Below are 72,089 nucleotides of genomic sequence, written 5' to 3'. Positions count from 1 at the left end.
ACAGACTAGGGCAGGATCACATGGCCCCAAGAAGTCTTTTGACTGACTGTTAGTAAATTTGGGCTTCTATCTTAATGAGAATCCATTAAAAGTCCTCTCTGTCTTTCTTTGAAAAAGATGAGTGATGAGGTTATGGATTTTTAACAGGCCACTAGAGGTTGCTTCATAAAAATGAGTTGGGAAGGTACCAGTGGATACAGGAAAACCATGGGAGCGTATATTTATTCATATATGTGTCAAGCAGAATTAGGTGATGAAGATGGGATTGAAATGTGTTTGGGTGTAAGGTGGATTTCATCTTTATAAGAGGTCGCTTACAGAATGAGGACAAAGGGCATGCAAGAGAAGGACTTGGTCTCTCAAGATCCTCACTGGAATTGTCTGTGGGATTTGCAAAGGGAGCACACACTTATTCAGAGCTGTCCATTTCGGCTGTTCTGACCTGCTCACAGACTTCCTCCAGAATGCGGAAGCCAAGCAATGTTGAATTCTGCATTCCTTTGGCAAACCGGGTCCCCTTCCTATGGAAACGGGTGGGAGTTTCACTTCAGAATAAGGTTAGTAACAATTTCATCATTTCCTTTTTGAAGAAAGTGCAACAAATCACTCAGTAATGGAATTTGAAAATACATGCTACAGATTTTGACTCATCCTGATGAGTTTTAAGGGAAGATAACTATTTAGAACTTCAAAGATATGTGAGGACACACTCATTTAATTACTCACAATGACGTCTCTATGGCAATAACTGGCTTACACTCTGGTTCACGCTAATTTCCACAATAACCTTGATGGGTTTTATTATTTTCACTTCTGTTATAGAAAAAGAAGTCTTAGTGGTGTTAAAGTCCCAATAAGGTCCAGCAGGCCCACGGGCAGCATTTGGAAGCAGGTTACCAAGAAGAGAGTTGATACCCTATGAGCATATACAGGGGGAGGTAATCCCCCTCAGGAACAGTCATAGGGGAGGGGAATAGGGGAAAATGGGAGGGAGGGAAGAATGGGAGGATATAAGGAATGGGACAACCATTGAGATGTAACAAGAATAAATTAATAAAAGGAACCCCCCCCAAAAAAGAAAGTGTGGTGAGATCATAGCCTCACATCATTCCATACAGGCATCCTAGTTAATTTACTTTTCAAGTTCCTTTCTGTCTAGAAGCAAAGGAATACTCAAATATTCCCCCCAAAATGAAATTCCCTCAGACACCCTGTGTTCTGAGAGAATAATTATAATGTTTACCCTTTCATGGCAGATTTATTGACCCCACCTTTTTCATCCCTTTTCTTAGACACACACACACAAACACACACACACACACACACACACACACACACACACACACACACACACACACACACATACACACATATATAATGATAGCTCCAGTCCAACCTCACAGATCATGTCAGCTGGACCTGCATTGCCCCTCCTAGCCACAGATGTTCTCAGACCCCGCACAGCAAATGCAACAGCCTGTTCTTCCAAAACCTGGCCAACATTTCAGCCTTTTAAACCCCTATCACCACCCTACTTTCAGCAGAAAGTAGTTAAGACAATTACTTTGCCCATTATTCACTTACAAAAGGCTAAAATGGTGTGCTCCAGGCCTGGGACAAACAGCTTCAGGTACTCCCAGCACTCCTGTGTCCCTACCTGCTGCAGGACATGGCTGACATAGATAGCCTGCCCTCTACCTTGAACTTTCAGGGCAGAACTTTTCCTTCCCCTTCACTATATAATCTGGACATTTTGTTGCTATTGCTTTCTCTCTCTCTCTCTCTCTCTCTCTCTCTCTCTCTCTCTCTCTCTCTCTCTTACTCTTACCCCTTTTCTCAGTCTCTGTCCCCTCCCCCCTCTCTGGGGACTCCTCCTCCATTTACTTCTCTCCCCATTTTCATTTAATAAGCCTCATATAATCTAAAAAAATAACTTATTTCTTATTCCCTTTAGGTCTTTTTTAAGTTAAAATATGATTATATTGTTCCTCTTTCCTCCCCTCCCTTCAACCCCTGCCATGACCCACTCCCTCCCTCTCAGATGCAATATAGATAGGTACATAGACATGTATAGATATATACATGCATATACATAAATATATAAAGACGACATGCTAAGCACATTTGAAGTTGCTCCTATGCATGTGATTTCAGTGCTGAGCATTTAGTATTGGATAATCAACTAAGGGGCTCATGCCTGAAAAAGACGATTTCTCCTGCTCTCAGCATTCCCTAGTTGCCTGTTGTTCTTTGTCCAGATGTGAGACCCTGTGAGATTTACCCCTTCCACATTAGCGTACCCACTGTTGTTATACTTGCTCTGGTCTTTTTTAGGAAACCACATTGTTGAGGGATCGTGGGTGAGGGAAAATTCCTTGTCATTTCTGGGAGACACAATCTCATCAGCTTTACTGGTCCTCTGGCTCTGCAATCTGTCCCCTCTCTTTCTTGATGTTCCCTGAGCTTTGCATGCAGCCTTGTAGATGGATCTATTCGGGACAGTCATCCCATAATCAATATTCTCTACTTTTTTGAGCAGTTGTGGTTCTCTCTAATGGATTCTGTCTGCTGCAAAGAGGAGCTTCTCTGATGAGGGGTGAGAGTTACACTACTTATTGGAAGGAGGCCTTGCTCCCTCACCTATCCACTCTCTCTTCTGACTACACCTTAAAGTGACACCTCACCTGGCTTCCCTCAGAGCAAGTGGAACAGAGCAAATAAAAGCTGAAGACAATTTTATATCCTCCTCTTGGAAGTCACACACGAGCACTTCTTCATTAGCCTGGGAACAGCCAGTCAAGAGTGGAGGCAGGTCACTGACCACGGGGTAAACTGTAGCCCTCGAATGGCTGCAGTGTCTGCTGGCAGATGGATTGAACTGGAACCACTCAGCGGAGCCACCCCCAAGGTTGCTGATCCCCATAAGTTATAGAATAAGTTTGCTCTTTTAAGCACATAGTTCTGCGGTGATTTCTTAGGCAACAATACATAACTAATACAGCCATTTTTCCAAGCCCCCAAGGCATAATACTGCTTCAGCAGTTTACAGTAATCGCGTTGGAAACAATTATAAATATGTTTATCACCTTTACAGTTCATAAACAGTTTTCTTCCTTATGCTCACTTCACAGAAGAATCATTCTCATCCCTCCACAATTTGCTGCCTTCCCTAGCAGTAGTAAAACTCCCAGGGATGAGCTTCTGCTGGCGCTCAGCACAGGATGTTAGAAAGTATGGTCTTTAAATTCAGGGAGATTGGATTATTTTAACTGATGCAAATTTCTGTACACAGATTGCTGCAGGTACAAATCAATGAGATTTTGCAATTGCTTACCGCCTTCTATCAAAAATATCAGTGACAATGAGAGCATTTCAGCCACCTTGGAAAGTTCTTATCTGGAATTCTTTTTTTTTTTTTTTTCATTTTTTTCTCCTTTATTAATTTATTCTTGTTACATCTCAATGGTTATCCCATCCCTTGTATCCTCCCATTCTTCCCTCCCTCCCATTTTCCCCTTACTCCCCTCCCCTATGACTGTTCCTGAGGGGGACCTCCTCCCCCTGTATATGCTCATAGGGTATCAAGTCTCTTCTTGGTAACCTGCTGTCCTTCCTCTGAGTGCCACCAGGTCTCCCCCTCCAGGGGAATTCTTTGCCCAACTCCAGCTATCCTGGAAGCAGCCAGTGTTCTGATATCAATAACCACAAATCAGTGCTGCTGTTCTTGAAGTTTGTTTCAGTGAATATGAACATCCTGCTCATATTACATAGCTCGGCATGAGCTCTGTCTGGCTACTTTCACTAAATACGGTATTGTTTTACAAAATGGATTAATAGTTTTTAATTTTATGCTTATGCAATTTTATCTGGGTGTATTCAAGTGTTCTTCAGGCATATCTGGTGCCCACAGAGGCCAGATGAGGAACTGAAGCTATGGATGGCCGTAAGCCACCATGTGACCGCTGGGAACTGAACCTAGGTCCTCTATAAGCACCACAAGTACTCCTAACCACTGATTCATCTCTCAAGACACCTCAATGCAGCACTTTAAAGATCCACTCATGTTGCTGTGGGTACCAGCCTATCACAGAAGGCATGCATTGTTTATTAGAATTTCATTCGATAAAGTGCTGTCACATTCTTTCACATTTTCTGTTGGTGGCCTACAGGTTAATTCTAGAACAGTTATCTACTTGAGCTATAATAAATATTCCTGGGCAAGCCTTTTCTTGAACATATCTTTCTTTTTTTAGATTTTATTTTATTAATTTATTCTTATTACATCTCAATGGTTATCCCATCCCTTGTATCCTCCAATTCCTCCCTCCCTCCCATTTTCCCCTTACTCCCCTCCCCTATGACTGTGACTGAGGGGGACTTCCTCCCCCTTTATATGCTCATAGGGTATCAAGTCTCTTCTTGGTAGACTGCTATTCTTTCTCTGAGCACCAGCCAAGGACAATATCTTTCTTTTTTATTTATTTTTATTTTTTTTGAGAATTTCATACCATGTATTTTGATCATATTTACATCCCAGCACCAACTTTGCTTCCAACCCAACCCAAAGTTGCTTACTTACCCAACTTTGTATCCCTTAAAAGCAACAAGAAAATGGAGCCCAGTTAATGATGCTCATATGTTTCTCTGTGTGTAGCCTTGGCTGTCCTGGGCTTGCTTTGTAGACTAGGCTGGCCTAAGACTCACAGAGATCCACCTGCCTTTGCCTCAATGAGTGCTGGGATTACAGGTGTGTGCCACTGTGCCTGGCAAACCTTGGTTCTTACAGAGCTATATAGATTGATAATAGTTTTCCTTTAAAGTGATATTATATTTTAAATCAGTATTTTCAGTCTTCCTTAAAACTCGTTTTTTAATTTGGGATTAAGACCAGCGCACTTTACCATTGATCTGTACCCCCACACCTCTCTTATGCCAGTGCTGTTTTCCCCTAGGATGAAAGCTAAGTGCTCTTCCATCATTTTAATTACATTTAAATTACATTTAAAGCAAGTTTCTGACAATTTTTACCAACATGTTTCTTCTAATAATCCTCTTTGATTTGCTTCCATATTCTCTTCATCCTTCCTTGTGTGATTAACCAGTAAATTCACTGGCTCTACTACACTGATAAAAGAAAACAAAGGCAGGGGAATAAAGGACCATGTGTAGAAGTCAGGAATTTTCAGACACCCAGATTGGGTTTTAACAGCAGGCACTGCTGTACACTGGACTTGTGTACAGCAGATGCATCCTCAGTGGTTTGGAGAAGAGGAAAGGCTACTTCGTAAACATCAGAATTTGGATTTTCAGGGGCCATCCAGGCCAAGAGTACACCCCTGCAGTGCTTCTCCACATATTCATTGCTACAGTCCTCACTGTCCCAGGCCTTCCTGGGACCTCATGTTCTCGGGCTGGGGTGAGAGTGTCACAGTGGACCAACTCTCCAAGTCAATATTCATCTGAAGAGACTCCAACTCAGAAACCAGTGACTATCTCACAGACTGTCTTGGAAGTTGCCTCTGTCCTGTGGGCGTCAGGGCTGCAGTTCATAAGCTGCTGAAGATCCCACTCTCTACAATTAGAAGGACCCTGCAGTCTGCGTATGCATATGCACAGTCTTAGTCTGCAGGGGAGGTGGCTGTTGATGAAGGTGAGCCTAACACTCTGAGGTGGAGAATGTTGTATGGCCTGAAGTGGAAGAGGGTGCCGCAGAATGGTGACTTGCTGTTGAATTGAGCTCTGAGCTGTGACCATGGAAGAGGCTGTTGTCAGGGTAGAGTCTGGTGTATAGAAATAGCATCAGCTGCTGCTGCCTGCAACACTGACTGAGTGACAATCTGTATTTGTTTGGTCTAGTGAAGCCCAGGCAGGTGACCACTGTGGCTGGGATAATACTAGCCATTTCTCCTTGAGACGTGGTAATAGAAGAGATAATTAACACAGTAATCAACATGGGAATATTAGGCTGATCTTGGGATGCCTAGTTTGGCTTTTAAGACGGAAGCTTGGAATTAACTACAATGCAAGGGGACAGCGCAGACGGCTTCGCCTGTCCCTTGCTGGCAGCCTGAGTGTCATGAAAGAGTAATGCATACACATAGACTGGCCTCTGAAGTTCATTGAGGTTTGTCTTTTTTCTCTTCTTTGGAGCCCATTACTTTTTTCCTGTTTCCACTACCACTGTTTTCTGGCTAGAAGTTGTCTTTGGATACCATCGATGCCATGCTCATGAATGAATTTGTAGGTGAAGGAGCAGTCAAAAGATGATACTGAGGCAGGTGGCAAGCTGGTGCTACCTTCTGAGCTCAGACCAAGTGGGGAACTCAGTCTGATTGATCAGCAGTGCTCACATGACTGTGTCCCATTAAGTCTGGTATCATGCCCGTCATTGGTACATCAACTGTAATAGGTGGGTTAGCACTACACTGGGTTCCTGTAGAATGGTCCAGATACACAGTAAAGCCCCATATAGGCGCTCCCCCATCCTATTCCATCAAGCCTTGGGTCATGCCTATCCAATATCTGGACCCCTATTGAGCTGAAAAGCGGCTACTATGTGAAGATTAGGGGTCTGTCAGGTCATCAAAGTGGCAAACCACATCCAAGACAGCCAGTAAGGGATCAGAATCCAAGATGTAGGTGGGATTTCAAATTTCCTATCAGCCAACCTTGGTTTTGGTTTACGTCTCAGCCCCTGACTGGAAAGGGCACAGGGATCATCAGAGGATTGTCACTTCCTCTGGGAAACTCTATCTTCACACCTTTCTCAGATGTATTTATGATAGCTGTTCCAAAGCTTCTGTCTTCAAATTTCAGTGTTTATGATATCTTGTAGTCAGTATTCACTGATCTAACTTTCTATAGATAATAGCTTACTCTTACTACTTCCTTTGATGTCTAACAATTTCTAATTGATTCTTTTAATTTTTGAGAATTTCATGCATGAGTAGTGTATTTACACCATTTCTACTTGTTCTCTCCTCTTATGTCCCCCACTGCCTCTCAAATTCATTACCTCTTCTTTAATTATTTTTCATATATATGTATGCATTTAAAAATACATGCGTATATTAGACCATTTACTGTGCTTTTGTGTACATGTGCTGACTGCTTAGGACAAGATAGCCTATTAGGGGTCTCATCCCTAGAGAAAATTGGTTCTCCCTTCTCTCAGTAGCCACCGATTGCCTGTAGCTCTTCATTAAGGAGTGGGACCTTGTGAAATTTCCTCTGTCCATTTAGGCATGTCTACTAGTCCTGTTATTATGCAGGTTTGTTTAGACAACCATACTGTAGAAAGTTCACTGGCACAGCTTCCTGGTCATGTCTAGAAGACAGGATTTCACAGAAGGCATCCTGGTGCTCTGGCTATTTTAGTCGTTACTATAAATATATATTATAGTCTTTCCAGAACTTTCGCTATAGAAGTCGTGTTGTGGATCTGTCAGTTGGGGTTGGGCGCCTCACAGTTGCTTGCTTATTCTCTGCATACAGGCTAGTTGTAGAGCTTTGTAACAGTCTCCACTTGTTGCCTGTGGAGAGCCACAGATAGCAGCGCCCCCTGCTGCTTCCCTAGCACAATGCACCCCTTATGCGCATGAGCAATGCGCCCTTGAGTGAGCCCCTTATGCGCATGCCTGAAGGCATAGCATGAGGTGGCGTGATCCAAACAAGGCATATCGTGAGGTGGTGTGATCAGAACGCACCAACCAAGAGCAACAACGTGGCAGTCTCTGATAGGAACAGGTACACTATAAAGGTTCTGTGGGAGCTTTCCCCAAGGTCACTCTGGTAGTCAAAGTTCCTGAATAAACTGCTGCAAGAAGAGTTCCCGGTTTTGGTGTCTTTCCTGCTGGTCGGGGGCAGCATCGACAGTTGCCCAAAGCAGCTTCTTCAATAAGCTACCCTTATCTGTGGGCATTGTGTGGCAGGCCTTCCCTAGGGATATTCTATATACTCATGCCTATACCCAAGTAATGATTATACCAATATCCAATCAGACCGACTAATGAGATTTTATTGGTGTTTCTAAGAGGGGTATGGGTGAGAGGTAGCTCAAAAGTGATGACTTGAAAGCATCTGCATCTCAGAAACCCCCAGCCCATCACATGTTAGGACTCATGAGAGCTATGATCCTGCAGTCCTGGATCTTTCTATAGATCTTTCAGAGAGTTTCATGGCTCAAATATCTTTTCTTTCTCTCTGCAGTTTCGAGTGCTCAGAGTCTCCTCTCAAGCAATTTTTTAAAAAATTCCTTTTTAGACTGCTTGGGAGGGGCCTCAAGAATCTTACTCATTTCTGCATCCCCAGAAAATGGCCTTTTTTTTTTTCATCACCTCAGGCTCATGAGCTTTCCCCTCCCTCATGGAAGATATGCTCCAATTTCGAGGAAACTGTCATATAATTGTGTATATGAGGATAAGTATTTAGAACAATGTAATTATATTTGTTTAAGAAAATTGCAGAGGTAAGTTCTCCTCTAGGATCTATGACCCCTCTAGCAATGGGTAATTGGCTAGGTGTACAGTACCAGGCATAAATTCCTGGTTACTAAGGGCCTTAAGTACAATTTAACAGCTCTTAGCTTCCCCTAATTGCAGCACTAGAGATACCCTGATGGGCCAGTCACTGTTGTGTCCCTTGGTGTTATAGCTGGGTAGGACTATTGACTGTTTTGTCCTTTGGAAGCTTGCATAGTATCTTCAGATGCTCTGAGAGCTAGTCATCAGAGAGGAGCATTGCAGGTCAGTTCCAGCATGATTCCTCCAAGTTCTGTGTCGGAAGTACCTAGTGTCTGCAGAGATAGGTTTTTACCTTCAAGTTCTAGGAAGCAACCAAATGTAATGGCAAGATCTTATACTGATTTGGGAGTTCCTTCAACTCCAGTGACCAACAAGTTGAAGGAAGGTTTCTGATACTTGCTAGAAGGTTGTTGCTAGTCTGTAGGTCTTGTGGGAAACATTATAACCCCAGATGGCATAACTCAATTTTTAAAAACATATAAACTATATATATACTTTGTATATAAATTACATATAATTTATGTATCTAAAATAAATTAGCCATGAGTGTATTTCAGAGTAAGCTTATAAAATAACATGATTATATCTTTTCCAAACAAACATCATTAGTGTATATCTATACTTTTCTCATCTTTTTATATATTATCCTTATTACCTTCACTACCCATCCCCAGTTAAATCTCCCCCATTTTTCCATTTTCTCCATCATAATACTGGGATCCTATTTGAAAACATTCAAAAAAGATTAGCATAACCTCTGTACAAGGACATTTTTAATGCATTCTGAACATCTGAAAAAATATATGATTGGGAATATGGATCATAATATATACCTTTAAGAGATATTAAATTCTTTTTTGAGGACATTATATGAGTGGCAGATCCTCTCAACTTTCCATGATTTGTTTTATACTTTCCTTTTTTAACAATAATCTTATGTTTTGTTTTGTTTCCCCCTTCTGGTTTTTCAAATTTTTGCTTATGTTTGAAATTATAATAATTTACTTATAATATGTACAATAATTGGATTACAATACTTACAAATGTAATTACAGTAATAATAATTTAATTACAATATTTCTCCTTTTTATTTCCTCCCACCAAACCCTCTGATATACCCATTCTAATGTCATTAAAATTCATGACATATTCTATACTAATTGTTATTGCACACATACACGTATTTACATATGTACACATACATACATATAACATATATTTCTAAATGTTAATTGTTGAGTCCATATCATGTTACTTGTGTGTATGTTTTCAGGGCTGGCCATTCATCACTAAAGAGTAAATTGGTTTGTTCTTCTCTGGGGAAGAGCACCTCTCCCAGCTTTACTCAGTTGTCTATAGCTTTGTATAGAGTTGATGTTTCCAGTGCCTTTTCTATCCACTTGGGCACATTTGTTTTTGTCATTGTTGTGCAGCTCATGTTTGAAAGGCCATGTGGTCAAACTTTATGGATATAGCCTCTGGTGTTATTAGAGGATACAATCTCAGAGCAAATTTCTGGTTCTCTGGGTCTTACAATCTTTCTGTCCCATTTCCCACATTGCTCCCTGAGTCTTAGGTATGGGAGTGTTGTATAGATGTGTCAGTTAGGACCAGGTGCCAAAATGCTGTATTTTGATTGGTTGCAAGTTTTTGTTCTTAGTTTGTTTGTTTGTTTGTTTTTGTAAAAGTCTATGTGTGTTGCAAAGAGAAGTTTCCTTGATCAGGGGGTGAAGACCACATTTATACGTGGCATAAGTACAAATGTTGGTTGATTGCTGTTCAGTCTTATTCTGGTTTAGTAAATTAGTGGTTGTTACTGAAAACATACACAAAAGCAACAATTCTGTGGACTGAGAATGTTATAGTTAAGAATACATATGCATATACACATACATAATTACATGCAATAGCAATTAATGAAAAAGGGATTGAATTTGAAAGAAATCAAGGAGGACATAGGGTAGGGTTTAGAGTGAGGAAAGAGGAAGGAAAATTATGTAATTAATATAATTAATATAATTTTTAAACTAAAATGAAAGGACTTATTTTTCTATTTATTAGAAAATGTTATTCAGTGTGTATTTTTAAATAATGCCTACCCTCTTTCACAGCTCTTTCTAGATCTACTACCTTCCCTACCCATCCTCTTAAAAAAAAATGTCAAGTCCAATTTGTGTTACCTATACACTCTTGGATGTGAGCCTTCAACTGGAGTATTGTTGACTTACTAGAGAATTCACCCTTAAAGAAAAGTGACTCTTCCATACCTACCTTCCAGTCTCAGTGTTGGAATTTTGTCTTCCATTGTCTTGTACAGATCTAGTGCATGAAGTCATGATTGCTGTGCGTTCATATGTATAATTGCCTCGCTGTGTCTGGAAAATACCATTGCCTTGTCTTCTTCTGCTTCTAGCTCTTACGGTCTTTATGTCTCCTCCTTCCCAAAGATCACTGAGTCCCATTTAGGGCGGAGCACTCTATAGTCTCTTAGTCTTGTACCTTGGCCACTTGTGGCTCTCTGTGTTAATCATCATCTACTGTAAGAAGAAGCTCCACAGTGGCTGTGGCGCTATGGGGGTATCAGAGATGATTCCACACACTGATTGTCCAGAGCCTACAGTGGGGCACCCCTAGGTTCAGGAGACAAGTGACTATGGCCTACCACAGCTTCTTGGTGGAGCTCATCAGCTGCCATGCCTGGTACAAGGACCATACACAGATCACCATCTGTCCCAACAGCCAGAAAGTGCACATCTATGCCAAGTGGGACAAGGTGCATAGATTGGGCCCCTGAGAGTAGCCACATTGTGACCTGTAGCACAGACCACAATGCCTATGTGTGGACGCTGAACGGCCACACGTGGAATCCCATGTGGTCATCCTTCGGATCAACCAAGCCGCCCGCTGCATGTGCTTGGCCTCCAGTGAGATTAAGCTCCAGTGTCCTCCCCATCTGTTATTTTGAGCAGGAGAATGACTGGTGGGTGTGCAAATGCATCATAAAGCCCATCCGCTCCACTGTTCTCAGCCTCAACTGTCATCCCAACAACATACTCTTGGCTGCAGGCTCCTGTGATTTCAAATGCTGGATCTTCTCTGCCTAGATCAAGGAGGTAGAGGAACGGCCATCCTCTACACGATGGGGCTCCCAGATGCCTTTGGGGACCTGGTGTTCGAATCAGGCAGAACCTGTGGCTGGGTGCATGGTGTCTGCTTCTCTGTCAGTGGGAGCTGAGTAGCTTGGGACAGCCATTATAGCACTATGTGCCTGATAGACAATAAAATAGCTGTCTCAACCCTAGTCTCTGAAACCTTGCCACTTCTGGACATCACCTTCATCACAGAAAATAGTCTAGTGGCAGTGGGTCACAACTGATTCCTGGTGATGTTTACCTATGACAAGGCTGTGGGAACGTTGAGCTTTGGGGGCTGGCTGTATATGCCCAAGCAGAGCTCCCAGCATGGCCTCATAGCCCAAGAGCATTTCCAGAACCTCAACAAGAAGGCTAGCTCTGAGTGTGGCATAGCCATGGGTGCTGGCCTGGACTCACAGCACAAGAACAGCATCAGCCAAATCTCAGTGCTTAGTGGGGACAAGGCCAAGTGCTGGAAGTTCTGCACTATCGGCATGGATGGTGGCATGAGCATCTGGGATGTGAAGAGCTTGGAGTCAGCCTTGAAGGAGCCGAAGATCAAATGAGCTGTGAGGAGTGCTGCCCGCATCCCGGCTTCTGGGAAAGACCGCAAAGGGTATTGGTGAAGCTAACAGTTGCTTTGACAAATGCTTCTAGGGTAGATAGAGAACAGGTCTGCATAGAGGTGTTCCACAAGGAGGGGAGGATGCAGGTAGGGAACTTTCCTACCTACTTAAGGAAAAATTATCTTTTAAAGCAATGCTTTCATTTTATTGCAAACCAAACAAAACCCCAAAGCACAATGCTGGTCATGAATTGCTTCAAACAAGAGGTAATAAACATGTCAACTGTAAGGAGGGAAAAAAAAGAAGAAGAAAAAACTTCTGTGATGAGGGTTGAAAGATACACTGTCTTATGGATATAATAAGTCATTAGAAGTCAAATTACAAGCTATGGTTGTTTAGCAGAATTGTAGTAGTGGTTCTTCCTTTGGACCTATGACCGGTCTGACGACAGGTTCTTAGCCCAATTATGGTGCCAGGCATGGATTTCATCTTGAGTAAGACTTGAAACAAGTCAGAAAGGGGTTTGCTACTCTCATGATGTCTGCACCCCCATTGCACCAGTGAGCATGTCTTGCCAGACCAGTCATTATGGTAGATTTCAGAGTTTACATCTGGATAAGATTCATGAGTATTTTGCATGTATAAAACTTCCTAACACTACTAAAGCGAAGCAGCACGTGTGAAGCTTCCAGGTGAGTACCTACTTAGTTTCTCCCTGTTCTATAATTCAAGTATGTGGTGTCTTTAGCAATAGGATCTGATCTTCAAGTTATGGGGGGAACAAGTAGAACTGACAATAGTCGGCTACGTTGAGGGGTCTATGAGTCCTCACTGGCCAACAACTCCAGAAGTGGTAGCCCCACTCCTGACACTGGACTTTTAATTTGTTAGCCTGTAGTAGCTAGTATTCTATGTACGTGGGTGAGGACATGTATGTGTAGTTGCCTGAGGAAGCCAGAAGAGAATGTCAGATTCCCTGAAGCTGAGTTACTGACAGCTGTGAGTGAACTGCCCAACATTAGTGCTGGGTACTGAACGCAGGATTTTTGGAAGAGCAGCAAACACTCTTAATTGCTGAATCCCTCCAGTGCTAGTTTTATCATTGCTGAAGCCTGTGCCTTTATCCTAAGGATTGATCTTAGCTCTAGAAATTGATCTTTATTGATAATCTCATCCTTTTTGAAATTGTGTCGCACCTGGACCTGCTCAGTGAGGTCTGTACTCTTGTTAAGCTATAACACTAGTATCTCTGATCTCTCCATAACCTTGGCAATTTCCCTTTAGGTTTTGCCCCATAAAAATCTTCTCTCTTTGGCTGCGGTAGGTTGGTTTACTTTTTAAATCTATTTTTAATTTGGGTTCCGTATACGTCTTTCTCCCTTTTCTACCCCAATCCCTTCCAACACCAGGTAGTAGAGAAAGGTTAGTGGGGAGGAGGATCATAGTTTTTCATAGTCACTTCCTGCTATTTGGGGTTCTTGGGTTCTTGGGGGAAAGGTCAATTTCCTTGTTAGAATATCTGCAACTTCTTCCAATCTAATGGCATCAACAGCAACCAGGAGCAGCAGGAGGAAGCTCGAGCAGCCTTCTCTCAGGGGTCTGGATTTTATTCCCACTAACAAAGACCATGCCCCGACAGGAGGTAGTTCGCAGCTGACAAGGATTGCCTCTCAGGAGGCACTTATCAACTGTGGGCACACTGGAGGAGCCTCCATATCCCACACCTGGGATTAAAACAAAAACATTTTTACATATAAACTAAACCTTCCACAACAGAGCTACACTTCCTCATACCATCCCTATTGTTAGTTGCTTCTACCTCTTTAGTACTTTCTGAAGTAAATTCAGTGCTGGCCTTCTCAGCTAAACAGTAACATTTCAACTGGACACCATCTCTCTCTCTACAACTTAAGAAAGTGCCCCTGAGCTGAAAGACAGAAAAAAATGTAAAGATCGTTTTGCTTTATTCTCATTTTATTTTTTTCAGATTTTCAGTCTTGACTTGCTCAATGTCCAGTGCCTAGAAACATTATTTTCATACACTTTTATAGTTTTACCAACATTTGGGTCAGGAATATTTGTCTGTTTTACTTATTTCATTGTGGCCAAGGTCAATTTTATTTCTTTCTCTTGTCCTGACATTATCTTACTATATGACCTTGGTCAAGTTAATTCATCTGCTGTGTTTTCAGTTTGTTTATTTACAAATGGAGGTCAACATATTTAGACTCTAAAGTCAATAAGAATTGCCTTCTAGGCTATTTGACTCACATCTGAATCTCCACAGCTTAGCACAGCGCCTAGGCATGTAGAAAGTCATAAACATTTGTTCATTATTTAAATGTATTAATTCATCACTTTGCCCATTCATTCCAGAAAAGTTACTAAATGAATATGCCTCACAGAGACACTGCAAAGAATATACCAAGTGGAATCATTTATATAATGTGCTCAGTGCAAAAATTTGCTCAGAGTAAAAATGTAGGACATTATAAATATTTTAAAAATCATTGCTATATATAATTTGAGTATAATTATACTTCCATAACCTAAGTCTTACAGAGACAACATTGAAGGAATAAAATTAATAGCACCAACTTGCCTCATGTTCTATCCTTACTGAATAGTCTGTTAATGTCTCTGCTACCTAAAGGGCTATGTATAAAGTCAGCTCATCCTCATGACTGATTACAGTCACTGGGAGACTGAGTGTTCTTGATGTGATCAGCAGAGATTTGATTGCTTGGACAGTCGCTACTGGCATTTTTATCCAGGTGGGGTGAATAGGATGGATGAGCTTGCTTGGATGTACCTATACTACCCAGAAGGATCAGTGCCATTGCCCCCAGTAAAGAGTCTCTGCACTCAGTTTCTAAACAAGCCATGATTTCTTGTCTCGTATGAACCACAGCTGCAGCAGGGAGGGTAGAAAATTGAAGAACAAGAGAAAGCCAGATCTGTGAGACTCCAGGGTGATAGGCACACCTCTGCCTTCTGGCAATGCAGCATCTACTTGAGTAGCAGTACCCGCTATGCAGTCTAAGCTTCCACGGGGCTACTCATGTTGGTGACCTCTGTCAATACTGCTGTCCCTTGATGGACAAATAACAGAATTGTATGTCATCATTTTACAGAGATGGAAGCAGAGCCAGAATGAAATATCAGGCCCTGAACAAGAACCCAAAGCTAGGAACTTTGAAAATCTGTTTGGGAATCTTCACGGCAGAGCATTTTCACTGCTTCCATGGTCTAGAGGCATCGATTTTCCATCGCTTTTACCCTAGTGGTGGCCACTGAGCTGAAAAACAAGATTCTTTTGCTTTCATGCAGAATATGAACAAGTTGAAAGCAGTGGACCCTCAGAAATTAACAGGTCCTGCTATCTCAAAATACAGAAGCTAAAACAAAAGTTCAAAATGGTCTAGTCACTCACGGGAACCCAACAGCCAGTTGGCAGTAAGGCCTGATCTGGGTTCACATAGCCCAGTGTGCATGACACATGTATCCCCACGCAGGCTGGTTTTGTAAAAGTCTCTCTGGCCTCTGGCTTTATGAAATCAAAGAGACAAGACAATGGAAGTTTTAGAACCGGCTTGAAGCTCACACCCAGACTCTGGGACAGGCTGTGGGTCAAAGTGACAGGTTACTATCAAGGTGTCTTTATGAAGGCAGTGCTTTGGGGCACCCCATCTGCACCATGGTTAGTTCCTCTAACCTTAAGCTGAGCCAAGCTGTATTGATCAGGACCCGTTGGGAAATGAATTACAGAGGTTGATCTATAAAGAAATTCAATCTAGAGATGGAGCAAACTATTGTCAGGATTTCTTATTAGGCCTTTCACACCACAGGCTAACTAAAGCAAACAAACAGGCCCCAAACAAAAGCAGACTTTTTTTGTGTAGAGGATAAAAGTGACAGTATGGCTAGGGAATACAAGTCCAGCAAACACCATGGTAAACGACAGCTTTTTAATAACCAGTAAATGAATCCGTCTCTAACACTACCTCTGAGAAGTGAGGCTAAAAGGCACCGTGTTAACAGAGAGTGGACAAACAAAATTAAACTCCATACTAGGCTTTTATAGTGTCCATAAGAAGAACATGGGATTGTACCAGAAACTGTGTTCTACCAAGAATCCAAACTTTCCTTACTCTAGATAGGAGGAAGGAGGGTTAGGAAAAGAAGAAGTCTTCTAGTTGAGGGAAAACCAGCCAAAAGATGGAACTGCCAATTACAAAATTGCTTAGCAAAAGCAATTTTAATTGCTACCTTTGTTATAAAAGATTAAAGGTAGTTATGTCCGAGTGTAGCTCACTTAAAGCAATCAATAAGTTCCTGAGTAGTTATGTGCAAATCAAGTTTTGTAAATCAAATCCAAATTTAAATGTCCCTAGAGAGCATACCCTTTAGCAAATCTTTTTTATAAGACCTAAACCTATCACCTAATTTATTGGTTTAATTTTTTATAGATGATGATGAATCGAGTCAATGAAATGGTTCCCTCAACCTCTGCAGAGGAGAAAGGGCTTACAAATGAAATGGAAGTGAAGTGTCTTAGTGAACAGAGCTTAAATGACCAATGCCCCCTCTAGTGACAGATTAATAAGTGTCATAGTGAGCCGTGACCACATCTCCATTTGCCGCTGAAACACTAAGCAGCAGGACTAGTGTTTAACATGAATACAATGAGAGGAAGGAGCAAGGTATTTCCTGGAAAGAATTTTAAGCTTGGTCTGCTTTTGGTGAGCCTTGCTCACAGGTTTTCCTTTGAGACATTGCAGAAAAATGAATATTTAGGTAGGCCTTAGAAACTGCTTGAATGTATTGTAGCATTCATTCATAAATTAACTCATTAAATATTTATCAGGCCTTAAATTCATGGGGAACTAGGTTTGAGGAAAAACTATACACAGCATTCACTTTATAGAATTAATCTCCTTGGAGGAGCAGACATTAAATAAATAACAATGCAGAAAATGGATACTTTGCAGTTGTGATAAGTTCTATGAATTTTAACTCTACCAAGCTCCTCTATGAATCAAAATGAATCTTCCCAAAGATTCCCATGTTGAGAACTTACTTCTCAATGCAACAGTTTTGAGAATTTTACATGTAAGCGGTAATTTGATTACTGAAAGGGCCCTGATCATGCCAGTGGGCTAGTTATCCTGAGCACAGGTTCTTGATGAAGGGGTGATGCCAGGCCCCTGCTTGCCAGCTATTTGCATTTATGCTCTCGCACTAGGCGATGCTTTCTTTCCACATCATCATGCACCAAGCTCTCAAGGCAGCTTCTCAATGCTGGAATGTCTAACCTCTAGAATAAAGACCAAACTGATTATAAATTATTGTCTCGAGTATTATTATAGAAATATATAATGGACTAAGATAGGATGCTCTAAAATTTGTTTGGAAAAAATGTATCTAAGGAAGTTGCATTTAAGACCTTAAGAATAGACGCTGTAGAGATAGCTTAGTAGCAATGTCTACTGCCCTTATAAAGGACCCAAGTTCAGTGTCCGACACCCATATCAGGTGGTGCACAACTGCCCATAACTTCAACTACAGAGAGACTATATGCTCTGATCTCAGTGGGCACCTGCACACAGGTGCACATACCAGATATGTACACATGCACACAATTAAAATTTAAAATAAATCTTAAAGAATAAGAGTATAAAAGATAGAGGCTAAGAGAAAGAGGAACACCTAGAACACACATGTGCAGCTTTGCAAGTTCCATTTATGTTTGAAAAGATCACTCACTCTAGTTTTTCTGTGCAAAATTCAGTAGAAGGAGAGACTGGAAACAATGTGTGGCCAGGGTGGAAGATGCTAGTTGCTTAGGCCAATGTGCTAACCAAGGACAGAGACAGAAGTACATTGTGCTGAAAAGCTATGGGGAGTTGAACTAACAGACTGGCTGGCTGGATGTGAGCAAAATGAAGGATGGTATGGTGGCTTATCTTCATTTTCAACTTGGTTGGATCTGGGATCAACTAAACTGTGCATTTCTGCATTGGTTTATGAAGACACCACCACCACTAGGCCATCAGCACGTAGATTGGGATTGCTGACGCATCCAACCAAATGGAATGCGTAGTAATGAGGTTCTTAGGCCCTCTGATGTTGAGCCAGCCAATGTTGGACCACCCAGCCTGCATCACATGAGCCAGATGTAATCAATCTCCTTTCTAATACATACCCTTTCTATCTATTCCATTCCTCCAGATAAGCCTGGCTAGCAGAGATGGCCTCTGCATTTTGCCTTAGGAAAAGAGTGCTGCTATTCACTGCATCTGAGTGCATTTGTGCAAGAGCAAGCTGGGATGGAAAGATTTGGCACAGTTGATTATTGGCATATTGTTTATGCCATGGAAGCAGTGAAGATGTCTAGTAACTGAATTATTCTAACCCAGTGACTGCGTTCATCCTATAGGAATGCCAGAGTGCCACAATCCTCTAACACTGGCTCAGGGTTAAAGGACACAGATTCAATATCCGGGGGTGGACAAAGTTACAGTGTGGCTAGGGTGTCAGGACAGCAGCCTGAACTGTAATGGTGATACCTGGGCAGGTACTGAGTGACAAGACGTGGTGGAGACATGGAATACAGCTACAGTTTAATTGTTAATGTTCCCACTCAGAATTTTACATTTTCATTATGTCATGATATCTTTGAGTTAATGATAACAGTACCAGTGACATTTTTAAAAAGATTTACTTATTATGTATACAGTTCTCTGCCTCCAAGAGGGCATCATATCACATTACAAATGGTTGTGAGCCATTGTGTGGTTGCTGGGAACTGAACTCAGTACCTCTGGAACAGCAGTCAGTGTTCTTAACCTCTGAGCCATCTCTCCAGTCTCACCAGTGACATTTTTGACCTTTGATGCCCACAAGCATTCATGTGGGTGGCAATGCAGTATTAGACTCAAATCTTGGGAGTAAGGATCTATAAAATATTAAGCTCCAAGTCTATTTGAGGCACATAACATACCAGGCATATGTGATACTTGACAGAATTGCCCATATTTGCCACATTAGGGAACTAAAGGATTTTTCTAGAAAGATGATAGCTGGGGTTTAGCTCTATCTTTTTTGTTTCTTTGGGTTGTATATAACCAAATGGTACCCAAAACATTAGCGTAAGCTATTATTTAGGATTAGTGAAAAGGGACTGTAGATACGAACTTGGGAAGTCCAAGTCACTCCTCGAACTGAAGCGTTGGGAGAGAAGTGCCCTGCTTCCTCCAGATGGCCAACATGAATAACCTCATCCAGGAGCTGGCAGTGTGCATGTCGGCTACCAGGTCAGCAGTGGCTATTGATAGTGAACACAATGCAGTGAGGCAGAACATGGTGGCATTTGCTCTCCTTGATTCGACCCATCCTGGAATAATTTCACTCTTTTTTTTTTATTGAAGACCAACTTTTTATTTATTCTTACAGTTATCAATCTATTCCTTTGAAGACATATACAAGAAAATAAACAAACCTGTTCTATGACCAAGTAAATTAGTATCTAGTAAGATTTATAGGCAACTAAATACCAACTTTTATCTCCTATCTTCCTGAACAGGTTATTTTTTATTTAATTAATTTATTCAGATTACATCTCAATTGTTATCCTATCGCTGGTATCCTCCCATCCCTCCCTCCCTCCCACTTTCACCTTTTTCCCCTCCCCTATGTCTGTGACTGAGGAGGACCTCCTCCTCCCCTATATGATCATAGGCTATCACTCTTAGTTTTTACCTGGGCTATAGATTTTATTTTCTGTTCAAGTGAGTGACTTTGTCACTGGAAACTTGAAAATCTGTGGCCAGCTTTATGCATGGAGTTGATTTTCTCCCACCTTGGTCATCAAACTGCATGCCTAGAATTGGCTAAAAGTGCCATTGGCCAGTCCTTTGGAATTCCTCCTGATATCCAATTTCCAGGAATGGAATCTATGGATTCTGTGGTCACACTGAAGTCTGTAGATCCAGGAAGATGTGTTGCATGGCCTTCTCAGAATAACATGGATGGGAGGAAAACAACACAAGAGGATTATGTTACTGAATTCTGGTGACAATGAAACACTAAGAAGATTAACTTACCTAACCAGCTGTCCTCTCTCTGCAGGAGAGAGGGATTCTTTTCAGACAGAATCCAAAGTTACACAAGCTATGTAGAAAAAAAAACATACTCCAAATTAAGCATTGTCTATTGCCAAAAGACATGTTTGAGAACACACAAACTACAGGAAAAATGATTTAAGTAGATTTGAAGTATCTGATAGTCTACACTCTAGAAATACAGCTATTGATTTTCATATGTGCATCAGGAGTTCCAGAACAATCTGAAGTGGTGCATAGACTGGAAAAAAAAATCTAGTTGACTATCTGAATTTTGATAATCCTCCTTAAAGTCCCTTCTTTGGAGGCAAGGTTGGCTCTTAACCTTGATGCCTAAGCTGATTTCATGTATATGGTGAGGGATATGTCAGCCATGCAAGGAGAAGGAGAAGGAAGAAGCAAGCCTACAGCCAGGTAGCACCTTGTAGAACAAATATACATTCTAGAGTCTAAAATTAGAATTCACGTCATGCTCTGGGGATTCCATCAGACTGCTGACCTGCCCCATCATTGTCACTCTTTGAGTATTCTTAATGCTCAGAGGGATAATATCCTCGGTTGAAAAGCTGGTGTCAAGGTCATGTTCTTCAAATGTGTCATGTCTCCCTTTCATTCTATAACTTATCTTTTATCACATCTTACCAGAGCTATATCTGTCTGTGGAGAGTTAGCAGGAAGATCGCATATTGTACAGAGAATGGGGTGTTAAATTTATGCAAGGGGAGAAATATGTTGTGGCAAAAAAATTTATTTATTGCATGGCATCTCCCTTGAGGGTTAGTCTCTTGCTGGAGTTTTAAGGATGGCAGCTCTATATTTGTCTTGAGGCAGAACCATCCTCCTGCCTGCCGCCCACTGACAGTGCCAAGAGCATTTATGTAAAGTCGTGATGCAAACCTGCCACCTTTGGGAGGCACGATCTGGTCTAACAGAGCGTGTTTCCTCATAGTCATTTGCGTTCTGAAAGGGGTGAGTTTTCAGGCAGCGTGAAGAAGGAAAGATGAGGCAAGTGTTGGGTAACGTGGAATCATCATCACACATCACAGTAAAACGGCTAGTAGAGCAGAGACATCCTTTTGAACTCTGGGAACTTTAGGAAGTGGTGCACTATCATTCAGTATCAAGAGCCCGCCAGACCTACAAAAGAAGAAAGCCACATCTAACCTTTGCTAGCTACGGATCTTGGAAAGTTAGTTGCCAGTTGCTGAAGTTTGAATCTGAAACACACCTCCAGGCTTGTGTCTTTAACGTTTGTTCCCAGCGGTGCTATGTGGGGAGATTGCGAAAGCTTACACGCCAAGTAGGTCATTAGGGGAGAGGCTTGATAGGTTTAACCAGCCCCCACTTCTGTTGCACTCTCTCTCTCTCTCTCTGCTTCCTGGTCCAGAGCTATGTAAACAAGTTTTGACATGGACTCCCACTGCTTTGAGCACAGCTGCTCCAGCATGCCTTCTCCCCTGTGATGAATGAAGCCCTTTGAAACCATGAGCCCTGACAAACCACTCCTCCCTTATGGTGTTTCTGTCAGCTACTGCAGCCACAGCCATGCAAATGTTATGGAATGAACACCCCTTCCCGTCTGCATGGTCAAGCTCATTCCCATCTAAAGATGCTAAATTAGGATTCATTTCTTCTTCCACATTTAATAACATTAAATATGAAGTCTTTCATTAATTTAAAGACGATCCTTTCCCAGTAGCATATGGCTACTCCTCCTTCATCAGGGATAGCAAATACTTGGAAACCATAGCCACAGCTCGCTCCTTCCTCTCTTTCACCAGGCATTTCTTATTGACACTACTTCTCCTTGAGGACTTCTCCAGAGTCTTCTCAACATGGTGCTTCAAGTGGTCACTAAAACTCAGAGGAGGTATAAAGCATAGCATTTCTCCATCTGTGAGGCACATCATGTTCATCAATTATTCTGTTGATTATTGCACCTAGAATGTGCAGATGGTTTTAATGTACATTAAATGTTCAAATGGCTCTCTAGGTGCTCAGAGGACACACATTTGTGAAAGATGTGCCAACATATTCTTGATTCAAATGTTGCAATCACAGAGTATCAATCTCTGTTCTGGACATTAATATCCCACACCATATGTTTTTAAAAGGAGAAATGGGCTAGCTAATCGTCAGCTTCTCTGATATATCTAGGGTCATTGTTGCTTAGGAAGGCAGTATGCACCAGAGGTGAATAAGCAAGTTTTATAGTAAGATAACCTCCACCATGACTAAGGTATGTGGCTCTGGCTAAGTTAGTTGAGCTTACTGAGCCCCGGTTTCCCAGTTTGTACAATGAGTATAATAAATTCCCAATACCAGGCCAGTTATTAAGACTACAAGAGATGGTCCAGGGAAAGGACATAGCAGAGCCACAGCCATCAGTTGTGTTTCTATCATTACCATCATCACTATCATCATGATTATTGTCACTGTCATAACAATCAACATCAAAACAATCATCATTAACATCACTCATTTCATCATCATCATCTTCATATTCATAATTACTGTCATCATAATCACTATGATCACCATCATCACTGTATCATCATCACCACCATCATCATTGTCATCATCATCATCTGGAATGCATAAGAAATGGAAGACCCCAAGAAATTAGAAATAAATCTATAGAATAAAAAAAAGGAAACCAAAGCTGGAAAAACACAATGTAATAGAGCAGTTACTAGCCATATCCAAATATTTCAGACAGATTTGACAATGTGACTGATTATATTCCAGGTCTCAAATAGTGGCTGTCCTGTCCTTTGAAGTTTCTCATCCTGATCATTGAATGGTTCCTCCCTCCCACTTAGCCTTCCAGTGTTTTCACCATGCACCTCCAAATAAAAAGCAAAAGCAGGAATTTGGTCATTTGGAGAGGGAATAAAAAATTTCTCGTTGAAAACCACTGTGATCTTAGGGGTCATGTATTACTTCCACATAACTTAACCAGGCTAAGATACCAGTTTTTCAACATTACAGGTCATAATCATTAGCCATCTGCAGAATATGAAACACTACCTTTTCATATACAGAATAACTGTTAGTAACAGCTATGTGGAAAACATAGAGGGCTGCCTCAGTGCATAATGAAAGGCAAGAGTTCTCAATATTTAGGAGGAACTGGGTCAGAGATAGTCATTTAAGACTTGTCATCAAGTTTAATTAATGTGCTGATATTTGCTAATTCAGTGGAAAGATGTACCATGCACAGTGTTTCCAAACTTACTTGCCCATGCAACCCAACTCGTCTCACCCTTCACCACACTGAAAAGAGCACCATGTGGTAAAAATGGCTTTTTATAAAACACATTTCAGGAAATGCTGCACTGACAGCTGCGTGATTGGAACTCGGTTTGGGCTACATAGGATCTGGCGGGTTTTTAATGCACTAAGGGCTTCATGGATTAGTCATGGTCTGAACCCTCAAAGAGGATGGCAAAGATGCACTTGTAGTATGGATGTACTGGTGTGCTTGTTACAATCAAGAATTTCACACTCAGGGTGAGTGCATCTGAATCTGGCTCCCTCCCCTTCTTACTTGCTATTTTGTTTGTTTGTTTGTTTGTTTGTTTGTTTAGACAGGGTCTCTCTGTGTAGCCTTGACTGTCCTGGACTCACTTTGTAGACCAGGCTGGCCTCGAACTCACAGCAATCTGCTTGCCTCTGCCTCCCAAGTGCTGGGATTAAAGGCGTGTGCCACTTACTTGCTATTTTATTGCCAGAAGGTCAATTCACCTACTCTTGAGGACTTGCATTCTAATGTCTTATCCACTCTGGGCAGTTCATATCTACACCTTTGAGTACTGCCTCTCCCCATTCTTTATACCTCAACAAACCACATTAATAAAATGCTGGATTTTCTTCCTCTGTCCAGCAAGTAGTCTTCTTCTTCCCTCATATATTTTATCATTTGATTCATCGACTATATTCTTCAGATTGATCCTCCAGTTCCCTAGTAATCTTCTTCAGCTGTACGCAGGTTGATATATGACTGACGTGGTAGATATTTAAGTTCAGGAACTCAATTCTTATTGTCTAGTCATTCAAGTTCCTTATCTTGTAAAGTAATACTGCTTTCCTTAAAACGTCTTATTGTATCTTTGGGGTTACTGCTCTTATGTTCATTTGATTAACACTTTTTTTTGAATATTTTTTGTGTAGTCCCTTATGACTGTTCTGTTGTCTCAATGTCTTGGAAGTGTTGGGTCTCCCGGTAACCATGATCATTGAAATTCTCTTGTGCTGATCCATTGCTCATGTAATTTGTACATGCTTTTGGTTAACTCATCTTCAGAGAGAGCTAATTTTGTCTTGTGGGAAACGTATGTAGTTGGGGAGTAAATCTGTGCTTCTCAGCACTTTGTTTTGGCTCTCATCAAAGGCTGCAGGAGCGCTCGAACACAAGGACCATGTTTTTCATTAATACACTGAGTAGAGATTTCTGAACTTGCATTGTGGAGTCCAGTCCCCAAACACATTTGTACTGAATGGTTGGTGTTTTTGTTTTCCATAGAGGTCTGTTTGTAGAGATAGTTATTTTTGAATTTCTACTCTTCATAACTGCAGTTTTTCTAATTCTAGTTTTCATTAAGAATTTATGCTTTATTCCGGTTCCAGCTTTCTATAGCCTCAGTTATAACTTCCCACCTATCAGAAGTTGTAGACCTGTCTCTTGTGTATATGTGACATTGAAACCTCAGACTGGGCAAATTTGAGTATATTTTCTATATTCATTGTTGTCTGCTCTCCACTAAGGATGCCGAAGTATAATATGTTACAATGCCCACTTTGAACTCTCCATTGATTCCTTATTGTGCTGAGTAATATTTCTTACTTAGAAACCAAAATAGACGCATATATTTTATCTTTTAAGATTATTATGCTTTACCCATCAATTCTATAAATTCATAATATACTTCAGTATACAGGATTCTGCATTATCTCAGACAGTATGGTAGTCAAGGGAAGAACAATCTACTCATTAGTCTTTTATAAATTGATTCAACTGTTTGTAACTCATTTGATAATATGATGATAAAATAGATACTTTTTTAAGTGAATTCAACAGAGTGTCAAGTATGCAGTAAATGTTCAATAAATATTGCATATTACTATTTTGATATTAAATACATAGACACTTGGAAAGACAATAATACATGTTGGAAGATCTTTAAATGATAACATCAATTCTTTGCTTTCATCTATGATTTCCAGTTTTTTAACCTCAAGTCACAATGCACTCCGGGGAAGAGTCATAGGCATCCTATGTCCAAGCTCTCTGAAGCCGTGGGTGTGGACATGCATCTGAGGTTGTCGAGGTACTTCAGTGGCCAAGAACTAAACGTGCAGGGCCACTGTTCACCAGCACAGAGGAGAGTGGAAGGATTCTACCTTAGGAATGCTGTGAGTAATAATGAGGCACAGAGGGAGTATGATGACAAGAGAAATCATAGTTTGTAAGAAGGATAGTAAAAACATGTCAATGTTTCCAAGGCAGTCTACTGATGGGCATAAAACCTACTCTGACAGTGCTGGGGCTCTGCTTTCTCAATCTCCTTTTCTCTGTGGTCCTAGCTTAGGGGCAGCCAGAAAAGGACTTGGGGGTAGAAATAAAATTGGGCCCTTGTAATTGAAGGTTTAGGGATCATACACAGCAATAAACAGGCATGAAGAGAGCTAGTAAGTCTGTCTTTCCCATGATCCTTTGCACCCAACTCACTTTCTGAGCTACTGATTAAGGCAACAGATATTTCAACGCTACTGTTCACCAGATAGACACTCCAGAGCCCACTTCTGACTTGCCTTGTAGGTTTGCTTTTGAGACCGGACTTGTTTGCAACTTTAGATTTCCTTTTTGGTTCTAAATTATACAAACTGGTGGTTCTTCCATTGCCATTTCTCTTCTCTTTCAGCACTCTATCCTCTGTATGTCCATTCTCAGGTGCCTTCCACTTGCATTCAAGCCATGACTCAGTATTAAACCACCCTTCCTGCATGACACTTGAATTCCAAAGATGCTCTTCTCTGACTGAGTCCTGGGAGACATGTCTGGACACTGTGACCCAGTAAGTACAATCAGGGCTCAACCTGCCTCTGAACTCTAGTGAACCATTTCCCCGTACTCTATTCTTCACTCTCTGGGACATGCAAAGGTCTTTGAAAGTCTGGACTTATTCATGTTGATTTTTTAAAAAGACATTCCTTGAACTGATTTTCTTGGAAGTAATAAGAAGACAGAATGAAACCAAGATCTTGGCAAAAGAAGGACTCTTTCTTAGTGTAAAAGTCCCAAATTTATACAAGTCCTTAAACCTATGTCTAAAGAAATGTCTCTGGTTTTCTATTGTACTATTTATTCACTTCTATTGCCACCCCTCTGCACATTATTGTCTGTGTGTGTCTATGCACATGTACCCAAATTTTAGATGCATGCAGACATATTAGTCACCGTGTACTAATGATTGCACAATGGAAACTCACTGCTTTGGATAGAAAAGACAGGATGGATTTGAAATATCTGGAACTATCTGGCAGAGATGAGAGGGGGACCCCAGGAATCTGTGTATAATGAGAGGAAAATGGAGAGGGAAAAGCTCTCCCAGAGATCCTGCAGACAATGGAATTAGGAAAGAGAAATGGGTAGTGAGGGATAGTGTTTCTTCATTTTGCTGAGGGCTGCGCTTTGTAAGTTGTCTCCATTGCATAATCGCCAGTTAGTCCACATTGCTCACTAATGGCTTGGTGCAAGTGGACTCTTCAGGGGGGATGGAACAGCTGTTGAAGTCTGCAGCCAGGTGGGTAATGAGATAAACTAGAGACAGTACATGTGGGCAGTACACTTGAAGGATGGGTTCACACTTGACATATGGTTCACTTTCCTTAATGCTGTGTACTCGGGAGAAGTAAGAAGCAATCTCTCACTGCGACACACCAAGACTCCTAGTCTAACTTGTGCCAATGAAAGGAAATAAATGGAAGCTGCCCAATGTGCTTGTCTTATAAGAATGCGAGTTCCTTTGCACAAAAGAGACAGAAGCCTAAGAGGCAGGAATTACCAGCCCCGAGTGGGTAGATAAAACTCCTTTTCCTTCCCCTGTTATTTGTATCCTCAACTTCTTGATGTTCTTCTTCGGACTGTTAGAGAGAGGTCAGATACAAAATCTTTGAAAAAAAAAAGTACATCATGAGAGAAAGCATCCATCCCTAGATTTCTGGTTGATGGACACTTGTTTCAGTCTTACCCATCAAGGGGCTGTAGGCAGACTGATTCCCTGAGTATGGCACTGAGAGATGGTAGAACTTTTAGAGATCGTGTTAGTTATAGTTTTGTTGCTGGGACAAAATGTCTGACCAAAGCAACTTTGTTATGGGTATCTTAGTTTGTATGTAAAGATGTTTTTGTTTTAATCCCAGCTGTGGGATATAGGGGCTCCTCCAATTCGTTCACAGCTGATAATTGCCTCCTGAGAGGGCAGGTGATGTTTGTCAGCTCTGAACTACCTCCTGCAAGGGTGTGGTCTTTGTCAGTGGGGATAAAAGCCAGTCCCAAAGAGAGACTAGGATGTCCCAGAAAGAAGAAGCCTACTGATGCTTCCCCTTGCTGCTCCTGGTTGCTGCTGATGCAGTGTGAGGAGAAGGAAGAGATATCCTGAAACAAAGATTGTATTTACTCCAAGGAACCTGCTGACCCTAAACAGCAGGAAGTAGTTAAGGAAAACTATGGCTCCTCTCCCCACTAACCTTCTTTCTTTCCTACCAGATGTTAGGGTGTTGGAAGGGATTGGGCTGGTGCAGAAAGAAAGAGATTTAAAGAACCCAAAATAAAACTAGTGTTTTTCAAGTATGCCAACACAACTTGAGGAAAGAAGTGATTGTTCTGGCGCACAGTTATAGAGCACAAAGCATGGCGGTTGGGAGGGCATCATGCCAGGCGGCAGCTGGTCACATTCTGTCCACAGTCAGGGAGCAGAGAGATGACTTGCTGGTACTCAAATGACTTTCATTCGTTTTATTCAGTATAACACAGTAGCCCAAGGAATAGTGCTGCTGGTGCTTTGGTGGATTTTCCTGCCTTGAAAATGATAGTCCAGAAACTTTCCCACAGACATAGCCAGGGGTTTGTCTGTGAGAGAATTCTAGATACTAAGATGTTGAGAATCTAGGTAAATCATCAAGGAGGTGGAGCCTAGAAAGCAGACAGGAGCTTATAAGCACCACCCTCAGGGAAGAACAATGCTCATCTCATGGGAGTGCATTAGGTCCTAGAGGATTAAACTGCTTTCTGTGAAAATAGATTACCACAATATCATTTGGCTTTCTGTGCTCATCTTGGGCTTCCTCTCTCGCCAAGTAGCCAGGCAGCCCTTCTATGCATACTGCTCATCACCGTCACATGTGCTCCAATAGTGTGGGACCAGCAATGTTGCAATGACAGCGTGAGGCGCTAGCTAAATATAGATATACTTCCTTCTTGTGAACTTTTAGCCTCCAAAACATTGAGTTAAATAAACCTCCATTTTTAAAAAATACATATTGACCTCATACAGTTTGTTATAGCAGTAGAAAACAGACTAAGATGGAGACAAACTAGAGAAAAAGATGTTTAATACAGATTAACTGAGGCTTTCAACTAACGGCAAGTATGCTCCTAAAAAGAAGAGTGAATTTATTTTATGTTTTGAACCAAGTCTGACATCGTGAGACATTGATGAAATGTTCTACTTAATGACATCTAAACTCCTGACCCATGGAAGCAAGCAAAAACGTGTTTGCTATTTCCACCATATTAAAAATAAATCACATTGTCATTAAGCCCCACATGCTTTTCTGCATAAGTGTCTTTTTGCTTTTCCATGTTATTCTTCCTGTTAAGGTATTTGTTGTCATTTCTCTCTTGCCCTTGGAGAGGTAGGCTCTGAAAAGTTTACTGAACATGTTCATTTGGGGCCTGATAAATCAAGAGTTCATAGGTCCCTCCTGATAATGAGTTTGAAGAAATTGAAATAACAAAATACAAACTCTAGGGAGTTGACCTATATTGTGCAACCAGCTGCTGGCTGAGGTCTTTGTCCTCTTTCCTCAGAGGATAATTAGTACCCAAAGTTGTGAAGTGCCCTTCACACAAGGATGCCAGACAAGAACCTTCCTTGGGACATCACAGAGCAACTGATCTCTAAGGAAGCCCAATTAAAAAATGTGTTTGCTTGTAAGCAGTCAGGATTTAGTTATTACGATACCTGTCAGCACTTGTGAGTTTGTCTTCATAATAGAGTTTTTTTTTTTTCATCAGAAGATTGTTCATCACATTGAGGACTTTAGGCTACCATTGACCTTCAGGTACAAATGACTTGAGATAGATGCATGGCTTACAGGATATTCTAGACAACAATTACAGAGCCTTATTTACATGGCAGACAAGAAGTGCGTGGAGGTGGTACTAGTGCATGAAAAATGTAGCGGCTGGAGCCCTCTCTCTCGAGGATGCTTGCTTGAACTAGAATCAAGATATGCTCTTCTTGATTCAGATCCCCAGGCCCACTCTGGTGTTATTCCTTAGAACACAATGTTGAGAAGATTCTCGGTCTTCTTTTGAGCCTGGTGGTTAAGCCTTGTTTAGTGAATTATAAATTCTTTCTATACAACAAGAGCCCAAGTGTAGGAATCCATGTCGTGTGTCTACCATGTTGTACACTGTTTCACCTTCAGTTTTACAGATGAGACTAAGAAGGGAAATTGGTGAGAGAATGAAATCATGCTTAAAGAATGTTCCTTGATTTGTTTGTACTGTTTTCCTAATTTGTATTAGGCATACTCTAACCTCTGTGTGGTGTGTGTCTCTGTGTGTGTGTGTGTGTGTGTGTGTGTGTGTGTGTGTGTGTGTGACAATGAGATGGATTTCTTTGATTTACACCATGGCTTAAGGATTTCCATTTGTAATTTTCCTTACATCCTGAGACTTGAGGAAGCCCGTTTACCCCATCTCCATGTGTGTGGGGGGGGGGGAGAAAGAATGAGATAGGTTTGCTTGATTTACACCATGGTTTAAGGATTTCCATTTGGAACTGTTCCTTACGTCTGAGACCCATGGAAGCCCATTTACCCCATCTCTAGTCTTGACTGAGGAATGCATGGGGTAGAGCTTCTCTTACATTTTAGAAAGGAGAGTTAGAACAAGGCTCTATTTGAGGATATTTGTCTAAATTTCTTATATTTACACTTTGGGGGATTTTTTAAAGGCAGAATATCCCTCTGTAGCCCTAGCCTGGAACTTGGAGACCAGACCGGCCTTGAATTCACAGAGCTCCACCTATCTCTGCCTCCCAAGCTCTGAGGTTAAAGTGTGTGCCACCACACTCAGTAAGACATGTTTTATAATTTCAAGATGAGTCCCAGTAATATGGTTAAACTCTTATCTCTAGATGTACCTATGTCATCCTCTGGATTAGGACAGGCCAACAGACTCAGGAATAGTGGAGATTGAACTATTCAAGTAATGTGCTCTGTTGCTCCCCTATTAAATGAGCCCAGCTAGCTATTGGGTGCAGAGTGTGAGCATCTGGCTTCTAGTATAGAAGTTTGTAAAGTCATCTGAGGGTTAAGACACAGCAAATCCATTGTACAGTATAAAGATATTGGGTGCAGAAGGCATTCGGGGCTACTGAGTGTGTTAGCTTAATGAAAGCACACAGAGGCATTTTGGTCTCATCCCTTTGTGCTCATATGGCTACCCAGGATCTGCAGCTCACTTCCACTGCCGACCTCCTGAAGATGGTATCGTACTGCATAGTGCTTACCTGGGGGTGATTAACATCCAGAAGATCTCTTCATGATCTGACTGACTGGAAGCTGCCTGGGTCATTAGGCCAGGAAAAGATCCAAATTAAGACTATAATTTCTCCCAGGTTTAGCATGTCATCTCAGCTTGAGAAGCAGAGACAGGCACATTGTGCAAGTCTAAGATCACCTTGGTCTGCACAGAAGGTTCTTGACCATCCAGGGCAACATAGTAAAACTGTAACTCAAAACAAGCAAGTCAAAATGCAATGTCTACTAGGTGCATAATGTTTTCATGCCACTGTAAGCATAAACACTGTTAACTGAAAACAGCCTAATCAAGGCCTGGCTATATCTGATTTCCTGACAATTAAAGACAGTTATATGGAGGAAGAAATGCTCCTGTCTCTTTTCTAGCCCGGGATCTAAATAACCACCAGTTCCAACTGACATTCTTCCTCTGGGCTGCTGACTTGTGCCCAACCTTTGGAGACCTGCTTCTCATTACAGATGGAAATGCTCTTGCAGCAGAGTGGACCCCCTCCAGCTGCTGACTCTATGACCTTCCTGGATAAAGATCGTCTCTTTTCCCTCTAAGCTCCTTCAGCTTGCTTGGGCTTTGACAAGCATTTAAACCCTTGCAATACATTGTATTTGCAAATATATATTTGCATATTTTACAAATATGTTGGACCATGTGCCTGTGTCTGTCTATCTGCATAGCTCTAGATCATAGTTGCTAGTTACACCAAAGAGTACAGCATACCCACAGCTGCTGAGGAGACACAGCATAGTGGGAAAGCCTGTCAGAGTAAAATCACTGAGCTTGTTGAAAGAAAGCAGAGACAAAGGGGATGCCAGGTACCTCAAACCCCTTAAAGGACACCCCCATGACCTAAGACCTTCCTGCAGTTTCCCTACCTGTTGACGGTTTGTCATTTGCTTGTAACATCACCTGAGGACCAAGCTTTTAATGCATGACACGAGCAGTGGGTCAATGGGACACATCAGGTGGAGTGAAGCAAGCTAAGGCCACAGAGTCATTTAGGTGGGACTGTGTCAATGTGTGCTCATTTTCCTCACCACTTTGCTGGTGGCATCTTATTACCTTACACACCCAGACAGAATCAAAATAGTCCAGTTTGATAAAGAAAAGAAACAGTGATTTTTTTTTTTTTTACACTCTTTCTTCCCCATCTTCTGCATTTTAAAGAAACAGCATTTTCTAGACACAGCAGAGCAGGTGCATGAAAGAACCAACAGAGATGGAGACAGGAGGCACAAGACCTGCACAAGCTCAAGCCAGACAAAATTCCAGAATGACAGAGGGGAGGCAGGCATAAATGCCTACTCCTGGGGGAAAAGATATTGGTATTTGACTGCTGCTCAATGAAGGACAGGCAGCTTCTTTTTACTGAAGTAACGCTTGGTATGTCAACCACACTCTAAATTGGCCAACATAGACTGGATTCCATGGATTTTGCTTTTTTGCTGGTTTGTTTATTCTTGAAAGAGAGAGAACAAAATTGGGTGAGTAAGGGGGATCTAGGAAGAGTTAAGAGGTGGGCAATGACTATGATCAAAATTTATTGTATGAAATTCTCAAAAAATAAGTAACATTATTTCAAACAAGAGAGACCGAGGCTCTGGAGTTTAATAGCATTCCATTTCATAACTGCAATGAAGCCAGGAACAGGTTCAGGTCTGAAACCCATCAGAGTGCTCATCCCTCAGGCCCACGGACATGACATCTTCTCCGGACTGGCACTTAATTAATGTGGACTAAGAAGTGAACTGCAATTAATCATTGAAAATGACTTGCTAATCACAACAGCCACATGAGTGCAGGTCTGGTATTAATATAGAATTATTAGCAGTGCTTATATAAGATAAGAGTTATGAGTTAATTACTCATGGTGATTATGACTATTAAAACATGGCACTGAAGGTGGAATGTCACTACACAAGTATGCCTCTCCATACCTAGAGACATAGAGTCAGTCTTCAAGACACTCGGGAAGTGCCCTCTTGAAAACTTACAATGCTCATGAGCTTAAAAGCTCTGAGAAGATTCTCAATAAAGAAGCCTGCCTGTTTCTATGCTTTTATTTGCTCACGGAACCATCTTAGAGGGTACTGTTTGTCAAAGCTAGGCTAGGATGTCTGTGGGCCAAACATTGTTATGAGTCATAGGCAACAAGTGGTCAGCTCAGTTTTGTGATCCTTTTAAGAGCAAGCTGGGGCTCCCACCAATCCTTTACATCCTGCGCTCAAAGCTGCAAATAGCAGGCCCCGAAGAGAAAGCCTTAGAGATGAGAGGATGCAAGGAGTGGCCAACTCAGCCCCCTGTCCCTGCTCCCATCTCAGAGGCTCAGCTTCTTCATGCTTTACATATCTCCCTAAAGTATTCATCTATTTTCACTGCAAATTGTTTGCAGAATGCTCTGCATGTGCCAGACCCATGTAAGACACTTAGATAAGTCATTACACAATAATATAGGAAACCTGGTCTCATGGGATTTCATATAGAAAGAAAGGCAATTGTAAATAAATATTTAAAATTGCTTGGTGTGTCAAATGATATCAAGACTGTCAGGGAAAAAAACAGTATTCGAGTTTCGGGGAGGGCGGTGGGTGGCTTGTAGTGGGCTGGTATTTCACAGACAGACTGGCACAGTCTCACTAGGACTGGCAGGTTGAGTCAACTGAGTACAACTGAGGAAGAGATTCCTGGACCAAGAGAATAGCTGTGCAAAATGGAGTGTTGGGGCAAGTTATATCAGAGAGGTCTGGGGGCAGGGGCAGGGGCAGGGGCAGGCAGCTGGTGGTCAGGAGATTAACGTGTTTGGGCGGTGATGGTGGCAAGATGTTTTGAGCCTAGCAAAAAGATAAAGAAAGGATTATTCACCACAACAGGATAAGATGGGAAAAGCCAACTAACGAAACCAACCATTTGCTTTCTTCAAAGGCAAAGGTGTGGAAGAACTAAGAGCATAGACCATCGACCGTGAAAAACAACAGCTGGGACATTCTCAACATCCTCTTGGGGGACAAGTGGATGAGGCGGCGGCGCGCTGGAGAACCCGGTAAAACAAGAAGTGGAGAACATCTTTCTGGGATGGTAGAAGCAGAGAGAAGAAGTAAGTTCTGCCAGACACCCCACTAAAGGCTTCTCCTGCCTGCCTTTCAGTTTAGCCAGTAGCTCCCTGTGGCCTAGCTACACTGAGGAAGCAAGACTTGCAGGATTAGCCCTCTTAAGCAGGCGTAAGTTGACATACCCATGTCTCTTGCTGTGTCACACACTGCCCCACCACTATGGCTGAGCAGCTGCTATACAGCACCGTGGGCAACTACAGTCCACAGGAACCTGTTATGTATTTTATGAATAACTAGAAGGGAGGAACTCCAACACAATGTCATGATAAGCAGGAGATGCTAATTACCCTGACTTGATCAGAACATATGGTATACATGGGTTGAAATACCATGCTGTACCTCATAAATATGCACAGCTATTATGCAATCATCAATTTCTTTAAGATAGAAATGTTAATTTTCCTGATTTGATCATTATATACTGAATATTTATACTGAGTTTTCACACTGTATGTACCCCGTAAGGTTATGCAATTAAAGTAATTACTTTAAAAGAATGTTTAATTAGCTTATTGCTTTTAGGTTTCTATATGTATGCTTGTATGATGGCTGGTTGCTATGTGCACTAGGTGCCAGTGCCCAGAAAAGGACATTGGATCCCCAGGAACTTGAGTTACAGGAAGCTGTGAGCCTGTCCAAAGTGGGTGCTGACAACCATATTCTGGTCGTATGTAAGAGCAGAAAGCGCTCTTACAGATGAGCCATCGCTCCAGCCCCATTATGCTCAACTGTCTATAAACTAGTTTAGTTTGTTCAGATCCACCCGTGATGCTCCAGAGGCCTCACTGAGGCTGGGTTCCCTGGGGTAGAGGAGGACCAGTGCATCATTCTGGCTGGAGCTCACATGATGCAGTCTACGTCGGTTCTGCTTGTGCCTTGGTGCCTTGTTACCTTGTTACCTTAGTACCTCTAAGCATAGACTTTCTAATGGCGCAGGGGATCCGGAGTAGACAGATTTCTCATGGCAACTGGGTGCCAAGGTGTCTTGGCCCTAAGTCATACAGGATCCATAGTGCTTATTTTTCTCAGCACTGTGACAGAATAACAGAAATCACAAAATGGCAGAGAAAGGGAAAAGAGAAATAGCTGTTGCTTGTGTTGGACCTCAGAAGAATCCAGAGCTGATAAGTGTTTCAGTATCTGCCCCATTTGACTGTGGTCAGTGTTCACAGCTCTTCAACTCACTAGCCTATGTTCCCCTGGCTCTGAGTCAGCATTCTGGTTTCCTACTGGTTCTGTTATGTTGTGCTGTGTGTGTGTGCGTGTGTGTGTGTGTGTGTGTTTTCTAGGAGAAGGTCACAGCACACTTTTCCATTCCTACAAGTCTGGGTACTTTATAGCCTTCCTTTGCAGGTTTGTATAGTTTTCCATTAGGTTTTTATACTGAACATAGTTCTTTGCAATGCCTGAGTGTCCAAGGAAGGAACCCAGGCCTCCGTGTTTTCATTCTGCAGCAAATACCCAGTGTCCTCTGGTAATAGGATTCAGTACATCTTCAAGATACCACACACACACACACACACACAAACACACACACACACACACACACACACACACTCACACACACACATGATATACACACCGTATATATGACTGTTGGCTCAATATCAATAGCAACCAACTGACAAATTGCACTTTCATTTTAAATCAACCAGTTCTGAGGCCTCTGGGAAAAGTACCTTACATGAGAATGAAGATATTTTTGGCTAGCCGGAGCCCACTCTTCACAGAATAGGACACAAGACAGCAGAAGTACATCGTTTGGTGTTGTAAGGAGAGGGCCCTTTCCCAATTCCACCCATAGTTCTCAGGCCCGTACATTCTAATTAATTTACACAACATCAGTTATCTGTTGCCACATCAAAGGAAGCATTTAATGGATCTTGGGGGGAAGCGGTGATTGACACCACCAATAATGGCTTGAAAGAATGGGTCAAGGAATTCATATTACGACTCTTCAGATCTTCAACTAGTTTTAAAAGCAAAATTACTTTTGAGGAGGTCTGAAAGTTATCATAAATGTAATCAGACTCTTAAGCCAGGAGGTAAAAGATAAACCTTACATTTAATTCTACAAAACAAATTGCTCAGGATTTAACCAAGATTGCTTTACGCATTTACAACCCCATGGGGTTTTAAGAACCACTTCATTAGGGTGTGATGGACACACAAAAGGCTATTGATGGTTGATGCACACACTTTGATGTGCTTGGCAACATTATAAATCCATCCACCCTCACTGCAGTCACTATGCATGACTTCTGCTTTAAGTCCCCTCCTTTCTTGCAGGAAGGGCTCTTAACCTTGCCTCTCACTATACAGCACAGGACTGCTTCTTTTGGGGCAGAATTACGTGTCCAGAATGATGTTGGGAATCCAGAAAACACAATCCTTTGGGTCAGTCCCATCTCTAGAGTATATAGCAGTAGAAAGCCAAGAAAACAATGTGTCAATAAATTGCAGGACCTGCCTGGGTGAGAAGCAAAGCGGTGAGTGAGTTCAGGCATTTGTGCAGGGGTGGATGAGGCTGAAGTCGGTTACATCGTGGGATAGGAGGATGCCCACAGACTTTCTGATAAGCTGTGTATTCTCTGGGAGGTGGGGAGAAATACCACCCAGTGGGAGTGGGGAACAAGTGCTGGGGGCTTGTGGGAACAGGTGTGGCTGATTACCTGGGACCAGAGAAGAGACAGTAGTAAAGGACTCTGAAACTTCAGGTTCATGGTTATGTGTCTAAATGAGGCCAGTCAATGTGGTTGTGGGTTTGTCTCCAGCCTTGTCTCACTGGATAACAGTAGAAGAGCAATTGCATTTTATTGGAGTTGAGTTTTCCAAGAGACTACAACAGAGAGATGGGAGGGAGAGAGCGAGTAAGAGAGAGGGAGGACTAGTAATGTCACAGGAGGAGCTGCACAGAGTCACAGCTCATGAAGGAGAAACAGAAGACATCATTGGTGGGGTAGGAAATGATTCAACTGAGCGGATTCTGACAGCGGTGCACTGCTGGGATCTACAAGGTGAACAAAAGCTGGAAGGCAGGCTGGTGAGTTTTAGAAGCATCAAGTTTCCAGAGTGTGAGCCACTGAGCTCAAGTGGAGGGGCAAGGAAGCAGAACTGAGATGAGTTTGAAGCAGAGACTGGGAACTGCCTTACAAAGCCCTCTCCTTATGTATCTTTTACCCTTGCTCCATCATGTTGGCTTACCTTTGTTCAAATGAGCTCAGCTGTAGTACCAGGACACGTGACTGGATGACACTGCCACCTGAGCTCAGGGGCAAAAGACATGAGTCACCCATACCCTGCTCCTGCTTCCCAGTCCTGTCCCTTCCTCAATCCCTCCCCACACTTTTCTAAGAAGCTGGTCCTGCTGTGTGGTCTTCTGGAGCTCCCAGCGCTCCCTCAGAACGTTCTGGTCACTCTGATCTCACAAGGTAGCACTCACAGAACCTTCCTGGGCCGAGAGAGTAGCCATCATTGGTGACCTGGACCACAGAAAGTCTTGTTGCCCTCTGGAGGCTGAAGGAGAAAGCACTTCTCAATGAGATCCTGTAGAGGATGGAGGAGCCTGGGAAATGCACAAGAACTGGTGTCTTCAATGGGCATCAGAATATGAGTGAAACCCTCCCAGAGGAGCCCACAAATACACGGCTCTCAGTCAGTGGTTGTTGGGTTCCAAGCGTCTTCTGAAGTAAAAGTATATTCAACCCACCCCACCTGCCTTGTGCTTACATTAGAAATACTTTACTGAGATTTTTAAAATCTAGTGTTAAAAGGAAGCATTTAATTATTTTTATCTTTGTAATCAGTATTAGAACCAGACATTTTCTGTGAAATGGACGCTGTCCTGTGCACTGGGTCCCCAAACAGCAATCTGTCAGCAGAGTCTCCACACCCATACCCATAGATGTTTCTCTCCTTTTGTTTCTGTGAAAATTGAATGAGATAATATATTCTCGGGTGCTTTGCAAAAATGGATAAAATCCGTCAGGGACTGATTATAATTTATATTACTCTCACCATTATCATTTTGGACTTTGATTCTAGTTCCTTTTTCCATTGCCTTCTGGGATGCACCCTGCATTGCCCAGAAATCTCATTCATTAGACACCAAGGATGATTCCCACATGGCCGAAGGATGTGCGCCTTCTACATCGGCTAAATTAGAAACGTTTAAATTTTTCATCTCCTCCCTTGTCTGCTCTTTGGTCAATAGCTTATTCTGACAACTTCATTACCTCCTAATTACTCTAAGTTTCTTTGCTCATTTTCTGTGCATAAAAAAAAGAAGCATAACCTACTAAGAAAGGAATCTGGCATGCCAAATCCTTTGACTGACACCGTCCTTTGCCTGCTCATGGAAAGGGTTTTTCTTCCTTTCACTGGGAATGAGTTTGGAGAAAAGCCTCTGGTCCTGGCGGGATGCTGTAGCCACCTCCTTCCCTGCACTCCATTGTGAGATGCAAGCTATCAGCAAGATGCATTTTCTCCTCTTTCTTCAGAGCTGATTTATCCTCTGCCTATAAATCTTTGAGCAGCCATTCAGGAAGCTGTATCAGATGAGCCTTAATCTTTGTATTACTCATTTCTTAAAGGGATTTTAATCTACTGGGCTTTAATTATACATCCCTCAGAAAGTGCTAGCCTTTTTCTAGTGAGGCACTTTCTTCTTGTAATTTGATAATCACTTTTACTCTCACCTCTCATGAGACTATACTTAGACAATTGGGGGGAAGGGCTATTAGAGGTCACCCTGCTGACTACACCACCCAAATCTGGAAGCTTCTGCTTGTTGCAGGACCACCAGTTAGCATCATAGCTTCACAGTTGCCTGGATACCAGACAGGATTAGAAGCCAACCATGTGAATTAAATGAACAGAGGGGAGCAGGGTGCCCGGACCATGAATAAAGAATGGCTTCAGAATGGAAGGGAAAGACAGAGATATTTGGAATCTCAAGACTGTAGATAGAAATGCTGTGGTTTCATAACAAAATGTCACAATGGGGCAACTACTTTATTCTTTGTGCTCCTGTGTCCTTACATGGAGGTGGGTGTCTGGATCCACAGAAGATAGTTCTGGCATCTAACTTGGGGCAGGGGGCTTTTAAGACACTTAGAATGGTATACAGTGCCTTATAGGAATTTATTCTCTGTCCATTATTACTCTCAAGATGGTACAGTGTGATGCAATTTGTTCTTTCATTCTCACTAATGTATATTACATATATTTATGCAACTTTAGCTTATATCCTCACCCATCATTACAGGAGTGCTGCCCTCATCGCCTCTGATTTACAGGTGACAGAACATGTTATGCCTAAATTGTGGCAAGTCCTCCAATCCAAGAGACGGCGCTGGAATTTGTGCCTAGAAGGCCTGACTCCAAAGCTCACTTCTCCTAATAAGCACTAGGGATTACTGATTGAGATTCAAAGAATCCTTTATTGCCATTGGGCATTTCATACTTTCTATTAAGTTCTTTCTGTATATGCCAGGGCCAGGACAAGGATGGCGACAGCAGTGGGTTTAGAACAGTTCATTAAAGAAGCCCTGGTGCTTAAAGACAAGGTTGGTAGATAACCTGGTGAAGAAAAGCAATTGGTGGAAAATTTGGAAGTGTGAGTGGTTTCTGCTCTTTCCCGTTCCTAAACTATGCACAGGGAACACGTGACACCTGAGGAACTAAAGGACTGGAACAGGCTGGGGAAGACAGACATTCAGGAGTTTTATAGGGCATTCAGGCTCTGGCCTCTACTACCCTGTACCCATGCTAGAGAGAGCCAAGGACCAGGTGGATGGAGCTTCTGCTACAGTGGTTCTCAACCTGTTGGTCATAATCCCTTTGGAATTGAAAGATCCTTTCAGAGGGGTTGCATAGCCAATATTTACATTAAGACCTGTAACAATAGCAAAATTACAGTTATGGAGTGACTTATTTATTTATTTATTTATTTATTTATTTATTTACTTTTTATTTTTGGTTGGGAGCCAGCAGAACATGAGCAACTTACTAACAGACTGCAGCATTAGGAAGGTGGAGAACCACGGATTTTCTACATAGATAAACCCAGCTTGCCAAGCCACCTCCCCCTCACATATTAGTACAATTGTTATTTGAGGAACACAAAAACCTTCCCAACAGGCCCTGACCGATCTTCCAAAATAGTAAGAGGATGTAGGAAAACTTGGGCAAGTGTACTATTGTCAGGGAGTCACATTAGATCCACTATAAGCACAAGAGAGCAGAAAAAAAAAAAACCAAACTCAGAGTAATGAAGTCTTGACCTAAGATCTTCTATTACTTCAGGTAAGTAAATATTGATTGCAATTCCTGACAGAAACAGCTCAAAGAGGATGGATACACCGTGGTGGGGAAGACAGCACAGAGCAGTGCAACTCACGCCAACAGGAGCATGTGAGAGAGGCTGTTCATACCGTGGTCAAAAAAGTGAGACAGGACCCAGAGGTTGTGTGTCGCCTTCAGAGTTCCACTCCTACTGACCTGCTTTCTCCAGCTCGACCTCCATCTTTTAAAGGTTCTGCAGTCCCTTAATCTGGCATCACCAGCTAGGGAACAAGTGTTCAAAACACGAGCCTATGTGGGTGTGAGGAATTCAGACGCAAATCAGGACGATCTCTCCCTTGTTTTTAATTGATTTTTCATTTATTATAATTTAATCATGTTAGATCCCGATTGGTTTGCTCTTATTTTTCGGTTCTCTCCCTCCTTCCCCTCTGCCCTTTTCCCCTCCCCCAGACTTCCGAGTGGGGGCGGCTCTTTCCTTACCTGCTGGCTGCAATCCATCAGGTCACATCCAGATGGCCTGCATCCCCTTCCTCTGTGTGCCAGCAAAGCCACCCTGCCAAAGAGCAGTGATCAAATTGTGGGCACAAGAGTGCATGTCAGAACGATCTCTTACCAACAGAAGAGATACAGTCATGTGTGATGGTTCAGACACAGCAGGCTGAGCTCTGGTCTCCAAAACTTTAGATGGTAGAGTTCAGCAAGCTAACCTATGCTACAGTGAGGAAAGAGTGCTCCAAATGGGGCCAAAGTGTCTTGCAGAGTAACACCCCGCACCCTCAATGGCTACTCTATGTTGCCTCATTTAATACTTCCCATAAACTTGCTCGTGGGCGTTCTGTCACTGCAGTATCTGTCTCTGCTGTCAATAAAAGTGAGATGCATTTGACTGAACAACGACATGCCCACTTCGGTCCATCTGCCCGAACTGAGTGCGCAGTGGAGACACGACCAAGCCTCTGGAGCATTTCCTCACAGAGAAGCCAAGCTGCAGGATATAGAACTGGGCAGTGAAGCCAGGACAGAGACAGAACTGTCACCCTGGGCATTGTTCGCAGTATTAGAAAGTGGGGAGGGAGTGAGGGAGAGAGAATGAGGAAACAGCACTGCTGGAGTTTGGGAGGAGGGGGAAGAGGAGGAAGAGGAGGAGGAGGAGGAGGAATTGCCTCAGGTCTGTTTGTTCACACTTCCCTGCAAACAAGGCTGCACCTCTCAGCACAGCAACAAAGAAACAAACTGCCTCTGGCAGGCAAGATAGAGCTGTATGTGTGAAGAGAGCAGCAAGCCTGCTGGGATCCTGTTCCCCTGGGAGTTCAAAGGAGAGTTGAATGCACAAGAGGAGGCAAGCTAGGTTAGGAAGAGAGCTTAGGGTTTGCTTGAGTCTTTTCTTCTTAGAGGCTGGCTGTCCTTTAACTTATCCTCTACATTCTCTCCCTCTTCTCTTTATTGTTGAATGTGACGTGACTCAAACAAGCTTTTACAAGGAGAGAAAGTAAACAGAGACAGGAACTACACTGTCAATTTCATACTAAGGTGTAAAGGACTAAGAGCAAGTTCATTTCTGGATAATTCATTTGCTGTTTTGAGGGCAACAGTATATGCAAAGTGATGTATTCAACATACGAAGAGGGCAAATCCTACATCCGTTAGAAATAGACAAGGACAGGGACCATATAGGATTTCCTGTGCCCTGGTAGCCCTCATATTGCTTTCCAGATATCTCACACTGCATGCTTCCTAGACATGTGCTCTGTGTCCATTGCTGTGTGGAGATGCACACAGATCTAAACTACTTGGAGCTCGCTGTCTTCCCTTGGAGGCAGAAGAGGAGAAAGAATATTGAGGCCCAGAGTGAGTCTAGGATAGGCACCCCAACAAGAGAAGAGGAGCCAAGAATGGCTGAAGACTATGGAGTGGATGCTAAGGGGTAGTTGTGAGAAGGAGCCAAGCAAGGAGGAGAGAAAAGAACAGGAGCAGCAGAACATCACTGTGAAGAGATGAGATGTCTTTAAAAGAATATACATCAAGTACCAAAGTACATCATTGATAGACCAAAGCTTTGAGCCTGCCTCTGTTTAGCTCTGAAGCCATGGTTAGAAAACGCTGTTCCTAGCTGGGCACAAGTGAAGGGCAGATGGATTTCAAGGTTATGTGGGGTGTCAGCTCTCTCAGAGATTCTGACTACCTGCTTGCAGTGGCCCACACCCCAGCCTTGGAACAATCCCACTTCTCAAGATGCTCTTTCATGTAGAGAGGAAACGGACATCAATGGCTCCTTTTTGGCCTCATACTCTCTCAGCAGAGCAGTGTAGGGTTCCCAGTGCCCGACTAGATGGTATGATGAGCCCAGACCAAGATGCTCGCCTTGGACTTTTGAGTTCTCAAAACAAAGGTATCAGGGGATTGCTCTCCAGGATTTTTTTTTTCTTTCTCCATGGTCTATGGTTTTGAGCCTCACTGCCTGAGCTCTGAGAAGGTTACAAGTGGCCTGTGCTCTGAGCACTTCCTAGGGTCATTGTGGAAACTGAGGCTCACCAGAAGGCCAACAGTTAGCAAGGACAGAGCCTGGTCCCTGGGTTCTCCATAGTGTTCACTGCCCCTCACCCTCCTGGGGCTGTGGGTATAAGACTCTGGCTGTCAGCAGCTTCCTGCAAGCTTAACAATAGCACAGTTGAATTCGTTTCAAAAACCATTTTTTGATGGGAGAAAATGAAAACAATAAAGATCTTAATAGCGAAGTAAACTTGAGTGTTACATTCTTGGCTAAGGAAAGAAAAAAGAATCCAAGAAAAACAATTGCTGACAGCAACAGAAAGCATGCATCCTTTTTTTTTTTCAAAATAACTACTATTAACAGGTGATATTTCTTCTGTAAAACTCTCAGTATATTTATAAGCATACTTTGAGAGTTTTAAAAATAGTATCTTAGTAATTATTTTAGAATTTCATATATGTGTATAATGTGCCTTGATCATTTCCCCCTCCACTTTCCCCGCATCTCTTCCCAGGTTTATCTCTCTCTTTAGTACCCATTCCCAGTCTTGTATCCTAAATCCAATTACATGGGCCACATATGCATGGGGATGAGGCCATCCACTGCAGTGTTGACCTGCCAGGGGCCACAACCTTAAAGAAAGCTGACTTTCCTCCCCTGGAAACCATTAACTGCCAGTAGCTAGCATTTGGAGAGTAGTGAGCTTCTAGCCCCTGGAATGCTGAAATGCTGACTGCTTTGATCTTGTGCAGTCCACCAGAGCTACTGGGAGTTCATGAGTGCAACAGTCCTATCATGCCCAGAAGATATTGTTTTATTTGAGTCCTCCTCAACCTCTGGCACTTACAATCTTTCTACTTTCCTCTTCCATGATGGTCCCTAGGCTTTGAGAAAAGGGATGTGGTATAGATGTTCCATTTGTGGCAGAGCAATCCACAGGCACTTATACTCTACACTTTGACCATTTGTGAGTTTCTACAAAAAATCCTGCCCATTACACAAAGAAACTTCTCTGATAAGGTCAGAGAGCTGCTCCAATCTATGGATCTAGAGATGTGAATTTTAGAGGTAAGTACGATAATATGACCATTTAGTAGAATAATAGTAATAGATTCAACCCTGGGAAATTTGAGCTTCCCAAATATGTATTTTTGGGCAGATTAACAATATCTGGAATAAGTTTCTCCCAGTGAAGTAGCCCTTAAGTTTAATCAGAAAGCCGTTGGTTAACTACCTGACATCCATACCACTATGGCACCCATGAGTATATCATGCTATCCTAGTCATTATTGTAGCTCACAGGAGGCACAGCTGGATAGGACTTTAGATGAGTTTCCCCCTAGTGCCTAGCATACCACCCTCTGGTACAATGAAATCTGGCCAATAAAGGCAAAGCCTCATGGGCAGTGTGACAGAACCAAGACAGTACAGACATCTTGTATTTGTGCTGAAGCCATTCTAGGTTTAACTAGATTTTGACCTTGCTGATGGAGAATTCCTAGGAAAATTTACCCAAATCTCTTCTAGGAACCCAAGATAAGATGCCCCAGCTAACTTATCATTGCTTCTGCTAAACTGCCTGCTTCTGAAAACTTTCCCTTTCAGATAACTGCTCATCTTAGCAGTTCAACTGTTTGCTTGTGCAACCACCCTCCACCCCTTCACCCCCACAGCCCCCTACCCGACCCAGTCCCCACCCCACCCCCACCCAACCCTGATATCGGGAAGCAAGGTACCAGTATGTGGTTTCTGTCTTTTGAAAGCCCATACCCTAAATACTTGGAGCTATACACAGATTCTGAATAGCTGAGTGCTGGAATAAAGACTTTTACTTGGCTATAGTCTGTGTCTGAGTGGTCATCTTTGATGGGCTCCTCATAAAAAGCAGTGCCATGCTCTGTAATCAAAGTGCAATGTCTCCAGCAGGGCTTTGGTGAACAATCAAGAACAAAGGCAATATCTGTATTTTGGGTGGCTGGAGGTGGGGGGAGGTGACTCTAAGATAGGCTTGAGGAACGGAACAACTCAAAGTGAGATACCTCACACATGAAACTGGGATTTTCATTCAACAGAATATGGCTTCTGGAAAGACCAAGAGGCCTTGTATATGGCAACCCCAACAAAACTCTTTTAGATGAATATAGAAATGCAAGTGCATTCCTGTGAGTTTGAGGCCAGCCTCATCTATGTAGTGAATTACATAGAGAAACTCTATCTACAAAAGTAAATCAAGCAAACAACAACCACACCACACACATACATACATACACACATACACACACACAATTATACAACAGTATGTTTCCAACTTTCAAACATCTTTAATGAAAATTATTCAAGTTATCCCTTTTCTATTCTTTGCATTCCTCCTCTCCCACTCTTCTCCCCACTGAAATCCGCCTTTCCCTTCATGACTTCCAAGATTTCACACTATTGAAATGAGTCTCTGACTTTTATTTGTTCATGTAGCTCTAGATGGTCACATCTGGCTTCTTATATCTCAATAAATAGGGACTGGGCCCATTCTTTGTGAATAGTTGCATAATGCTGTACTAAGAAAAGGTTACCAAAATTTATGTGACTCCTCTTCTTTTAATTAACACTTGAGTTAGTCTATAAACTTTTACCATTAAAATGTTGAAATGGATATTCTTGTAAAAAGAAATTTATGCCCATGGGTGGTTATTTCTGTAGGGCACAGTCCTATAAATGAAACCACTGTGCATTTTTAATTTTGATGCTCTCATTGACAGGGGATAATAAAGCCTAATCATCACCAACTATTTCCAGTGTGCCCACCACTGCTCAGAGCATCACCCATGTTGTCACACTTATTCGCACAGTAGCCCTGGAGAATAGGCACATTTAAAATAAAGAAAAATACAACAAGGAGAAGCAATATAGTTCTTGAAAGCTACATTGAGAAGTTTATGGTACCAAACACTCTGGCTTTCTAGCCCATCATCCTAACCAGTCTGCATTGCATTTTCAAGAATTTAACTGTCACTGAACTTAATTAGCTAAATTTTATTTTAACTATTAATAATTTAATATAAATTTAAAGTTTTAAATATCAATAAGCATGCCATTGGTATTTTCTGGACTTGACAGCTTTTCAGATATTTATTAACCTTTTATCTATTTTATACTAATTGGTCTTTTTACATGAAGATTTTTATTATGCCTTTGTTTATATGAAGATTTCATATAAATGATTATAAAGAACTCTTTGAATATTTTGATTATCCACTTTTTATTATGTATATTAAAATATCTTTCTAACTCTGTCACTTTTCTTTTGAACGTATGTTATTCTTCACAAAGAACACATTTAAGCAAAGATTTCATAATCAAATATGACAGTTTTTTATATTATAAAATCTTTTAAATCTTCTATGGGACAATTTTCCCAACCTGTTACTTAAACTACTTCTCAATATTTATTCTAATACTTTCCGAAATTTCCTTTTAGAGTGTATCATTTATACATCTTGGTGTTGTTTCTACATGTGTTGTGATGTGAAGGATATTTATCTAGGGTTACAGTTATTCATTCTTGTACTCATCTGAAATGAAACTCTCGTCACGACTTCCTGAACACCAAGCATTGGATCCTGCACTCCTTTAGGTCTTCTAATAGATTTGGGTAGTTACTGAACAATGACCTGTTTTGAGCAAAATTAATTCCCATGTCTCTAAAGTGTAATTTCATCTTTGCTAGTGCAAGCTGATCTTTTTGTGTTTCTTATACAAAATACTTTCACCTGGCTTTACTGATCTGCTCCAGGTGTTTTACAATCACTGGGGCATGTGAACAATGCTGCAATCCATTTCTAGAATAAGCTCAAGCAGAGCAGGCTAGGATGGCTGAAAAGAGAGCCATGCCCATGTAAGCAGCATGTCCTTGTCACCTTCTGTGGCATCACTTATCTACCTGTCCCTGTGTCTTAGGCAAATACAAGAAAACACTTCATGGCCTTACCCTGCACTATCTCTTCCACCCCTGCAACCTAGCTGATCCCTGTAAAGTTCCCTGATATCCCCCTCTTTATGCTACAATACCCATTTTTCCTCTCTCTATGGTCATACTCTATGAGTATATCTGGAAAAGTGGCATAGCCTGGAGGTGAACTTGGGAGTCTCCTCGTTTTCTGTTTATTGTAGCCTGAAACAAACAAACAAAACATTGCTTTCTTCAGTGCCTGTGGAGAAGTTTCCAAGCCAATAGTGAATGCTTTTGTCTCAGGCAGAACCAATGTATGGGTATAGTATACAATTTGTTCACCGATACTGTTTGCTCAATCCTTCCACAGAATTGTGAAGGGATTTCTCTTCCCTGCCCTGTTCACGTTAGGCCTGGCAATATCACCTGTTTTATCCAACTAAATGGGAACATAAATGATGTTTGTCACTTCCAGATGGCAGTTTTAACAGCCAACATGTGGGCTGTAGATTCTCTTTACCTTGCTTGAGTAATCATGAGAGACTGAGTTGAGATGAAGCCTTTACTGACCTGGTTTCCTTAGTGACCAAGATGAATGGACCACTCTCCAATGGACATTCTACTCATCCATCTGTGCATATAGCATGAGTGAGGAGTAAATGTTTGCGATTGAGCCATTCAGATTTGGGAGTTTCCACCAAAGTGTGGTTCATCCTCTCTCTACCAAGACTAAGTAATCCCATTAGTCAGGAAAGATGCTCTTTTAGGGGCTGGAGAGCTTGTCCTGAAAGCTCAGCTGATTGATCAGGGACTCTTGCTCCCTTTAAACGTACTTCTTCAAACATATTTGACTCATGCTTTAATACTTAAAGTTTTGCTTTATAAGCTGCTTGCCACAAAGCCAAAGAGGCTTTGAAAAATGGAACATTGGCAATTATAGAGCAGCCCTCAGAGAGTATGCCAAACATTACAAATTAGTAAACTTAGTGTTGTATAAAATACTGAAGCTCACCCAGAATACATTGTTGATTCATTAGTTCATCACAGGCATGAGGTCTCATGGTGAATGCTGGTCCAAGGTGGGAAAACTAGAAGTAGGGGATCCTGTGTTCCAAGAGGTCATGTTATACCTGTTTAGACAGTTTCTGAGCAACATTGATAATATAGTCAATGATAAGGCCAAAGTAGAGATAAGGGGACACATTCCTCATCACCTATACCTTCTGCAGGGGATCCTTTCTCAACACATCAGGATGTGGCCTGATTTAACATGGAGGTGGGGGGCCTATAAGTGACATATTGGGTCTCTAACTGAGAACTCTTCAGCATGCTATATCTTCACCATATACTCTGGTAATTTCATAGGTAAACCTAACATTTTTTAATTGGCTATTGTACTTACCAGTTATATGTCAACTTGACACAAGCTAGAGTCATCAAAGAGTAAGGAACATCAATTGAGAAAATGTCTCCTTAAGAGGTAATCATTTAGGTCATTTTCTCAATTAGTGATTGATGGGGAAGGGCCTTGCCCATTGTGGGCTGGGCCATCTTTGGGCTAGTAGTTCTGAGTTCTATAAGAAAGCAAGCTGAGCAAGCGATGAGGAACAAGCCAGTAGACAACACTCTTCCATGGCTTCTGAATCAGCTCCTATCTTGCTGTCTTTGAGTTCCTACCCTGAGTTCCTTTAACATTGAACTGTGCTATGGAAACATAATTCAAATAAACCTTTTCCCCCAAGTTTCTTTGGTCATGGTGTTTCATCATAGCAATAGTAACTCTTACTAAGAGTTACTACTATGCTCTAGAAATTTGTAAGTTTACTCTAATCAGTACAAATAAACCAAATATTTCTTGCTGAAAGCATTCCATCAGTAAGGGCTCAACCTTAGTCTGGGTCAGCCTCTTGATTGTACCAACAATTACACACAGAGTTCAGGGAACACATTCTGGCTCCTTCAACACACAGATGGAACCATCTTGAGTCCTAAATTTGTCGGGCTCTTGGTCAGCTGCCAGCATTTTCGTTATAGTAACTTGGAAAGGACAAATTCTATTTTCTTCCATTAGACTTGATGTTGAGCAGGCAGAGGTCATGGGTACTTGTACCTCAGATGTCCCATCTTTCACTGAGTCATCTGTTGGGACTGTGACCCATCACCACACAGAAGTAGCAAAGGGATTAATAATGAGAATTGTATCTCTTAGAAAACAACGCATCCTAGGCTCCAAATGACCCTCTAAAAGTGACACTGACCCTCTACCCATCTGATGTTCCTAGAGAAACTGTTGTTTTATGAAACTGCCTCTTCAGTATGGCCTTGGAGTGCAGCAGCAGTCGGGCTGATCACAAATAAGTCCTATTCCTTGACATTCCAAGCCTTGAATTTTCTTCAAGAAGTCAACAGAGGCCTATTCATTAACATCCAACTAAAACATTCCCTGGAGCCTGTTCCAGGTCCTCATCCATGCTGATTTACGTGTGTGTGTGTGTGTGTGTGTGTGTGTGTGTGTGTGTGTGTGTGTATGAAAAGGGAAAGAAAAGACAGGAGAGAAGGAAGAAAAGGTGGGAAAGAAGAAAGGGAGAAAAGGAAGAAAGAAATGAATAAAAAGAAGGAAGGGTGTCCACTATTCAGTGACCTTATGCTATATGGCAAGCTCATGAGCTCTTTCTGCCACGTCCTACCATTTAGCACTTTCGACAACTCTGAAGTTACAGATAAGTATGTTATAAGCCTGATCAGCAAAGCTAAGTATCTTACCTAAGGTCACACACACACACACACACACACACACACACACACACACACACATACACACACACATCTATTAAAAAATAGAAGGAAGTGATATTTACCCATGTTGAGGGTTCCATAGACAAAAGATGGGACAGGTTGGAAATTATGTCTTACCCTGTCTGAAAGAATGAAGCATTTCTAGAGTGGAACACAGAGATGCAAGGACATCTGGAGGGACTTTAGGGATGGGGTGTGTCTGAAGACAGGCTGTGAGATACATCTGGGAGCAGGGAGTACATACCTGCGAGACAGTTTCGTGCAGTGAATAGAGCATAGCGATATAAGCAGGGTCGTCAGTGTTGGAGGCAAAACTGCAGTATGTTCTAGTTATAAACGGGTCCTGTGTCTTCCCCTATGAACTTCTTTAGTGTTAGAGACAGTGTGTGTAGCGTCTGTGTCCAGCTTAGGAAATGAGTGGTTGTGGGAGTATTGCTTATAGTACTAGAAAGTCATCTCACTGATGGGTAGGGTATAAACGGAAGAAAATTCTCCAAGTTGCCACATGCCACTGCAAAGTAAAGAGTCAGAGGTAGGTCACAAGGGCCTGAGGCTGCTATAGGAGCTTAAGATGGTCACCAGCTGTTTGCTTGGGTGACAGCTGGTGTGGTGCCCCCATGGAAAGTGGAGAATCATAGGAGGGTAAATTTTCATAATGGTTCACCATTTAGTACAATGAACACTTAAGTCAAAACCATGAAAATCAAAGTTATAAAAAATACAATTAAAGTCTTGAGATAGCTGTCTATATGGTAGAAAATCCAGAAATTTTTAAACAATACGAAGCACATCATAATGGAAGAATGCTGGCTTGTGACTCAGAAGACCTGGCAGGTGAACTGTTTCTACTTAGTACTTGTGGTGTAATTTTGAGATTACTGTGCCCATCTGATGCCAGTCTGTCCAGCCATAAAGACAATGCCCTCATCAACTGAGGCACAGGACAGATGTACAAGGAGTCTTTCTTGTGAGCCTTGTGCTATCTGTGGAACCTCAGTCTCTAATTCTTCAGATCAACCAGATCTCAGAACCTTCATGGGGTCACAACTACACTGCACATTGAGAAAAGTCATGCCAAATTTCCAGTTCTTCTGGCTCCCTTCCAGCCCAGGGCACTGTGAGACTCGGCATCAGAGGCATTGTACTCCTCTGTGGGGACTCGCATCTTCCCCTGCCATCTGTCTGTGGCAGAGAGAAGAGCTGGTTCTCAGCAGGACAGACCCAGTGATATCAAGAAGAGAAAGAACAGGAGTGTTGGGTCCCCTTCGAGCCCAAAAGAACAGTGATTGATGGCTCTGCTCAGGCTTCAGGAGGACATGATAAGAGGGGATGCAGGAAGATTAATAGGAAGAATGCAAATGAATCTGCAAGCATGGTAGGAGGAAGAGAAAGAAGGGAAGGAAGGAGAAAAGAAAGGAAGGAAGAAATGAAACGAAGAAACAAAAGAAGGGACTCCAAAGAGGGAGAGAAGGAAAGGATGAAAATGAAGGCAGAGAGGGAATAAGAAAGAAAGGAAAGTAGGAGGGAAGAGATGGGGTGGGAAAAAGAATGAAAGGAAAAGGAAGAAAAGAAGGTGGGAAAGAAGAAAGGGAGATAAGGAAGAAAGAAATGGATAAAGAGAAGGAAGGGTGTCCACTATTCAGTGACCTTATGCTATATGGCAAGCTCATGAGCTCTTTCTGCCACCTCCTACCACTTAGCACTTTCGACAACTCTGAAGTTACAGACAAGTATGTTATAAGCGTGATCAGCTAAGCTAAGTATCTTACCCAAGGACACGCTAATTTTCTAAACTGCAGCCTGTCTTTTTCAGTAAAACATGCTGCTCCCTGCTCCAGCCCTTAACTTTATGTACCAACAGTGTGCCTGGCAGCCAGGAACAATGACAAACTTAGGCGCTATGAAGAGGAAACATCTTCTCCTCAGAAAGCAGCCTGATAAGCTGGGCATGTGCTGGATTGGGCTACCCTCTTAGTCTGATGGATTCCTTTCTAGCTCTGTATTTTTATGAATCTCAGAGACAATGTAAAACTTCTTTAAGATCACAGAGCCAGCAGATCCCAGATGCAAGATTTAAACTCATGTGACCTTGCTGTCTCTCCAAAGCATGTAAGATTTTTTTTCATTTCAAATCTTTTTTTTTTTCAATAATAAATAGGTTTTGAGCACTCCTGTAGAATATGTGCTTTCTGTATAGTGAACTTCAATCTGGGTACTCACATTGGTCCCCAAGGGTCTTAGGGTGATGGAATATTCTGCCTTTCAAAGAGAATGATCTCATCATTCACTCACAAGTTTGCCTTTCAATTAACTGAACACTGTGGCTCTTTATTTAATGTTATTTCTACGTAATCTAATTTCAGCTGCAGGTTAATGGACCCTTAGGGAGTTACGGCTAGTTCAATTTCAAATGAATTTAGCAGCATTCCTAGATTATGGGTTGTTAATGGGATCATCCAGCTGTTTCAACTTCCTTCCAATCCTTCCTGGGGTGACTGTAGAGGAGAGGACAAAAAAACGGAGACAGTGGCCTTCACTTTGTGGTCACTGGCTCTGCTTGCTTTCCTTCTGTCATACTTGGCTCCCTGCCCATAGAAAATTGCACATTCATAGCTGGACCCAGGGTTTTCTCCACTGATACTCAGCTGAAGACATGTGTTGAGCACATAATATGCCTAAGACTGAGTTTGGGCTGTTGAAGACTCAGAGGAGTATGTGTGTGGAAAAACTTAGCTTAGTTGGGCAAAATAACTAAAACCACCAAGCTCATGCATTCATTCAAATAATACTTAATGTAAATCTATTTTGGAAGGGTTTCTAAAACAAGTGTGTGTGTGTGTGTGTGTGTGTGTGTGTGTGTGTGTGTGTGCGCGTGCACGCGCGCACACACACACACACAAACAGACAAGTGTTTATGCACACGTCTGTGCTTGCATGAGTTTATGTGCATACAGATGCTGAATCCAGAAGGCAGAGTCTCGATCCCCTGGAACAGGAGTTACAGATGATTCTGAGCTGTCCAGTGTGGACAATGGCAACTGAGCCCAGGACCTCTGTAAGAGCAGTAAATGTTCTTTCCTGCTGAGCCATCTCTCCAGCCCTGAGCATGTGTTTTTATAATAATGATTCTGTGCTCATGGGAGTTTATGTTTTCATAAGGGATATGAATAAATTAATGAGTACAGCAATTTAAGGTGATTAGCCAAAAGGGAAGACATAAAAGTACAGAAGAACTGCCCTTACTTGGTCTTGGGAGGTCAGGCTAAACTTCGCAGAGGTCTTTTGAAACTTCTACTGGCCTTGGAGTCACCCATGACATCTGGCAGAGTTGGAGAAAGATCAGAATCTCAGTCAAAGACACCAGCATTAACACATGTTTGTAAGGCAATAGAGATGAAGCCACAATGGGGAACACGTGTTGGGTCATGCAAGCTTTGGGACAACTGATCCTACTTCCTCCTGTGGACCACCTGAGAGGCCTCACAGATGAGTGACAGAACAGGTTTGACTTCCGATGAATTTCATGGCTGAATCATGTAGTTGTGATTTTGCATGTAAACCTGGAGGCTGTGCACAAGGAAAGAGAGCTCTGGAGGAAGTAGCAAGGGTAGAGATGAGTGGGATGGTTTGCAGGAGATTGGAAAGAAAAGTCAGAAGAGGTAATAGAAATAAAGCGAGGGCTTCTGACTGCATTAGACTTTTAGACAATTAGACGTCAGTCAGGACCTCCCTAATGCCCGGGTATGAGCTAATGACTCCTAACTCCACGAAGATTTTCGGTATTGTAATAGTAGATCAGTACTGCTCTGTTGACAACCTCCCAAATGTAGTATTTGGATAAGAAGTAATAGGAGATACTGATTAGCACAAGGTGTCTTTGGACAGACTTTGGGGTGACTCAGTGTTTGGTGGATCATGGGATACTTCCCCTAATAATGAAAGCTAGGCTAAGTAAGTGTTTCTCACTTTACTCAGATAAAAGCTTCATCGTCATAGGCCTGCTGAGGTATCGCTCCATGGTGGAATACTAACTGCTCTGGGAAGGAGGAGATCTCCTCGGCTCCCCACGAGCACAGAATTGTAGCTCTCCTGGTGCTGCCTCACCGGGGAACTGGCTTCCGTGCTCAGAGAAATCACTGAGGGCCTTATGTTTTGCACACTGTTAAAGCATGACAACTTTTCACTCTGATGAAGGTGATGCTTCCCGTTTTCAGGAACTCACACCCACATTTCTGCACTCCGATGTGTGAGCAGAAGTGGAAGGCCACGCTGTCTGGAAGCGGACCAGCGTGATTGGAACACCTGCTTTTTGCCCAACCATCCCTGAACGCTTCGGGAGGTAGTCTTCCCAGCGTGTGGAGCGGGTGAGAAACGTGGGCCGTGGTGATAAGCCACATCCCAGGGGAACTGCTATGCTCAACTCTAAGCATCTCTAGCTCACATTTCTGAAACTCAGCCTCACTTTCTGCAAGACGTCGCGCTGCCTTGTTGCCATCATGTTTCTGAGAGCTTACGGAAGGACTGAGGCTTGGAGTGCAGAAGGCCTCGGTCTGAAGTCACAGACTGGTGGCAGAGGAGCAGCTGTGACTAAAGTATCTGAGAGACCAAAGCATCCTCTCTTGTGCCACAATAATGTTCATCTCCCTGGACACAAAATGCTTTCTGTGACGTTAATTCTCTTCGTAGCCTGTGATAGTTGAGGAACCACAGAGGAAGGGGGCACAGGCTATACCACATGAGACCTGATAGGCTGCGATCATGTGGTGGGGGAGGATGGCCTCTTCTGTCAGAGGTCTGGGGGAGGGGAATAGTGCAAAAGAGGGAGGGAGGGAAGGATACAAGTGAGGGGATAACAATTGGAATGTAATCTAAATAAATTATAATAAATTTAAAATTTTTAAGATAATAAAAAATTAAATGTTAAGAAAAAAAAAAAGGAAAGAAAGAAATGAGCTCAGAACACCTCAGGCTTGAACAGTGTTGCTATATTTTGGATCGATTTTTCCACCAAAACCCACGTGCTAAAGACTTGGATTCCAGCTCGTGGTCTTTTGGAAAGTGATTGGATCATGAATGAATCAGCACATGAGTGGGTTCATAATTTGGTGTGCCATTAGGAGATGGCAAGGCTTAGGAGGTAGGGCCTAGTTGAAGGAGGTGGGTCCTCGGGTCCACACAATTAGGGACTACATTTTCTCTTCATACCACCATTCCCTGCTTCCAGGTTGCATGAATGGTTTTGCTTTTTCATGCTTCTCCATTAAAATGTATTTGAATATATATGACAGGCCCAAGGACAGTGGAACCAGGAATCTACAAGCTGAAACCTTTGAAACCATGAGCTAAAGCAAACCTCTCTTTTTTAAAGTTGATTTCCTTGGGTATTTTTTCATAGAGATGAGAAATAAATGACTACAGTGTGTGTGTGTGTGTGTGTGTGTGTGTGTGTGTGTGCGCGTGTGTGTGTGTGCATGTGTGTGTGTTCATTTTTTCATATACTATATTCTAAACACAGTCTCCATCTCCCAATCCCTCCAAAGCCTCTCCACCTCCCCACCCACTCAACTCCACAACCTTACTTTTTCTTTTTAAAAAGCAAACAAACAATCGAACAGGAAAACAACAACAACAAAACAAACTAGAATTTAAAAACTAAGAAATAAATAGCTCTTGCTTCTGAAGCTCAATTTCTTCTCCAACTCCAGGCTCACATTGCCACAGGCTGCCCCCTCAGAAAGACCTTTGTAATGGAGTGGACTAAAGGACCCATGTAAGAATTGTCCACTGCCTTACAAATGCTGACCATCTCAAGGCCAGGAACTTGGTCATATCCATGTGTAAGGCCTTCTGTCCCTCTGCCCTGCTGAGCATTACAGGTGTTTAACAGAGTTGTGAAAATTAAATATAAGAAAAATGTGGCTTTTACTAACTCATCATTGCCAAGGTCTAGGGGAAAAACAGAGAGAGATAGATAGATAGATAGAGAGAGAGAGAGAGAGAGAGAGAGAGAGAGAGAGATAGAGAGAGAGAGATTAAAAGAAATGAGGCTGCTGCACTGTCTCTCCTGGGACCATTTTAGCAGCAGCCCAATATTCTTCCTGCCTGACCAAGATTTTTGTCATAGACAAGTTTCAATATTCCACATTGGGAACAAGCGCCAAACCCAAATCCCAACTCTGTTACATGGTTACTGATGTCCCTGATTAAGTCTTTGCTAGGAGCAGAAGGAATAGACCTGAGACAGCACATGGCTCCAACAGACAGCAGCACGTACTGTTGAACAAGGATGGACTCCATGAGGCACTGAGAGTTTCCCAAGTGCAGCCTCCTCCTCCTCCTTCATAGTGTTCTACCCTCCATTTGCTCCAGGGTCGGTCAAACTAGTCAGCTCAGGGCTCAGCCTACTAGTGTCTCTGCATGAAGAGATTAAACAGTGATTTTTTTGAGACCGAGGTGAACAGCTTCTTCATGCTACTGTCAAACCCTTGACAGTGGCACAAGTCCACACACACCAATCCTGGCCACATGCCACAGACGTGACTTGCATAGTCCCATGTCAAAGCACAAACTAGCTGGTGCATACTCTCTCCGCATTATTCCTTTTTCTCTAATCCAACTTTAAAAAACTTTTTAATTTCTTATTCGTTTGTTCGTTTCATTGGTGAGTTATGCGTATTGGTGTTTTGCCTGTATGTATGTCTGAGTACAACATGCTTGAGTTACAGATGGCTAAGAGACGCTATGTGGGCTCTGGGAATCAAACCAGGGTTCTGTGGAAGAGCAGCCAGTGCTCTCAACCAGGTGCATGTTTTTGAAATGGAGTTATGATATCTAAGAGACCTGATTGGCTGAGTCACTCCTTGAAGGAAAGCTGTCCCAGTAAGTCTCCGGAGGCAATCATGAAGAACCATTCAGCCTTATCTAGGCTGAGCTCTCTGGATTTGGGAGTTATTTGTTGCTACAGGATCCCCTAACCTTATCCTAATTAGTGCAGCAGCACAATTATTTATTAAACATCTATGATTGTTGTCCTTGCACCGAGCATTTAGGATAAATGATAACACAGTCACTCGTGGGCCCTGTTTTCATTTAGATAATAAATGAAGAAGTAGAAAAGCAAGCAGACAATTACTACCTGGTGTGATAAATACTCAACTACAGTTTCCTCTTAGAGAATAGAGCACACAGTCTTACTATAGTCTGTGGTCAAGGAGGCTTTTTAGACAAAAGGAGCATCTAAGGGTAATCTGAAGAAATAGTGCTACCTTGGGGACTAGCATGGCTGTTTTTAAAGATCAAAGGATGTGTTCTGTAGCATAAGTGTGCCTTGTGCCATGGTACGCCCTCAGAACCACTTGTCATGTCTCATCGGAATTCTTCATGTGCTTCTGCCTTAGTTGACTAATACAAAATTCTGTCCTCCTCCTTTAAGACTCAGAGTCAGCTTTAGAGACAGTACAAAACAGGTGTGAGTCATTCCATCTTGTGACTTAGAGAACATGTCTTAGCTACTGAGTCACAGAATTGCACAGGCACAGAACATTTGGATGAGAGGCCAAAAAGAGGAGAGAGAGAGAGAGAGAGAGAGAGAGAGAGAGAGAGAGAGAGAGAGAGAGAGAGAGAGAGACAGAGAGAGAGAGAGAGAGAGGGAGGGAGGGAGGGAGGGAGGGAGATGGAGAGGGAGGAGAGAGAGAGAGAGGTCTCCTCTTAGCACATAAGGTATCTTGAAGCAAATTTATTGCAGGCTGTTAAATGCAAAGCCTCTGGCAAGTGCCACGAGATAACACATGAGAAATTCAAATCCAGATCCCTAGTGGTAGAACTCAAAACGAAATGTCAAGGAGCCTGTCCAGGGAGCCTCATCCACATTGCAGTTGCAAAGAAAGTTAAAATGGTGGAGCGAGGAAATTTGCGGAGATATCAGAAAAAGTGCATTTTGTGTCACTTCTGATTTCAGGAGAAAGGCCTCAGTGGCTCACCCCAAATTCCATCAAGTATCCTCGACATTGAGATCAACTCCTAACCAAGGGAGGGGGGGGGAAGAGGGCTGATCGCTGATTTTTGGATGGAACTGGAGAATGCGGCTGCTTAGAAACCAGAGGTTTCTTGGAGCTTGGAGCAAAGAACACAGCAACAGTTTCCAGATGCCGGTGAGGCAGTGTGGGACCCCATCCATTGAGAGAAGGCCAGAGCAAGCACGTTGAAATTGATAATATAAGTTGTGCTGAAATCTCATTACTTAAAAATATATGTGAATTCTAGCAGTTAGGGAAGGAAGGGAGGGAGCGAAACATCGCTAAAATGCAATGGCTCCCATCTGGGGAGGGGGGCTTTCGGGGGCTTGTCTAGAAGTAGGGTGTCGGAAGTATTCTGGAATGCCAGTGATCCTGCCAGGTTCTGGGCTTCAGCCCGAAGCAGATCGTCCCACTTGTCCCTCTCCTATCTCCCCTTCTAGCCACAGAGAGATAGAGATGAAAAGAAGTTGGCATTCATAAACAGTTAAAACACAGGTCAGATAATAGAGAAACCAACCACAAAGGTCCCACCTTCTCAACCACAGGCTCTAGGGAAAACCGTCTATGCTTAAGAGCATGAAGAAGGCTCACTATATAATCTAACTTTGGGCTGAGACCTTTGAGTGAGCACTCGAGTACTAAATCCAGACAATGGCTGGAACTTAAAATGACCTAAAAAGCCATGAGTGAGTTTGCATTGTTTTTATTGGGGGCATGAAAAGGTGGACCTGCTGCATAAATTTTAAAGAGCTGACTGGAGAAAGCAATAGAGGGATGTTTTAATTGCGTTTTCAAGCTGTGCTCCTTTTTTTTTTTAAACCTGCATTTTATGGATATACTTTCATCTTAGAGGCAGTAAGGACCAAATATCTTTCAAAGTTACTTAAGCATAAGAAATGTTAAGCATGTATCAATTCTACGCCATCCATTATCCTCCACTTTAGGATGTGAAAGTGTCCTTTGTGTTTTCCTGATTTTAGCTATATGCCTTGAGTTGTTAGTGAAATAAAAGAAATATTTGCCAGAAATATCTTCAGAAAAATTGCTTGTGTGATTATTCATGGAGGCATACGTGAGTGTGTGCAGGTGCCAATGTGTATAAAGGGATGCACATGCATATGAAGGTCATAAGTCAACATTGAGTGTCATTCCTCAGGAGCGGTCCATCCTATTTTTGTTATTGTTGTCTGCTTGTTTGTTTGTTTGATTAGTAGTTCTTTGAGAATTTTGAATAATGTGTATTTATCATATTCACCCCTTCCTCCACCTCCTCACATATCTACCCCCCTTCCCTATCCACCTTACTTTGTGTCCTCTTTTATTCTAGCCCATAGATCAATACATCTTGTGTTTTGAGACAAGATCTCTCACTGAGATGTGGGGCTTGAAGATTAGGCTGGGCCATATGACCTATGAGTCCCAGAGGTCTCTACCTGTCTCCTTCTCCCTAGCACTGGGCTTACAAGCATGCACACCATGCCTGGGTTTTATTTGCCTTCTAGAGGCTTAAACTCATGTTGCTATGTTGTCATGTAAACACTTTATGGGGCTGAGCTACATACTCCACCTTAAACTCTTTATGTAACCTCCTTGTTAACGACAACTCTAACACTACCCTGGTAGGGACTTAAGTGTGTCAATCAAGGATTCTCACCCACGTAGGTTTCAGTAACTGAGTCCTTAGGACTGAATACAGCAGACTGAGAAAACCATGTGACAGACAACTTCCCATCACCATCCCAAGCCATTCTAAAGGACTGTGCACTTGGTCAACTGATGCAACCGAGATATAGCTGAAACTTCTCACTGTGTCTTAACTCTTAAGTCTTTCTCACTGCATGAGCACTGAAATAAAAGCAGGAACACACACACATACCATGCACATACATACACAAACCACATACAGGCATATGCAAAAATTCATGCAGACATATACACATGTGTATACAAACACATGAACACACATGCATAAACATACTGATGATGGGGGGAAAATCACGACTCTCACTTTAAAGAGTAGTTTATCCTAGAGTCAAATTTGAGTGACCATGGATCAGGAACACAGATTTAGATTGCCCTAAATTCCATGTTTCAACATGGCAGCAGTCTCCCAATGTTTCATAGTTTTATAGACCAAAGACAGTAATATATGCAGTAAGCTTAAAATACACTGGTGGGAACATGAAAGCCGTGGTTACAGCAAGGTGGTGGGAGGTTTTCTCTAGGCCTCAGATGTTGGTGACTTTCTTAGCTTTGGGGTTAGTAGAGGCTAATAGTCTGCTAAGTTAAGAGATTCCAAAACATTTTTGGTTTGGTTTGGTTTGTCTTGTTTTTTAACCCATTAGACTTGGTTGAGGAATGGCTACTCATGGGACTAAAACTAGTCTAAGATAAGATAATTAGCTCTGGGCCTGTAACATTGTGATCTCTCCACATCACTATAATTCTAACCAGAAAAATCAGTCTCTCTGCTGACACAGCTTCTTTCCAGAAATTTTTGTCGACAACACACATATACTTATACACACACACATCACACACATAATGAACTTTTGCCTTTTCTACTACATCAGAAATTAGCTCAGGGTCTGAAAGGCAAAGGTTGATTTCTTTAAGTTATGACTTGAGGGGGTGGTTGTTTGTGATTACAGAGAAGAGCAAAATACTTCTACCAACACTCCATATCTACATTTCTTCATTAAACATGTTTCCTTTCCTAAAGCATCTTTCTTTCTCCTTCTCCCTTCTCCCCTCTCTCCCTCTCAGCCCTTCCTTCTGTGTTTCCCTCTCTTTCCCCTCTCTCCTTTGCATTGCCCAGATTGTCTCCCAAATCTATCCCTTCTCTTTATAAACTCTTCATCTCCTTGATCCAAAAGAAGGTCCAGCTTTAGCCCTACACCCAACCAGCTACCCAAGGTTTGTCCCTTGAAATCTCTTTCATCATTCCACATGGTGTGTAAAGGGTTATCTCCATCCTCCTTTCTGTATGTAAGTGAAGACTGCCAATGACTTTACTAACTTAGTGAGAATGACTTGAGCTCCTTGGATTCTAGTCCTACTAATAGACCTACATTCTCTCCTCCATCCATTCTTATCACTGACGCACTGCATGCATAGCCTAAAAATGTATTAAAAAATACAGTAACTCAGGGAGGCCAGATATTTTCTCCAGTTTTCATGTGTGTATAGACTTGCATGTGTAGGGACACAAGCATATCTCTTGTCTCCATCTTCTGAAGCTGGAGTTACATGCAGGCCACCATATTCAGGTCCTCATGCTTGCATGGAAAGTGCTTTGATCACTGAGCCATCTACCAAGCCCCTGGCTACTTATTTTTAATGTGTAAATATCACTTAAGAATTAAACATGCCAAACTCACATTTCTTAAAGTCACAATTTTGCCATCAGCTGGAAGAACAGGATGAATTCTCAAAATCACGCCAGGTCTGTATCTCTATTTATATCTGTATTCACTCCACAAATGCATTGATGACAGAAAATGTCTGCAAAATTTTAAGAAAGCAAGAGACAGGAGAAAAGAGACTATATTTCAAGACATAAAACTAAATGGTATTTCATTACAAATGGAAATTAGAATAACATATAAGAAGAGGCCACCAGTCTTTCAGGACTTCAAAAGTGACAATAATAAAACAATGTTCTTTTCCATTCAAAACATATAAGTATTTAAAAAGTCCAGCAACATATCATTTCTTCTCTCTCTCTCTAAGGGCAGTTTCAGTCCTAGGCAGCTCCTGGAGCAATTTAGCTACATTAGGCATGGTGTATGAGGCATTAGTTCTCCAGAGGAAGTGTCACCTGCTTTGATGACCTCATTTTACTGATTAATACCCCAACCCCTTACCTGTATCTATGAATCTAGACCTTCACAGAGAAAGAAGTGGCAAAGTCCTTCAGATTAAAATCAATATAAGGAAGTAAACCTTGTATTAAAATTGAGTTGTATGAGTACAATATTGCATATTAGAATATATATATATAATGTGTGTGAAAAATATTAAATTTGAATTCTATCCCAATGTATATAAACTAAAACTTATTTTGCCTTTATATACAAAATTCTATACCAATAAAATAAATATAACCTTGTGAGTAACAATTAAGGCATTAAGTTGAAAAGTAGATTTGCTAATCTACTTTTTGTCCTATCCTCCCTATATATTTCTATATTCCCATTTCTTTCTTTTCAACCAAACCTAAGAATGAGAGATAAAGGAAAGGAGAGACATCCCTGAGTCCAACCTTGTTTTCTCTCTAAATATGACCAATAATAACTTAAAACCAACTCCCAATGGAAATAAACATTTATCACCCAAGAAAGCAACCAAAAACCTACCCACCTCCTTAAAGGAAATGGGGCATCATTCTCTTAAGGTTTCTTTTGGCTGGCTTGGGATGAATAATACCTTTGTAGGGACCCAAATAAAGCTGGGGAAAATGGTTAAACTAGCTAGGAATAGTGGCTGCCCAGGCAACAAACTGGTCTGTCATCTTCTCATTTGGGAAATTGATTTTATTCCTTCTCAATTCTCTGATGGGGTTGAAAACCAGATAGTTTAGTTTTACTGTTAAGCTTAGTTGTTTAGTGGTTAAGATGTTTTTAGGTCCAGATAGATGTTTTAAGTTGATAATGATGAGATATGATAGATATTGATTTACATTCAGAATTTTAGATGCACTAAGATAGGAAAGATGTTTTCTTCAAAGGCTGCCAAATATAAATACCCAAAACACTATGAATGTAACCTTTATACAATTCCTGATTGTTTCATGGTTTTTCTTGCTGTAGGTAGTTTATTGTATATATGTGTAACAATATAAATGTCTATGAAAAAAGTATTTAATACAAAATTGTAAAAAACAAGTCAATGTAAGGGCTGGTCTTCACAAAAACAAAACAAAACAAAACAAAACAACAACAGCAAAAAAAACATAGGGGATGAAAAGCATTTGTTTGGCCAGGGGCTGTAATATGAAGATGAGGTGGGGTCTAGCAAACCTATCTAAGCCACCCCCCAAAGCTGCAAATCCACCTGCAATGTGGTATAAACCGGAAAGTGTTCCGTAAGTTGTACCTTTATTCTGTCTATTTTGAGTCCATATCCTCTTTGCCTCTCCATTGTTCCATGAAATCAAACTGACATAAATAAAACTTGCTGAGTGGCCCCAAAGATAGAAACAGCACCAATTATCTGGAGATAAGAGGTAAAAATCTTAAAGCTTCATAAAGAAACCATTTTCTGAAAGCCAAGAAGCCTCAACATCAGCCTGTGCTGGCTGGAATGGGAGGTTGTTCTGCACACTTTGGTGGTTCTCACATGGCTGGTAGGCTCAGTATCTGCTCCGGGTGTGATTCCTAGGGATCTGTAGAGGAAAGAGAGCTGAAGTGAACACTGGTGGCTCCACATCCACAAAGGAGCTGGTGATTTGGAAGAAAAAGGATAGTTTAGGGGTGTTCTTTCCAACTCAACATAGAGGAACTAGAGCCACCACAGCATGGAGACATGAAGGCAAATTTTGATATAGACATAAAAAAAAAGTGAAGGAAGATGTGTTCTGATGGAGGGAAGAACATTTGGTAGGTAAATCCAACTGAATGGATTGTGTGGTAAGAAAATGAGCATGGTATCAACGCCCAGTAATATTCTGAGATGCAATCAGATGCCTACCTGCCACAGATTTTATTCAAAGGCCTAACCCAGCATAGAAATATAAACTGGGCATACTCAATCCACACTTTCCTTCACTGTGCACAAGTAAATCTACAATTCCCCCTCCCAGATATATCATATGAATTTTTGTCTCTTTAATCTTACCTTCTGAGAAAACCATGTCCAACCAACAGCTCTCTATCTTAATGTACTCTCTATTTTTTGCTTGAAGAAAGTACTTGTAATCAGTTCATTTTTCCCTTTTTAACTAATTTATTCAGATTACATCTAAATTTTTATCCCCTTGCTTGTCTCCTCCCTCCCTCCTTCCCTCTTTCACCCTATTCTCATGCCCTAGGTCTGTGACAGAAGGGGACCCCCTACCCCACCATATGGTCATAGCCTATCAAGTCTCATCTTGGTAACCTTCCTATTCTTTCTCTGAGTGCTACCAAGTCTCCCCACCAAAAGGAAGTGGTCAAATATGGGGCATCAGAGTTCATGTCAGAGTCAGTCCTCGCTCTCTACCTGACTGGATAATGTCCTGTCCTTGGCTAGATCTGAGTATGGGCTCAATATTTACTGCATGCATTTTCTCTGGTTAGTGCAGTACCTTAAGCAGACCCCTCTGGGTCCAGATCTGCCCATCATGATGTTCTTGCAGTTTCTAGGACTCTGGATCTTTCTATTTGCCTATTCTCCCATACTTCTCTCACCTAGAGTCCCAATAGGAGGTCCCGCATCTATCCCAATATCCTGGTAAGTGAAGATTTTCAGGGAACATCCCTGTTGGGCTAGTGTCCAATTATAAGTGAGTATACATCATGTGAGTCTTTCTGAGTCTGGGTTAACTCACTCAATATGATCATTTCTAATTCCATCTGTTTGTCCACAAATTTCAGGATTTTTTGTTTTTAATAGCTGAGTAGTATTCCATAGTGTAAATGTACCACAGTTTCTTTATCCATTCTTCTACTGAGGGACATTTAGGTTGTTTCTAGGTTCTGGCTATTACAAATAAGGCTGCTATGAACATAGCTGAGCATGTGTCCATATTGTGTGGTAGAGCACTTTCTGGGTATATTCCAAGGAGTGGTATAGATGGATCTTGAAGTAGTCCTAATCCAGTATTCTGAGAAAGCATCAGATTGATTTCCAAAGTGGCTGTACAAGTTTGTACTCCCACCAACAATGAAGGAGTGATCCTCTTTCTCCACATCCTTGTCAGCATGTATTGTCACTTGAGTGTTGATTCGGATAGGTGTAAAATGGAATCTCAGGGTTATTTTGATTTGCATTTCTCTGATGACTAAGGACACTGCATGTTTCTTAAAGTGTTTCTCAGCCATTGAATATTCCTCTGTTGAGAATTCTCTGTTTAGTTCTGAGCCCCATTTCTCAATTGGGTTATTTGGTTTGGTGGTGTTTAATTTCTTGAGCTCTTTATATATTTTGGATATTAGACCTTTGTGAGATGTAGCATTGGTGAAGATTTTTTCCCAGTCTGTAGCTTTGTTCTGTTGACAGTGTCTTCTGCCTTACAGAAGCTTCTCGGCCTCATGAAATCCCATTTATTAACTGTTGATCTTAAGGTCTAGGCTGTTGGAATTCTGTTCAGGAAGTTGTCTTCTGTGCCAATGAGTCCCAAGCTCTTCCCTACTTTTTATTCTAAACTATTTAGTGTCTCTGGTTTTATGTTGAGGTCTTTAATCCACTTGGACTTGAGTTTTGTGCATGGTGACAAATATGGGTCTAATTACATTTTTCTACATGTAGACATCCAGTTAGACCAGAACCATTTGTTGAAGATGTTATATTTTTTCCATTGAATAGATTTGGCTTCTTAGTTAAAATTTAAATTTCCATATGTGTGTGGATTTATTTTTGAGTCTTCAATTTGATTCCATTGATCAACCATCCTGTTGCTATGCCAGAACCATGCTGTTTTAATTACTGTTGCTCTATAGTACAGCTTGAGATCTGGTATGGAGATTCATCCAGAAGATCTTTTATTGTATAGGATTGTTTTAGCTATTCTGTGTTTTTTGTTTTTCTATACGAAGTTGAGAATTGAACTTTTAATGTCTTTAAAAAATTGAGTAGGTATTTTGATAGGGATTGCATTGAATCTGTAAATTGCTTTTGGTAAGGTGGCCATTTTTACTATGTTCATTCTTCTGATCCACAAAGAAGGGAGATCTTTCTATCTTCTGATGTTATCTTCAATCTCCTTCTTCAGAGATTTGAAGTTTTTTTTCGAACAAGTCTTTCACTTGCTTGGTTAGTGTTATTCCTAGATATTTTATGTTGCTTGTCGTTATCATGAAGGGTGTAGTTTCCCTAATTTTTTCCTCTACACAATTGTCATTTGTATATAGGAAGGCTACTGACTTTTTTGAGTTAATTTTGTATCTAGCCATTTTGCTGAAGGTGTTTATCAGCTGTAAGAGTTCTCTGGTGGAAATTTGAGGGTCATTTATGTACATTATCATATCATCTACAAATAGGGATAATTTGACTATTAATAACTGCTTCTATTTCTGTACAGAAAATAGGACTATTTAGTTTGTTTATCTGATCTTGATTCAATTTTGTCAAGTGGAATCAATAAAGAAAATTGTACATTTCCCTTAGATTTTCAAGTGTTGTGGCATCTATGCCTTTGAAGTAAGATCTTATGATTCTTTGTATTTCTTTAGTGTCAGTTTTATGTCTCCCTTTTCCTGTCTGATTTTGTTGATTTGGATAGTGTCTCTCTGCCTTTTAGTTAGTTTGGCTAATGGTTTCTCTATCTTGTTGATTTTCTCAAAAAACCAGCCCCTGGTTTTGTTGATTCTTTGAATTGTTCTCTTTGTTTCTAATGTATTGATTTCAGCCCTGAGTTTGATTATTTCCAGACATCTACTCTTCTTTGGTGTTTCTGCCTTTTTTTTCCCGAGAGTTTCCAGGTGTGCCGCTAAGTTGCTTATATGGGATGTTTCCAATTTCTTTATAAAGGCACTTAATGCTATGAATTTTCCTCTTAGCACTGCTTTCAATGTGTCCCACAAATTTGGGTATTTTGTTCCTTGATTTTCATTGAATTTCAGAAAGTCATTCATTTCTTTCTTATTTCTTCCTTGACTCAGATGTCATTAAGTAAAGGGTTGTTTGGTTTCCATGTGTGTGTAGGCTTTTTGTTATTTCTATTGTTAAAGTCCAGCCTTATACCATGGTGATCTGATAGGATCATCTTGTATGTTTTGAAGATTGTCTTGTGACCTACTATGTCATCAATTTTGGAGGAGGTTCCATGCCGTGCTGAGAAGAATGTATAAGCCTTTGTGTTTGGGTGAAAAGTTCTGTAAATATCTGTTAGATCCATTTGATTCATGACATTGGTTAGTTTTGTTATTTCTGTTTAGTTTCTGTTTCAGTGACCTATCCTTCAGAGAAAGTGGGGTGTTGATGTCTCCTACTATTAACATGTGGATCAATGTGTGGTTTAAACTTTGTTAATTTTTTTTTTACAAATGTGGGTGCCCTTGTATTGGGAGCATAGATGTTCAGAATTGTGATTTTATCTTGGTTGACTTTACCTTTGATGAGTATGAAGTGTCCTTCCTCATCTCTTTTGATGAATTATGGTTGAAAGTCTATTTTATTAGGTATTAAAATGGCTACACCCACTTGTTTCTTGTGGCCATTTGCTTGAAATATCTTTTTCCAGTCTTTTACCCTGAGGTAATGTCTATCCTTGTGGCTGAGATATGTTTCTTGAATGCAGAAGAATGCTGGATCTTGTTTATGCATCCATTCAGATAGTCTGTGTCTTTTTATTGGAGAATTGAGACTATTGATGTTGAGAGATATTAATGACCAGTGACTGCTAAGGCCCTTGATTTTGATGTTGGTTGCAGTAAAGAGCTTGTGTGCTTGTGTTTTTGTGAGGGTGTAGCTATATAGTTCCCATGTAATTTTGATCGTAGCTTGTCCCTTTCGGGTGGAGTTTTCTTCTAGTAATTTCTGTTAAGCCGTTTTTGTGGAAAGGAATGTTTGAAATTGTTTTTGTCATGGAATATCTTGTTTTCTCCAACAATGATTATGGATAATCTCACCGGGTATAGTAGTCTGGCCTGGTATCTGTGGTCTTTTAGGATTTTCAGAATCTCTTTGCAGGCCCTTCTGACTTTTATGGTCTCTGCTGAGAAGTCAGGTATAATTCTGATCAGTTTGCCATTATATGATACTTGGTCCTTTTCTCTTGTTGCTTTTAATATTTTTTTGTTCTGAATATTTCGTATTTTTAGTATTATGTGGAGAGAAGTTTTTCTTTTCTGGTCTATTCTATTTGGTGTTCTGTAGGCCTCTTGTATGTTTATAAACATCTTTTTCTTCAATTGGGAAAATTTTCTTCTATGATTTTGTTGAAAATATTTTCTGGGCTTTGGAGTTGGGCATCTTCTCTTTCCTCAGTGCCTATTACCCCCAGGTTTCATCTTTCCATGGTGTCCTTGATTTCTTGGATGTTTTGTGTCCAGAATTTTTCAGATTTAGCATTTTCTTTGATGGTTGCTTCAAGATCTATGTTTGTATCTTCTTGTCCCAAGATTTTATCCTCCATCTCTTGGATTCTGTTAGAGAAGCTAGCCTCTGTGCTGTTTGCTTTCTTCTCTAAGTTTTCTCTTTCTCATTTTTCTTCTGTCTTTGTCTTTATCATTTTTCCCATTTTCATCTTCAGGTGCTGAACTGTTTTATTGGTTTCCTTCATCTGATTGTTTTTATTATCCTGAAGTTCTTCCAGTGCCTCTCTATAGGCCTCTTTTGTGTCTTCCACCTGTATGGATGCTTCTTCCTACATTTGTTTATGGATTTTATTAATTTCCTCCATTATCATATTCATTACTAAGGATTAGAGATCGTTTTCTTGTATTTCAATTGTGCTTGAGTTCTCTGGGTTGCTTTCTTTGGGATAATTGAGACCTGGAGATGCCATATTGCTTTGATTTTTGATGTTTATTTTTTTTTTTTGTTGGCATTTAGTCATCTTGCTGTCTCTGAATATTGGGAGGTAGCTTCTGGAGTCCTTCACTGGTTGTTGAGAGCAGTTTGTTGGTGAGTGATTATAGGTCGAGGTCCTTTGCCTGTGGTGGTCAGGGAACTCTTCCCTCGGACAGGCATATGACCTGGTTTTGGCTCCTGAAGACTTTGTTCCACATTCTGGGCTCACCACTGGGTCAGCAGAGGTAGGTGCTGGTACTTTGCAGCTCCAGTATCGATTTGAGTTAGTGTATGTAGAACCAGTTATCCTGTCTTTGGCTGGGCTTTGAGTACCTTGCCCTCGGGCCTTGGGGTTTTGGGTCTTAGGTTCAAATCACCACAAAGTGCCTGAACCCATGCTGACTTCTAGAAGTTGTTTAGGTTTCTGCCTGCTCCAATGAGGCAGTGGGGTCAAGGTTCTGCCTGCCAGAGAGAAGCTACTGCCTTCTGATTGTTATTGGTTGTCTAGATTTTTGCTCTATCCCCACTGACCTGCCCAGCCCCTCCCAAGAACTTGAGAATCCCTGCTAGGTTGTGGAGCCTGGTTAGGTTGGGTCCATTGTGACCAATTGTGCCAGGACAGTCCTCTGGGGACAGCAGTTAGGCTTCTGTCCAGCCTTGCTCAGACAGCTGCTGCGGTCCATGACTCCTGGTAGTGTCTCCAGTCTTAGCCCACGCTGCTGTGGCTGGGCTTCCTCAGTCTCAGACCCCGCGCTGCTTTGGCTGGGTGTTCTGGTCTCAGACTTCGTCCTGTGGCTGAGTGTCCCTGGTCTCAGACTGCACTGTGGCTGGGAAAAGTGCCCACAGCCATCTGGGTCTCTGTGGTACCTGGGCTTTCTGTGGACTGGCATGGGGCGGGTAGGGGCATCTGAGGACTGATCCATCCATTTATCTGAGATTTTCCTAGACCAGGAGCTCTGACACGTCCCTGTTGGGACTTCAGTCCAAAATACTGAGATTATGCTGCCAAGCAAGGCCAAAGCCCACAGCTTGCAGCTCACAGGAAGTGTCCTGTCCAGGCTCTGGGGATTGGTCTGCCATCCTCCATGGGGCACTGGATGACTGGAGGTCTGAATCAACAATGGTCCACTTTGTGTGACTCTCTCTCATCCAGTTATCCCCAGGTCCCTTGGCCCATGGCTCCTGGTAGCATCTGTGGTCTCCTCCCAGCACATCAGACTCTGCGTGTCTTTGTCACCACCATCTTGGCTCCTTGACAATCAATTCATTTTTATATGTTCCTTTTCATTATGTCCAAAATTATTTGATACTAATGCTTGCTTAGCACTGGACATTTGTTATATGGATCTGACAGATCAACTTAAGACTCTCAGTGCCAGAAAAATGTGTGTCACTATTACATTACTGTGACCAAAGTCCCCAAAAGAAAGAAATCTAGAGAAGGATTATTTTGGCTCACAGTTTCACAGAGATTTCAGTTTATAGTAGACTACAGTGGCTGTATATCTGTTGAAGACATACCTTCAAAGGCCCACCCTGAGTGATCTACCTCTGCAAGCTGGGCCACAGTTCTTAAAGGATCCATAACTTTCAAAAAATGCTCCATAACCTTGTGACAAGGTACTCTAAGCATGAACCTGTGAGGAAAATTTCAGATACAAGTCATTATATCTCAATCCTGACCTGAAAGATTCAAGCATTTAGTTTAACTTCAAAGAGGCTCATGTCTTTAACACCAAATACTCATTCAGAAGTGTAGATTCAAAGTCCTTTGAGACTCAAGGCAGTCTATGGGATGTTATTCTCTGTGACGTAAAAAAGTAGTTTTTGTACAGTAGCTCAGAACCAGCATTCACACCCCAAAGAAGAATGAGAGGTCCATGAAGAAAGATTGCACAATAGTAAGATGAATCCCATTAAGGAAAGATCAAATCCTATTATTCCGTGTGCAGCATGCAGGGTATTCAGTGACATGATATGCAGTGACACAATTTGAACTCTGATGATCTTGAGTAGACCTGTCTCTATGACTGTACTGCCTGCAGCATACAGGGGCCCCCTCCTTGACCAGCTTCACTAGGTACCTGCAACCTTCCTCAGCAGATCTTGTATGCATCTACCTTCACTGCTAACCCTCAGTTTCTACAGACATTATGTCTGCTCCAACTCTGCTCCTTGTAAGTGTACATTGATTGTTATTGCTCTATTTACCAGTCTGGATGGTGAGATGCTGGCAGCAATGCCAAAGGAAGTGGCCGTGCATGTTCAACCCTGGGGCATGTTTCAAAGACATCCCAAAAGTACATGCCAAGCTAGCATGGGAGTGAAAGGGAGAAGACAGATGGGTACAAGCTGAATAGGAAGAGAAGCATCTCACAATATGATGACTGGACTTGAGTACTGAGTGGAAAGTGGAGCCAAGGGTTAGCCTTTGATCCAGAAGGAGGAGGGTGGCTTACACAGGGATCAGCAGGCTGCCAGATGTCTATGTTGGACTCTCTATTCTAGCTTTCCTGTATGCCAAAATTCTCCTCCTCATATTGAAGTAATACTACCAGGTAACTAACCCAGTCAAAGCTGGCTGCAAAAGCCCAGAGTTCCCTTTGTGAATACAAACAGAAACTACACTATAGAACTGACGATGAAGATTTTTCATATTTCTTCCAAGATAATCACGACAATGCTATTGTCCTCCCACTTCTGTTTGAGAAACTATCCAGGTGCCTGCTACCTGGAGAGTGAAGATGAAATCCCATAGCTTGCCTTTCTATACAGCTCATTATACTAAGCATCTTTCTGTCCATCTACCAAAGCAAACAACCATCCCCTCTCCCCTCCAACACTGCCCCCCTCCCACACCTGGTGCCTCTCCAACACCTGCTACATACCAGGCAGTTGAAAGTAAAGACGAAGTACAGAGTTTGCCCTCAGGAGTTTGTGGTCATCCCTCATAAACACCACCATCCCATCCAGCCTTATTTCCCTCAGCGTCCTGAATAAACTTCATAAGGCAGGTAAGGGCTGGCTTAAAATCCATTTCTGTTGCTTCCTGACACACTGCTTAAGATTTTTTGTGCCTTGCAAGGTTGAAGTGAGGACTGGATGGTTTAGATTAAGCTCCCAGTGGACGCTTTCATACAGTAGCCTTCGTATTACTACAAAGCTTTTTCTTCACTCTTTTCTCTGAACCTCATTTGCATGTGCCCTCAGCTTAAAGGGACTGACCCCTTGCTCTACTCCTCCCATGACCTGAAAGTCTGGTTGGCTCTTCCAGGTAACCAGTACTCTGTTTTTCTCTCCCAGAGAGCAGCTAAAGCCTGGAATGCTGTTCTGGAATGACAGGTGTGGAGCTCCCCTTCCTGCGTGTGATGTAACTGGGACATGCCTCTTGTCCTATCTCAGCCTAGATGGATGAAAAAGGACATGCTGTTGTTTAGGCCCTACAGTAGAAAACCACGGGTGTTGCAGCCTGATATTTTGGACTTCTGGTGTTAAGCAGAAAAATCTAATGTTCCCCAGAATTTTAACATTGTGATGTTTGTCTTCTTTGACTCATAAATTCCTTGAGGGTCAATCATGCATGCCTTGACCCACATTTT

The 72,089-nt window shown here is 41.8% G+C and overlaps 1 long non-coding RNA gene and 1 pseudogene across 4 annotated transcripts; one reads left to right on the top strand and one right to left on the bottom strand.

Moving 5' to 3' along the window:
• Positions 1 to 11,156: 11,156 nt before the first annotated feature.
• On the top strand, positions 11,157 to 12,222 carry LOC311578745 (actin-related protein 2/3 complex subunit 1B-like; annotated as a pseudogene). Its single transcript has one exon. The product of its transcript is annotated as an actin-related protein 2/3 complex subunit 1B-like (transcript).
• Positions 12,223 to 21,115: 8,893 nt separating this feature from the next.
• LOC311578315 lies at positions 21,116 to 54,406 on the bottom strand. Of its 3 annotated transcripts, none has more exons than XR_014772824.1 (4): positions 54,285 to 54,406; positions 53,066 to 53,141; positions 48,039 to 48,171; positions 21,116 to 21,482 (listed from the first exon to the last, which is right to left on the bottom strand). It is a non-coding gene; the product is annotated as an uncharacterized lncRNA (long non-coding RNA). The 3 variants fall into 3 exon arrangements; XR_014772825.1 differs by having other exon boundaries at positions 48,039 to 48,130; XR_014772826.1 differs by lacking the exon at positions 21,116 to 21,482 and adding an exon at positions 31,254 to 31,368.
• Positions 54,407 to 72,089: the final 17,683 nt, after the last annotated feature.

Source organism: Acomys minous (assembly GCF_964271855.1).
Source record: "Acomys minous genome assembly, chromosome: 12".
Taxonomy (NCBI): domain Eukaryota; kingdom Metazoa; phylum Chordata; class Mammalia; order Rodentia; family Muridae; genus Acomys; species Acomys minous.
This window is presented reverse-complemented; position numbering and strand designations above follow the sequence as displayed.